The 63486-nt window shown below is 40.7% G+C and overlaps 7 protein-coding genes, 2 non-coding genes and 1 pseudogene across 10 annotated transcripts; 8 read left to right on the forward strand and 2 right to left on the reverse strand.

The window, feature by feature from the left end:
* Positions 1-294: 294 nt before the first annotated feature.
* On the forward strand, positions 295-1503 carry LOC127767574 (myb-related protein 306-like). Its single transcript, XM_052292953.1, has one exon. It carries the CDS (start codon positions 392-394, stop codon positions 1313-1315), a length of 924 nt encoding a protein of 307 aa, XP_052148913.1. The 5' UTR covers positions 295-391; the 3' UTR covers positions 1316-1503.
* Positions 1504-16435: 14932 nt separating this feature from the next.
* LOC127768468 (uncharacterized) lies at positions 16436-17290 on the reverse strand. The gene has a single exon (XM_052294049.1). It carries the CDS (start codon positions 17218-17220, stop codon positions 16945-16947), a length of 276 nt encoding a protein of 91 aa, XP_052150009.1. The 5' UTR covers positions 17221-17290; the 3' UTR covers positions 16436-16944.
* Positions 17291-21346: 4056 nt separating this feature from the next.
* LOC127767455 (probable methyltransferase PMT2) lies at positions 21347-25957 on the forward strand. Its single transcript, XM_052292803.1, has 7 exons — positions 21347-21677; positions 22618-23262; positions 23388-23598; positions 23688-23982; positions 24112-24501; positions 24957-25034; positions 25122-25957. Exons 2-7 carry the CDS (start codon positions 22624-22626, stop codon positions 25342-25344), a joined length of 1836 nt encoding a protein of 611 aa, XP_052148763.1. The 5' UTR covers positions 21347-21677; positions 22618-22623; the 3' UTR covers positions 25345-25957.
* Positions 25958-28217: 2260 nt separating this feature from the next.
* LOC127768896 (protein IRON-RELATED TRANSCRIPTION FACTOR 3) lies at positions 28218-30405 on the forward strand. Of its 2 annotated transcripts, none has more exons than XM_052294563.1 (5): positions 28218-28371; positions 28491-28593; positions 29024-29142; positions 29344-29471; positions 29626-30405. In XM_052294563.1, the coding sequence occupies exons 2-5, from the start codon at positions 28523-28525 to the stop codon at positions 30064-30066; spliced, it is 759 nt and encodes a 252-aa protein (XP_052150523.1). In that variant the 5' UTR covers positions 28218-28371; positions 28491-28522; the 3' UTR covers positions 30067-30405. The 2 variants fall into 2 exon arrangements, with proteins under 2 accessions (XP_052150523.1, XP_052150524.1); XM_052294564.1 differs by having other exon boundaries at positions 28247-28371; positions 28488-28593.
* Positions 30406-30533: 128 nt separating this feature from the next.
* On the reverse strand, positions 30534-32823 carry LOC127768895 (protein GAMETE CELL DEFECTIVE 1, mitochondrial). Its single transcript, XM_052294562.1, has 3 exons — positions 32230-32823; positions 31029-31218; positions 30534-30949 (listed from the first exon to the last, which is right to left on the reverse strand). Exons 1-3 carry the CDS (start codon positions 32757-32759, stop codon positions 30740-30742), a joined length of 930 nt encoding a protein of 309 aa, XP_052150522.1. The 5' UTR covers positions 32760-32823; the 3' UTR covers positions 30534-30739.
* Positions 32824-34118: 1295 nt separating this feature from the next.
* LOC127768976 (40S ribosomal protein S9-2-like) lies at positions 34119-36372 on the forward strand (annotated as a pseudogene).
* Positions 35342-35431, forward strand: LOC127769090 (small nucleolar RNA Z161/Z228). The gene has a single exon (XR_008016660.1). It is a non-coding gene; the product is annotated as a small nucleolar RNA Z161/Z228 (small nucleolar RNA).
* On the forward strand, positions 35632-35720 carry LOC127769091 (small nucleolar RNA Z162). Its single transcript, XR_008016661.1, has one exon. It is a non-coding gene; the product is annotated as a small nucleolar RNA Z162 (small nucleolar RNA).
* Positions 36373-39304: 2932 nt separating the features above from the next.
* Positions 39305-51771, forward strand: LOC127767950 (putative disease resistance RPP13-like protein 2). Its single transcript, XM_052293439.1, has 3 exons — positions 39305-39620; positions 45008-45223; positions 49124-51771. Exons 1-3 carry the CDS (start codon positions 39355-39357, stop codon positions 51372-51374), a joined length of 2733 nt encoding a protein of 910 aa, XP_052149399.1. The 5' UTR covers positions 39305-39354; the 3' UTR covers positions 51375-51771.
* Positions 51772-58122: 6351 nt separating this feature from the next.
* On the forward strand, positions 58123-59240 carry LOC127765696 (uncharacterized). The gene is made up of 4 exons (XM_052290640.1): positions 58123-58355; positions 58424-58736; positions 58820-58854; positions 59044-59240. Exons 1-4 carry the CDS (start codon positions 58336-58338, stop codon positions 59054-59056), a joined length of 381 nt encoding a protein of 126 aa, XP_052146600.1. The 5' UTR covers positions 58123-58335; the 3' UTR covers positions 59057-59240.
* The last annotated feature ends 4246 nt before the right edge of the window (positions 59241-63486 follow it).

Genomic DNA, 63486 nt, shown 5'->3' on the forward strand with positions numbered 1-63486 from the left:
ACAACACAGACCCTTACAAGGCACGCACACTCACCCCTATAAACACACTCACCCCTATAAACACACGCACGCAAACCTTACCCTATTGAGCATCTTCGAAGACCGGGCTAGCAAATCCAGGAGATTGACGAAATCACCCCAGACGCTTCGCTGTAGACGAGTACGTACGTCGCTAACCATTGAAAGCACAAAGCCGTTAAATCCTGGAAAATTCACTCCCAAAAGTACTACTAACGATCTTATAACCACTAGGCTACAGGCACTTTCGCATTTTTCTCCCTCTCTCTCTGTCTCTGTGTATATATATATATATATATATATAAAGCTAAGCTCAAGCTTCCTTCCATCTGGTATAGCTATAGCAAGTGTTGGACCACGGATCGATCGATCGATGGGGCGGCCGCCGTGTTGCGAGAAGGAGGGGGTGAAGAAGGGGCCATGGACGCCGGAGGAGGACATGGTGCTGGCGTCGTACGTGCAGGAGCACGGCCCGGGCAACTGGCGCGCCGTGCCGCCCAGGACGGGCCTCCTCCGCTGCAGCAAGAGCTGCCGCCTCCGCTGGACCAACTACCTCCGCCCGGGCATCCGCCGCGGCGGCTTCTCCCACCACGAGGAGCGCCTCATCCTCCACCTCCAGGCCCTCCTCGGCAACCGCTGGGCCGCCATCGCCTCCTACCTCCCCCACCGCACCGACAACGACGTCAAGAACTTCTGGAACACCCACCTCAAGAAGAAGCTCGCCCTCTCCTCCTCCTCCTCCTCGCCGCCGACGCCGACGACGCCGCTCGTCGCCAGGGGGCAGTGGGAGCGCAAGCTGCAGACCGACATCGACCTCGCCAGGCGCGCCCTCCGCGACGCTCTCTCCGTCGACGACGCCGCCTCCCCGGCGATGATCAGCAGCGGGCCGCCCGCGCCGGCGGCGGCGGCGGCGTACGCCCTGAGCGAGCGCAACATCTCCGTGATGCTGAGCGGCTGGGCGGCGCCGCCTCCGGCCAGGAAAGGATTGTCAGCCTGCAACCCGGCCGCGGCGACGACGACGCCCGGTGGCGCCGCCGCGGAGAGCGCGTCCACGGCCGGGACGTCGTCGGAGCTCACCGCCGACTGCTGCTCCGGCGGCGGCGACTCCAGCGCGTCCAACTGCCTGCCGTCGTCCATGCTCCTCGCGTGCGACGACGGCGACGCGACGGCGACGGCGGCCGGGGTGGCGCCGCTGTCGGCGATCGAGTCGTGGCTGCTGCTCGACGACAGCGGCGAGCCGCAGCTGGCACTGGACGAGCAGCTGCTGGACGTAGCTCTCCGTAATTACGCTTTCTAATTAATTAATTACTACCAATCAATGCAAGTACTGGTACTAGAGCCACATGACTTGATTAAGAATTAATTCGAGTTAATTGCTTAGCTTTTAGCCTAGCTAGCTAGCCAGTGGTTACTACTACTAGTTGTTGCTGGATTTTACTGTTTACTCTTGCTACTAGTGCTCTTGATCCGTACAACAGTACACACATGAATATACACTGATCTGTTACATGGATTAGCAAGAGTCAGTGGAGCAGGTAGAAAAATAATACTTATCAAAATGTAAAATTATTTTATATATTTATTAGTATCATGCATACGTGTCTATATTAATACTACTCCCTATGGTGCATACCATCTTGTTTTTTTTAAATAACTATAAAAAGTGCTGGTGCGTTGCAACGAGTGAAGTCTATTTTAATCTTATTACTGTTATATGGTTTAGTTAAGATAAAGTTCACTGTGGGAGTTCGCTTGGATATATATTTTTTTAGAAAATAATGAGCTGCAGTTAGGAGTCCGATCGTTTTAAGTTAGTATGTGAGTTTTTTTATACAGATTTCTTATATGATTCCTTCTGTATTACCAAAAGTGAACGATCTTAAAACCGACTCAAATACGGATATGTATTTCTAAAATCAAACGAACTTAAAAACCGACTCATACACGGATGACGTACCAAAATATCGGCAAAAACATCTTCAATTTTTATAATAGCAGGGATTGAATTGATCCTAGTCTTTGCTCTAAACAATATATGTATATATATATATATATATATATATATATAGAGCCAATTATTATTACACAGATTACTGGTCAAATAACTATGAATTACAAAATCACAACTTAAATTAAAACAAGAAAACTGCTTGAACTATCAACCTAAAGACAGAGGTAAAACTGCTATTGAGAATCTGTGTATATAACCGTTGTTTCCCAATAGCTTGCAAGTTATATTTAATTCTGATCTTCTCAAACAAAGAAATATAATCTCTAAAAACATGAGATGATCATTACAGATTGAATCTCACTCACATCATTGACCATAAGAACCACAAAGAAAGATTACGATGCAGATTAACTGGAACGTAATTCAGTCATTCGCCTAGATCTTGCCATCGCTCTAACCATTGAAGCCGGTCTGGTTGGAACATCGCCACAGAGAACACCACACCAACTGGGGGCCTCCAATGTGACGCCTCCTAGAAGGTCGTGATATTCAGGTGTTGTCATCACTTGGCTTTTACTTGAATAGTCCACTCAGAGGTATGAAGGTGAGGTGGAGCATCATGACATTACCACCGCGAAGGTGCATGACGTCCACAGGCATCACCAATATCGGACTTTGCTAGATAACCGGATCAGGTCACCCCAATGAGAAGCCACCACCACCTCTTCGCTGACTCATTGGCCTACCTCAATCACGTGTATTCTTCTTATCCATGCCATTAGGTTATTTTGGTGTCACAGGAGCTCCCATGGATTGAGATCAGCTACAGTCGTAACACTGCAGTTGATCTTGTCCATCCATTTTTTTTGCACGAAGAATTCAGATCTATTGCGGCTACAATAGCTCATCTACAGCAAATCCTTACCCTTAAATTCAAATCGAATAGTTGTAGCGTGTGATTGCTTATGTTGCAGTCACACTACACTTCAGGGAACCAGCCTCCTTTGAAATGGAGAAACCGTGAAGAATTTTTAGGGAAATCGAACTAATCCCTATAAAGAACTTATAAAATTTATATGTTCTAAGATTGAAAAGGTGGCTTGTTACTTGGCAGGTATAATAACAGAAAAAAATCGTGTTGCGACTTGCGACTCGTGCAATTGTGCGTATAGAAGCGCACACTCTCTCCGTGAGAAATGCTTTTCCTAGAACTACACTGTGTAAAATTTCTCTAGTAAATTTTGTAGACAAGTCAACTGTAATATTCTTGTACTGTTTTTATTCATACATAATTATTTTATCATACATCTCGCTAATATGTTATTAAAATATATACATATATAAATAGCTTGTTGATATAAAATAGGAATATTTGTCGGGGATGCTAGCTATATATATTCGGCAGGTCTAGGACGATCTAGGGTCTAGCTGGATGTTTTTTTCCCTGTACGGTTTATGAGCTAAAAACATGTGACTGGTGGAATTCAAAATAATTTTAGGGTAAAATTTTACATTTTCTAGATCTACTTTTAACATAGAAAATAATAAGACACAGTGACAAAAGAAAATCCCTAAGCTAATCCTAAAATTATGTTCTACCATTCAAAACTGATTTCAATTTATAAGCCACAACTCAAACAAGCTAACATTTAATTATTCGATAGGATGTGAAACAAAAGCACGTGTGCTGTCATAGTATATACATGATTGGTAGTATAGATTTTTTTTTCTAGAAGCAAGTTAAGGAGATTGATTGGGCCGACACCTTCCAGCCACTATATGCATACCCCGGTTTAATGCAGCCACTGGTGCCAAAACCCCACGACACCATATATGCCAACATCGAGCAGGGTTGGCCGCAACGCGCAGGTACCCATCTATTAGTTAGCTAGGTGATTTCCCGCGCTTTGCTGTGAGATTACTAAGTAATTCTGACTATATTTTTTCAACATGTTGATAAATTTTTGTTAAATACTACAAAAATGATAGATAGATTTGTTAAAATATTGTGCAAATGATGTGAGGGTGGTGATTTGATATGCTTGTATGTTGATTTGTAGAATTAAATATATTGTAGATGATGGTGTATGCTTGCATGCAATTATTGCTAGTGGGTGATGACACTGGTGGAGAAAGGGGCTTTACTCCCGGTTCGTAACCCCCCTGTAGTTCTGGTTTTCAAACCGGGACAACCAATCCGGGACTAAAGATCACTATCTTTAGTCCCGGGTGAAAAAACCGAGAGTAGAAATACATCTTTAGTCCCGGTTGGTGTTACCAACTGGGACTAAAGATAGAGCCTTTTTAGTCCCGGTTGGTAAGATAGAGCTAGCCTAGCTAGCTAGATCCGGTTGCTCTATTATTATTTTCTTTTCTTCATTGTGTTTTTAATATATTGATTTTACTCTATCCCCATCCCAAAATCCCAAATAAATTATCCCCAATCCTCAAATCCCCAAATCGGCCATATTCAAATAGATCACAAAATCTTAAAACAAAATTACATCACAACTTCTACAAAATTCATCACAAATACATCACATATTTACGGACATCACACACAAATCAAATACACAAATCCGAATCACAAATTCTTAAAAAAAAGAAAAAAAACACAGGCTGTCGGCCGCTGCGCCGACAGCCGGTGCGCCGCCCGCTGCGAGGCCCCGCGGTCCGCCGCCGCGCCGCAGCGCCGCCCACCGCCACGAGGCCGCCGCCCGGGCCTCCGCCCCGCCGCGTTGCCGCGCCGCCGCGAGGCCGCCGGCCGCCGGCCGCCCGATGGGATGATGTGGGGAAGGAGAGGAGTTAGAGGAGAAGTTAGAGAGGAGGAAGAGGAAGGGATGATGGGGGAAGGAAGGAGAGGAGTTACAGGAGAGGAGGAGGAGGAAGAGGAAGAGATGGGATGAAGAGATAAGGTCAGTGGAGGAAGAGGTGAAGAGATAAGGCTGCCCATCTCCTCCTCCTCGATCTCGCAGATGGTAGATGCCTCGTACTCTCCGTCACGATCTTTTATTCTGATTGGTATTACCAACCGGGACTAAAAATAGATCTTTAATCCCGGTTGGTAACACCAACCGGGACTAAAGATAGTAGGCATCTTTTTTCCCGGTTGGTGTTACCAACCGGGACTAAAGATAGAAAATAGATCTTTAACTGGGACTAGAAAAAGCAGCTCTAAACTTTTTAACTGGGACTAAAGATAATCTTTAATCCCGGTTTTTATTGCAACCGAGACTGTTGTGGATTTTGGCTAACCGAGCAAAGATGGTTTCTCCACCAGTGTGATGTGGCATGGTTGCATGTTGAGCTTTAGACTTAGTGTGTTATAACTTTATAGAAAGTATAGACTGCGCTTTGTGGCGGAGGAAATTATGTGAAAAAAATAGTAAATATGCGTTGTAAAATTTTATCTCGTAATTAAAATACAATTTTCTTTAATGTGCTTATATATTTTGTAACTTGATCAATCATCCAAAGGTTATAATGATTCGGTTATATATGGTGTGGTTTTTGGACAAGAGATGAAATTTGCACCTTGATGAATGATCTGAAGGTTAAAAGTAACTGAAGTGATGTGGCTTCATGAGAGTAGAGAAAATTAGCATTAACTACACTTAGTGGGGATGATATTTATAGATATATAGGATATAGGATTAACTTAAGCTCATCTGATCTTTTATATAAGTATTTTTATTATAAACATAAAAACACAAATGCTCATGACACGAGCAATTATCCCTATGAACACGCACACCTATAAGCACCTTTGAAAAGCTGGACCGGTATATCGAAGTTGAAAGTTCAAGTGCCATTGATTTGGTTTTGATGATTAATAACAAATCCAATTATGTGAAACTAATGTTTTTATAAGCATTTCTTTGCCTAGTCTCATGTGAATATGAAAGTGGAGTGTTGGTGGACCTAAATCACAAGGATGAAATACATGGAGATCAAGCTATATGTATCACTCTTTCTCTTCATGTACATATTGAGATGTTCGTATATAATATTTCCACGTGATTGGCATATGCATGTGAGACTAATGTTTTGTTTGAGTATTATCTCTTATTTAGTCTATTTACATTGAGAACGTGGAGATGATGAAGGTATGTTTTTATTTTATTGTCTATATTTGATAAATGCCTTCTATTCTTATATAGGATTTGCTCTCAATGTTTAATATCTTGTTATGCATACTCTTGCTTCACACAAATATTTTGTATGCATACATTTAGGGGGAGCAAATCCTATACTTTAGTTATGCATGTAATCGATCCAAATTATTCACCTTCATTTAATTGGGATCTTTACACTTGAACATATATTTGAGTATATGACACTTGTGGTGTTGATTAATACTCATCATTTATTCATATCCTTTTATACATGCGATCGGTTGGTCAACATGTGTAGGTTGACAACCAGATCATTGGGACTAATAATTTTATTGAGTTGAATGAAAGAAATAGGTCCCAAGGATTACAAAGGTGTTGATGCTCAACTGATATCATTACATCTAACAATACCAAGAATGACAAAGTGAAGATATTGAAGATGTGTGATACGAAGTGGCTATTATGGCGAGACGGTGAAGGGCAAGCGATGCTCGGTCGCGATGGACCATGCGGCGGTGAAGGGCAAGCAAGGGGCTTGGCACCGAAGAACCAAATCCGGTGGTGAAGGGCGAGTGACGGCTTTGTCATGATGGACCATTCGAGACCATTTAAAGCTACAAGTAACCGCATCAATCATTTGAAGAATATATGGTGAAACGGTATCGGCATTGGCGTCCCTCAAGACAATGAAAGAAAGATGAAAAAAAAGGGCATTCCTAATGGTGTAGTTCTCTTCTTATTTACATTTGAGTTTAGGAATGCCGTACTATTAAGAGGGATGCAACGTCGAGGTGTTTGTGTATGTCTCGGTGCTCAAAGTAACCTATCATAGTGCTACCTTGAGAGAAACCCAAGCTTTAACCTATCCGTTGAGTGTTTTTAGACCTTGTTTTTGGTTGAGTTGGGTAGTCCTCTGAGTGAGCTTTCCATAGAGTCCAAGTTCATCAAAAACGGACTCCCGAGCGAAAAGTTATAGTCGTTTTACTCTATGCTTTTCGGAAAGTCCGAAAAATTATCGGAAACTCCGAAAATTCTCCGAAAATTTTCGGACATTCCGAGAATGGCTGCGAATCTGAGATTTGCTTCTGTAAGTTTGCGGACTTGTCTGAAAATGCTTTTCGGAAACTCCGAAAATTACAGTCTTGGCCTCCAACGGCTAGTTTTTGAGGGGCTCGGGTATATAAACTCCTCCACCCCTCCTTTGAGTGGCTGCTGCTCTTGGGGAGTATTAGACACATCCAAAGCCAAATAGCCATCCCTATTTCCCTACCTTTATGGTGCCTCTTTGTGAGGGGGATTTGAGAAGAGGAGAGAGTTGGATTGAGAGAGTGAGGAGTTGAGAGCTAGTGAGCTTCACTCCATCCTTTGTGGTGCCTCTTTGTGAGAGGGATTTGAGAAGGGGAAAGAGTTGGATTGAGTGATTGAGAAGTTGAGAGCTAGTGAGCTTCACTCCATACTTTGAGCACTCAAGTTCATAGCAAGCAATTCTTCGATTGTGTTTGTTACTTTTGGGGACTAAGGTCTCCTAGACGGCTAGGCGTCGCCGGTGAGCACCCAAGGTTGTGGTGTGCCACGGAAAGTTTGTGAAGACTTTGATTTCGCCTCCGCAAGGGAAGAAATCAAGAGTAAAACCGAGGAGTGCATTTGTGCAACCTCGTGAGGAAAGGGTTGAAATAGGCTCGGCCCTTGTGGCTCCTCAACGGAGACGTAGGATCTGTGGATCCGAACTTCGGGAAACAAATCATGCGTCTCCTCTCTTTGTTTGCCCATTTGTGCATTCTCTCATATTGTGCTTGAGCTTGTTTTTACCCGATCTACTTGCATGCTTAATTGATTTAGTTGGTGACCTTATATCTTGTTTAGATACCTTATTTGTCACCTTTTGATTCATATACATTTTGTTTGTTTGAACTACAAGTTCATAGATAGTGTTTATTCTGTTATCCGTCGAACTTTTCGATTGAGACAGGAACTCCTAATCCCATACCGGAAGTTTCGATTTGAATCAAAAGTTATCATCACTCTAATATGCTATGAAGTTGTGATAATTTTTAGGAACACCTATTCACCCCCCTCTAGGCGACATCAAGGTCCTTTCAGAAGTCACCACATTTGCCTTAGTTAGCCAGGCGCCGGGTACTCGTCTACCACTAAAAGAATAATTAACCGAGCATCGGGTACGTCGTCTACTACCAGGTAGTTTGGTTCCACCACAAGGAACCTAACTAGTTGAGCCACGCTCACTTTGCTTTACATAAAGAATTTCTTTGGTCCCAAAACAATTTTATCTTTTCTCTATCCATTTGTCTTAAAGAAACTTTATTTTTAAATAATCAATGCATTAAGATTTGATAAATTTAGGACAAATACGTTGAGAACTGATAAATTTAGAGACAAAATTCATTAGATCTGTTAAAGTTGGAAACAATATTAGGATTTAATACAAGTAAAGTGTAGGGAGAAAACTACGCATCGGATGATCGATACCTAAAAAAATCGGGTGGCCAAATGTTTTAGTTGAGCAAAGAGTGAAACATCAAGTTATACATGGTGAAACAAAAAAACAGAAACATTTAAATATTTTATGAAATAAGGTACACATGTTGAAACATATCTCTATCACATATGAAACAACTAGTGTTAACGGCTTGAAACATATATTTTTCTTTTATCATAATATAATCATATGATATCTGGTTGTAAAGATTTAATTACAGCGAATACATCGCTGGGATTAGATCATAAATTAGATTAGTAGTTTATGAAAAAAAAGTTATTTTAAAAATTAATACATGTATGTATATAAGGGTGGAGTGAAAAGAGCAGTTGGATGGACCGGTCCATCGGTCAACCGATCGGGAGTTTTCTCCCAAGTGCATTATAGTATCTTTTGAATTTTATATTGGTATATGTTTTATACTTTTATTGGGTAGAAATGAAATTATGTTTGGAGGGAGCTAATGTTCACGTTTTAAATTGAAGGGAGCTAATGTACCATATATTGGGGTACCTTTTAAATTGCTGGTACTCAATCGATCCTAATGTTCACGTTTCATATGGATCATCATCTATCATTCTTTTAATTCACCTGCCGGCCGGCTATTTAAATTTTACTTTTTGTCATTTACCACGGACGACGAATTAATAATGAATTAAAGAGAGGCGTACTTACATTGGGTATCACTCACTATATAGTAGATCCCAAAGCCACGAGCTCGATCGATCGGTCTCGTCGCAATTAAGCTAGTAACTTAATTACATCATCGACCGATCGTTACCTAACCGATCGATCGAGCAGACGTACGAATTTTTCCGTTCCACTCTCCAGGAAACCATGCCTCCCATGGATCGCCATCGTCTCGCCGACGGCGACGATTCGTCGATCCCGTTTTGCCATTAAAGGGATTATTAATTAATTGTCTGCTGATCAACCACTAGATAGCTAGATCGACAGAAACCTTGATCATAGAGTATACATAGTGAAAAAAGTTCGAGCAATTCTTAAACATATATAGAAGTTAGGGTCTGCTAGATTTTAAGCAATGCACGATTTTAGTTCAATTTATATTTAATTGTGTTATTATATAAGATTTTATTTTATTTTATTATCTATTTTATGTACTTTTGCATATTTGCGTATGTTAGGATAATTTATTATATTCAACCCTTTTATTTAAAGATGTGACTTTGTATTTAAATAAATAAAAAGGGACAAATAAATGACTGAACTTAAAATTTTCTTTTTTTAGATAATGGAAATAATAAAAAAATCTAAACACTCTTAATTAGTTGTACTTTCTTTAAGCAAACGGTGAAAATGAGCAGGATAAGTCTGGCACCACTAACTCTCCATTATTTTATAAGAAAACAAAAGTGTGGGTTAAACGATCTACGTGTCAACCGAAAGGTACGACTAAGTAATACGATGTATAAAAAGTAATGAAAAATAAATTAATGATAATGCTAAGTTTAAAAAATGTGTTGCAACTCGCGGTCCACGGGCAATATATGCTATTACTACTCTCTCGGTCCTAAAATATAGCAACCAATGGGATGAGACACATCTAAGACAATCTAAAAAAATAAATTGTACTAGTATGAGTCTTATCCCATCCTATATTGCTATATTCTGGGACGGAGAGAGTAGCTTTTAACAAAGATATGACACATGCCTGTACATGTACGGTTCTTGTTGCCTGGCTGCCACAATATAATTCAGATCTGAACTGGGTTGGCAACTGCTGCCTTTGCCTCCATTATATAAAAATGTATGGCTAGATTCATAGTATTAGAATATGTTATATCAGTACTAGGTTGATTTTTTACGGGACGGAGGAAGTATATCATACTACATGGAGTCATGGATATATATTTTTGTACACCTACCACGTTTCAAATGCATAACTTAATTTGGACCATTGAACGACTAGGCTAACACACATTTTGTTGTTGGAGTGTGACGTGGAGTATCGTGGAGCACAGATATATATGAGCAGCTTAATTAGCTAGCTAGATCGTCATCTTTCGCTCTCATTAATTCCCATTACCGTTAGCCTGGATATGCAACAGTTTTGCATTTAAGGCGCCAAAGCTCCATATAGGCATCAAAATTTTGCGAACCTTTAATCACTGTCACTGTATGAATGAATCTTTAATTAGGCTGATATATATATGCGGCATGTGTCTAAATTAATTATGATCGATCAGTAGCCATGAATTAAATGGTTGATGCATTTGCTTGTACCTTCTGTTGGCCCGTTGGAGCGCGAGTATCATGTAGTGCCACAATATGCTGACATAACAAATATTGCATTATTTATTATTATTATTATTATTATTATTATTATTATTATTATTATTATTATTATTATTATTATTTCATAGGTTAGTTTGATTGGATGCGCGTGCGCGTGCGTGCGTGGAGAACGAGTTACAGTGGAGTACTTATATAATCGTGTATACTGTTCTCACAACACGATACATCAGTCTGAATTACGAAAGCTCTCGAGCATAAGTAAGCTTAATAATGTTGTGCACATGTAACTAAGATCATGGACTCGTGGATGTGTGTGGTTGCCCAAATTTATTTTAGTTATTAAAAGAAAAGGAAAAATAACAGTGTTCGTCTATTTATATTTATGAAGGAAGGGAGTTTGTTACAATGATTTATTCGTGAACTGTTTCTATTCTTCAATTAATCGAGAGAAAGGGAAACAAAGTAACACTCCTTTTTGCCCACGAACCGAAAAAAACACTGCTAATTAGTCATCCATGGATCCATCTTCTCCCTTCCGACAAGGGCAATAGAGACGACGACGGTTGCTCCACTGCTCTCCGGCCGCCGTGTCGTGGTGGTCGCCTCGTCGGCACGGTGGTCAACTTGGCCCATCTATGTAAGTCGGTTGATCGTCGGCACGGCGCCATTAATTAATTACTCCGGCCGAAAGTGACCATATATACGTACTGTACAACTCTCCGGCATGCAGATTTGTTGATCCGCTATAAGTAAATATCACTCGCGTTGTTCTTTTCATCTACTTCATCGAATTTGAAGTAATTATGTAGAAATTATTGGAGAAATGTTGTGATTAATTGACAAGATAAAAATAGATGAATAATTTAAATGGAGAATGCTTGTAAAGAAATGGTATTATTTTGGGTGAATAGCCAAAGTGATCCTCCAAGTTTTATTCTAGGCTCAGTTTAGTCCTTAATGTTTCAATTTGTCCATATTAGTTCTTTAAGTTTTCATTTTAGTTCAAACTTATCCTTAAACCCACTTAGAAGCCACATGACTAAACATAACGAATAACTCTTAATAAAAAACGCTTATACTCCTTCATTCACTAGAAAAAATTGCATGCAATGATTTTTTTATAGATAATGCATAGTACTTATGTAAAACAAAAATAAATTATGTACTTTCAATTGTATAGATAGCCATTAGGCTTAAGTTTCATGTGCACATGTTAAAATAATAGGAATTACATCTGTAATATTGTTTATTCATCTTGGTTTTCTCTTTTCTAGTGTAGTATACAAATTAAAGGCGAAAGGGACATTTTCTAATAGAAATATTGACTAAAAATAGCCATATGGCACATCAAGTGGGTAAAAGGATGATTTTAATCCAAAACAAATACTTAGAGGACCTATATGGACAAAACAAACCTAAAGGATCAAATTGAGCCTTCGGTGAAACCCGAGGGACTGAATTAGCTATTCACCCTATTATTTTAAGACAAAATACTATACTAGACATATAGCTATATTTTAAAATGGAGGTGGTAGAGATCAATATAAACTGTTGATTTGATTCTATGTAAGGGGCAACATTTATTTATACTACCGTCTCAATTAATGAAGGTATAAATATTAGAGGGTATATATAATCTTCAATAATACAAATATATAGAATTGGGTACTTCAAAATTTGGGACCAAAATAGCCAATCGATACTTCCCAAATTGTAGCGATAAAATAAGATATCAACGGGTACTTTCTAAACAGTCCAAATAAATCGATATACTTCACAAAAATAAATGGGATGAGTAGTAAGAAAAATAATTATCGTTCAAACTATTTCTTCTACCATTAATAGTAGAATATTATATAGAGAACCATAACAAATAAAGCTCATGGAAAGTGTCCACGTCGCAATGACGGTGGGAACATGTGGGCGGAGTGTCCATGCTATTTTAATCCCAGCAGAACGGGAGATGTAACCGACATACGGGCGGCTCCCCTGTGATGAAAACCAACGTGATCATGATGCGTGCATTATGTCAGCTTACACGTATGTATGTACCCCTCTGTCTAAAAAAATATTAATCCTACCTACGAATTTAGAAACATATATGTCCGAGTTCGTGGCTAGGAATTCATTTTTTAAGGATGAAATAGTACGTTTGAAATTTGGCTGGATACATTTCTATATAAAATTAGAATCACCCGTAGTATTCTACCGCTAGTAGAATACTACTATATGAACCATTAATTTATGGCCCTGTTCGGCTGCCCGGGCTGCAGCTACGCCGCAGCCGGCACGAACAGTGCAGCACTCACTATGCGCAGCCGCAGCCGCAGCTGCAGCTATCGGCCTGCCGAACAGGCCCTATAAGGGCACGTAATATATTCTATTAATATATAGTTAGAAATAATTGCAACATTATTTTTTTCTTTTCGAGCCTCGCTACGGTGCTTTCTACTAGTAGCCGAAAACAATCTGAACTGTTAATTTTATTTGATCGAAGGATTCCGATCTATTTATACTACCACCCCAGTTAGCGGTAGTAGAAACATGGAGATACATTATTGTCAAAAAGATAAGTGTGGAGGGATATATATACTTGTTATTTAGCAATGACTAAACTTTTTTTCCTCTTTTTTGGCTTTTTGATGAAAAATGAGTGATGCCGACCTAATAGATGATATGATTATAGATGGATTTAGTTGAAAAAAATAAAAGATAAAGTAACTTCTAATCATTATATTAATAAATTACTCTCTTTGTTCCTGATATTTGACGCCGTTGACTTTTTTAAATATGTTTAACCGTTCGTCTTATTAAAAAATTAAGTAATTATTAATTCTTTTCCTATCATTTGATTCATTGTTAAATATATACTTTTATGTATACATATAGTTTTACATATTTTACAAAAGTTGTTGATAATATGAATGGTCAAACATATTTTAAAAAAATCAACAACGTCAAATATTTAGGGACGGAGGGAGTACTATTTTAGCTCTCATAATATACTACCAATAAAGTTCTTTTCTTTATAGTGACCAGTCACTGGTCCTTTCGTTCCCGCATGCGCTCAACTCCAGCGGCAGTGCCCTCTCTCCTCCGTCGAACAGACAAAATCAGGCAAGCTATTACTATACTGAACAAAGCAATATATATAGTCAACATCGAGCAGCAAGAACACAAGTAATTAATGTTAGACACTCACCATGATTATCTTTAAAACACATATATTTGATTAGTTTCTCCACATGCTGTGTTCTGTTCTTAATTAAGTCGTTAACAGTGCTGAATTTCTCCAAGGATCGTGCCCAAGTATTTCAGTTCAGAATAGTCATTTGCTCAGTTCAGAGTGCCCATTAGAATGGTGCTCAAAACACTGTAATGTTGATTGGCGCTTAAATCCTTGAATTGACAAGGTTTCTTGCCCTAGTCTCAAGGTGCACCAGCCCTGGCCAGCGCATGACCTAAGTCACAAAAGTTAATGGATGGATGGATCGAGAAACTGGAATGCAGGACATTATTTTCTAAAAAAATAAAACGACGAGGTATACCTCCTCCTAAAATATGGAACGTTAGTTGGAACGTGTTCCTAAGTTATTTGGAATGCCCCTCTATCTCTTCATGGTCATCGCACAGCGCGACAAGAGCAATGCTTGTCCAGTCTCCACTGCATGATGGTGCTGACGCTCGTACATACACAACATGATATTGGCGAGCAGTGAGGGAGCAACAACAGCGCTTGTCCCATCCAGATGAGTTCAAATTTAGTGAAAGTTAATCAAATTATAGATTTTGCTTGATTTGGATTGTCTTTCCATCATTCGCTCCATCGTGTTGTATTTCTTTATCAGACCGCTCTATTGTTACTCCATCATACCTTGTACTAGGATGACAAGTTCCATCCATTTTTGGGACAAAAATTCCACATAGTTCCCGCTTCTCAATCCGGAACGAGGAACACACTTAAGTTCCACGTTCTATGTGACATAGCGCATGACCTCCTTATGTGGTTTCCAACTTATATTTCAAAAGTACAAATTTACCCCTCTACACATCTGTATTAATGTGGACTATTATACCCTCTTATGTTTTTATTGTTGTTAATTGAGGTGGTGGTATAATAAGATTTGATCCCTTTTGTAGAACTAGCATAGTGGCCCGCGCAGATTGCGCGGCTAGTATCATTATATTTTCTCTCATATAATAGTATATATATTTTCTCATTATATTATTCAAATATATTAAAATGATAACATAATTTTAAATTTTGCAATAACTTTACAAAACTACTAATGTGTAATATTCATATTATATTTTATATACATGTTAGTTATTAATTACTTTTAATATCAAATTTTAGTAATTTGTAAATTATATATATTCCTATATGGACTCTAGACTCGTCTTTTAATATTTCTTTTTTTTTAATTCTGAATTTTCTGTAAATTGTATTTCTATATAGACTCTATGCTCTTCTTCCAATATTATTTATTTTTATTTTTGAATTTTTATTATTTCTAATTGTATTCTTATGTGGACTCTAAACTCATCTTTCAACATTCTTTAATTTTTAATTTCGAATTTCAGTTACTTCTAAATTGTATTCCTATATTGACTTTAAACTCTTCTTCCAATATTTTTTTTAATTTAGAATTTTAGTTATTTGTAAATTGTATGTTTATACGGACTCTAAAATCTACTTTTAATTTTATTATGTTTATTCCAAATTTTAGTTAGTTTTAAATTTCAATATGGACTCTATACTCAACTTCTAATATATATTTTTAATTCCGAATTTATATGTTTTTCTTAATTGTATTTCTATATGGACTCTATACTCTACTTCTAATATTCCTTATTTTTAATTCCGAATTTCAGTTATTTCCTAATTGTATTTCTATATGGACTCTAGTCTCCTCTTCTAATATTCCTTATTTTTTAATTCCGAATTTCAACTATTTCTAAATTGTATTTCTATATGGACTCTAGTCTCCTTTTCTAATATTCCTTATTTTTTAATTCCAAATTTCAGCTATTTCTAAATTGTATTTCTACATGGACTCTGCTTTTTCTTTTTCTCCGATTAATGTGAGAATTTATAAGCCATGAGAGTGAACATGGAGGCTCATTTTTCTATTCCTTTAATAATATAATAGATATGATCAACGGATTAGATTAATTTGTAATACCAGTATAGTGCATTGTAGTGTGGCTTAAAGAAAATCTAAAATGACCTGTGTATAATGGAACCTATATAACATGTTCACTTCTTTTTTTCTTTTTTTGAGGAGAACGACGGCAGGAGATCTGCCGGAATTTTATTAGAGGGAGAAAATAAAGTGCTTACAGTCCAGAGAAAATATGAGAGACTTACACCGAAACAAATTAAGATTTTCACGGAATTTCATTAGATGCTCTCTGTTTGTTTTTTCCTTTTCTTCTGGCAATGAAGTATCACGGATGATGATGACTTGTTGCTCACAACAATCCTATTATAGTCACGAACAATTCGCCCTGATTCCAAGAAAGTTCGTCAACTCGAAATATGGCTAGAAAAGCAACAAGCAGAACTAGGAGCTTTGGGTATTCAGAAGCTGACAAACACACCGCCCACACACAGGATTCGGCTTCAGAATAGCCCCTGCTTTAGTGTTCAGGCCAAGGACTAGGCAGGATTAGTTTTCTCAATGAACAACCAAGCAAAGCTGATTAACAATAATGTGTTCAGGAAACCTAGCTGTAATGAATGTGCAAGGGGAATAAGAATCCATCCTAAGTTGTTCTTAGCCTCTGATGAGGAATTTGCTATATTACAGTCAAACTGAATGGCCTACATTACAGTATTACACTGAACCAACCCTCTGCTGCTTCTGTCCTAAGCTGGCTACGCAAAGAAACTAAACCCGTCATCATCTTGTCCACCTTCTCATCATCTCCTAAACCGGAGGAGCACATAATCTATTAATCTTGTCCAGAATCCTCATGAGCTTCTTCTTCTTCTTCTCATCATCTCTGGACACAAAAGTTTTGTCTCTACCAAATCCACAAAAACCAACACCTTCAGCTGCCGAAGAAGTTGCATTTTGTTCTGATGATGATCATCATCATCAGCTCCGGTTGTGTATCGGGTCGGAGCCTCGCCGGACTCGCCACTTGCTCGTCTGCGCCGCGGCCGTCGTCGCCGCGAACCGCTCCTTCGCCGCGTCGACGCCGACGACATTGTTGGCCGGAGGCGCCGGCGCCGGCGCCATAGCAGGAGCCGGAGCCAGGACGAGCTCGGCTCTCGTCAGGCCGTGCACCGCCGTGGCGTGGTGCAGCGCCACAACCACGACGACGACGGTGCAGACCAAGAAAAGGTCGAGACGGCTTGTGTGCTGCACCATGTTGGCTTCTGCTGCTGCTGCTCAGATGGAGACATACAAGTCTCTACCTTGGCTCTCTCTGTAGCTAGAATGGTTTGTACAATGATCAATCATGGTGATGTCTTGTCTCTAGATATAGCAGGGGCAGGCAGTGTCGAGTCCAAAAGCACAAAGGGACAAGTGAAGCCAAGCACAGCATATTAGCATAGCATGCCTAAGGCTGTCAATGGAAGGTTCTGAAAACCTGACAGTTTGAGGGAGGCAGATTTTGGCAAAGTCATGAATTGGGGGGGTACTTATCTCCCAACAGACAAAACCTAAAGTTGCAATTGTAGATTTGTAGGGGATAGGAGGAGCAACAGTATGCTAGAAACAAAGACTTGCTTTAGCTCCTTGTTGTTGTTATCTTCCCCTTCTTGGCCACTGTCTGCAGTAAAAACCCCAACACTAAAGCAGCAGGCACAGTGGTGAGTGAAACAAGTGAGGCTTTTTTGCTTTTCTATCTTTTTTTTTGTTGTTGTTTGTTGTTCTTGGTTGAAACACACTTTTCTCTTTGAATCTTCTTCCAAGCTAAGGCCACCAAAGATGGGGGAGCATTCAAACTTTAAAGGAAGTGCACCAAGTTTCAATAGCCTCTTTCTTCACAATTTTCTATGTGTGCTACTTGCCATGCATCCCAATGCTTTAGTTGCTCTCCTAGCTTTGGTGCAGGAATGGAAAGAATGGTGAATCTTAAAGCATTTTCAGGATCCAACGACGGTTGTAGCTTCTTGGAGCTGTGTATGTGTTGGACTGGTCATGGTCTAAGGAGGCCGTTTTATTGGTACCAAAGCGAAAAAAGAAAGAGAGAAAACAGTAGCTACTGAATCCTTTTAAAGTGGAGGCAGGCCACCTTAGCTTCAAATTTGTAATAAACACAGCACTTAGATGCAGAAATTTTAAACCAGAAGAAAATCATTATAAAGAGATGGAAGATTATGTAAAGATTGCTTCTTGCTAAGTGGGTTAGGGAGCCCACAAAATCTTCCTAGCAAGCTGCAAAAGAAAAAAGGAGGGGAAATTAAAGGTAACAGAATGAATTATCAATGGTTTGCCCTTTTGTTTGAAGAGATTCTTAAAGTGCTAACTCAAATACTTGGTAAAGTCACTATTTGAGATATATATATACTTGCTAAAGTGCCCAGAAATTGATAATGGGAGGCTTTTGTCCGAGACAGAAATCTACAAAATAGGATTCCATTAGAAAAGGAGTAATCATATTGTGCTGGTTCATGACACTAAATTAGGTCTATAGGAATACTCTATCAGAAAAGGCACAGCAAATAAATTAACAAACAAATATTTACTTCTAAGTTAAGCAATGCAGCATACAAGGAATTGATACAATGCTGGAAAGGATCATGATCTTAGCAGAGACAAGATATTGATCTTATCAGAGTAATGATGACACCGTGATTGAAGCAGCAGCACAGTTCAATTCAAATAGCACTGTTATTTTTCCTGCTTTCGTAGTTACATGGAAAGTTTATGATGTGTCTTTAAGTTTATGACGTTCATAAAGACACTCAAGTACAGAACAAACAAGCTTTTACCAAAGATTGCAGAGAATCTAATACTAGTAGTTTTACCCACCCACCCTTTGAGTATGAACTGTAATGACCTCCCACTTTTTGCTATCGGAGGTAATCCAATATGAAACAGTGAAGTTAAGAAGGTGTATTTGTCATGTACTCCTGCCAGATAAAGTTAGAACCGAAAGAACAGTTAACTGTTCACAAATGACACGCATTGAACTATAGTACAGTAATTAACTAGCCACAGGACGAATCTCTATGTAATCCACGATGCGTGGCCTGGCCACCTTGTAGGCTTGTGCCTCCTCCCCTTGTGATTGTGAGGATCGAAGCGGCCACAGGAGCACACGTCCGTCGATGTACGATGCGGTCACGCAGACTGTGGAATCACGGCGCCGGCATGGCTCCTGTTGAGCCGAGTTTAGAGCTTGTTCAGTTTGATGATATTTTTAATCGTACCAAATTTTAGTAAAGCTACTAAAAAAATAACTATATTTAGTTTGCTACTAAATTTTGGTAACTATATAAGAAATCCTGCCAAAATTTTGGCAAATGGCAACTATACCAAAATTTTGAAATGTCAAAATTTGGTAAGGTTTTTTTAGCATCAAAGTGAACAGGCCCTTAGTTCCAAACTATTTCTTCAAACATCCAATTTTTCCATCACATCAAAACTTTTCTACACACACAATCTTCCAATTTTTCCGTCACATCGTTCCAATTTTAACCAAACTTCTAATTTTAGCGTAAACTAAGGCCGAGTTTAGTTCCAAACTTTTTCTTTAAACTTCCAACTTTTCCATCAGATCAAAACTTTCCTACACATATAAACTTCCAACTTTTCCGTCACATCGTTTCAATTTCAACCAAACTTCTAATTTTGGCGTGAACTAAACACACCCTAAACACACCCTTAGGTGTCGTAAAACACGTGAATGTTATGGAAGGATCTAATATCAAGTAAATAGAAGGGGTGAGGTTTCGAACCCAGGTCGTCTAGCCCACCACCTTGTGGAGCTAGCTGGAATACCTAGGTGTTTCTCCACTTTAGGTGTCGTAATTTGTCACCGAGTTCAAAATTAATTCCTAAACCGTCGCATCCAAGGGCGGAGCTAGAACGAAATGGGGAGGGGGTGGCACTGCTTGCTTTACTCTGCTTTAGGCCGAGTTTAAACTGATGATATGAGTGTTTGAGTTTGGGTTGAAGGGGGCGCATATACGGTGAAAATAGATGAAATATAACTAAAAAATTTCTTGACCGAGTTTCTGGGCACCCCCCTCTTCAATGTAGCTCTGCCCCTGGTCGCATTCCTCAACTTCCAAAACTAGAACACCTCAAAACGTTTTCGGCTAACGTGGCGTCTAAGTGGTGTCGACAAAGTTAGAAAAAACATAGGACGCACATCCCGTCTTTTTCCCTCTTCTTTCCACATCATCGGCCTCGGCAAGAACTCCTGCATCAGCAGCGGACAAGGGTAGTCGTATCAACACATCCTCCTTTCGGCGACCACACGAACATCAGCTTCACGAGCGGCATATCCAGCTGCAGCGCCGCCGACCGGGAGATCACCTGCACCACCTCTGTCATGCTCGGCCAGTCCGACGGGTTAGGATTGCTGCACACCAGCCCAAGCAAACAGTAACCTAGTGGCATCATTTGCATCAAATTCTTCGGTACTAGTAGTATAGAAGAAGAAGAAACGCCATTGTCGACGGCGTTAAGCAACCTCCACCCCAGTCGACGAGCAAATATCAATTCAGAGCAACATATCCGAAGCATAGCTAACCAATTCAGAGCATCATATATTACATCTAACTGTTCATTGATTTGATGGTTAACTGTGCTTCGGATATACTACCTCCGTCTCATAATATAAGGGATTTTAAGTTTTTCTTGCATTGTTTGACCATTCGTCTTATTAAAAAAAATTGAAATTGTTATTTATCTTTTTTGACTTACTTTATTATTCAAAGTACTTTAAGCACAACTTTTCATTTTTTATATTTGCACAAATTTTTTGAATAAGACGAGTGGTCAAACAGTACGAGCAAAAACTCAAAATCACTTATATTATGGGACGGAGGGAGTATTGCTCTGATATATCAATTCAGTCGACGGCAGCTTAAACATCTCCTGGAACTTGCAGAGAGCTCGTTTGTCGGTGACGATCTCGAGCACCAGAACTCCAAAGTACTCCGGCACGATGAAGCCCAAGCGGGTTTCATGGTTTTTTCTGACTTTGTTAATGCTACGAAGACATCACATCAGTCAAAATCGTCATCTAAACAGATTAGGATTTTATTTGCACTGGTTTTGAGAGTTAAGGGACGCGTCATATCTGGTATTGTTGTTCAGGGATGACTTCCAGACTCGACGACAAATTGAGGGACCTAAAGTGAACTTACTACGGAGGAAGAAGAAGCACTTACTGGGCCATGGCCCACAACATCCGGTCCATCTATTTGCATCGCCACTATACCTCCGGCCCACGGACGCGACGCGCTTACACACATGGCCCACATGCCATGGTGCGCAAGCGCAACCCTTTCTTCCTCCTCTGTCGCTCTCTCTCTCTCTCTCTCTCTCTCTCTCTCCTCTTCTCCACTTTCTCCCTCCTCGCTAGTGCGCTCTCCTTGGCGAGCTCGCTCCGACGAACGCCAAGCCCATTGCTCCGCGTGTGGTTGGGAGAGTGAGAAGAGAGGAGATATTTTCGGTGCGGTGGGGAGGGGGGAGTGAGAGAGGCCGAATCAACCAACCAACACCTGCCTGATTCATCTTCTCGATCGATCCGGGGGGGTCTGAGCTAATGCGCGCCGCCCCGATCTCCCGATCCGGTCCGCGCGCGCTCGATCCCCGCGCCTGATTTCTCCTCCCCGCCCGTCGCCGAGGAGAGCTCCGTCCAGGTAGCGCGCACGCATACGCAAAATTTTGGCGTATTTAATCCATGTTCTGTGTTTGCATCGAATGGATAGGACGTGCTCTTTTGACTTCAGTCGGTGCTGGTAGGATGAAACGATGCAAAGATACTGTGTTGTTGAAGACATAATCCGATTTAAAACATTTCTTGTTAACTTGGAACAAGTTATCTTAGTTTTCGGTAGTGATAGTTTCTGCTGTACATTTTTTTCCTTACCAAATCTAATTCAATTGCAGAATGTAGTAATGTATTGATGCCTTTGGCTGGCAATATAGAGAGGTTCATGGACTCGTTTCTAGTTCTGCTAGTTTCGGTACTTACATATTTTCTGCACATATCTGCATGTTTTTTTTTTTGGTTGAACATAATTCAGTTGTATAATGGACTGATGGCTTGATTAGTAAGTTTCATTGGAAATATAAGGAGCGGAAATCATGAATTCATTCCATTCCCTGCTTAATGTATGCCATTGATGATGAACTTCAGAGTTATTTTTTAGAGTAAATTGCACAGAACCCCATGTTTTATGGTCAACGTTGCTTAAGAGTAGGTACAATAGCAGGCTATAAGCCAGCTATAAACATATTTTAAAGAGATAAAGGAAGAGAGAGAACAGCAGCGGGCTACAGATTTGTAGCCAGCTGCAGCACGGACTCCAAAACGTAATGTGTGTATGACAGGTAGGACCAGATATTAATAGTATTGTAAGCAACTATTGTATGAATTGGCTATTACATTGGCTATAGATGATTTGGAGCTAATAGTTGGCTATACTATTAAACTTGTTCTAATCTATACATGTGGTTTTCTGCAACTTTGACCATAGATTGAGGGGTGTTCTAAAATTTACTCTTATTTGTAACTTGTCGGTTTGTCCATACTTGTGCTATACACATTTACTGAATCTAATTGTATTTATCTTACAGTGAGGTATGGCGCGGAGTTCAACTGAGAGCAGGACCAGGACCACTGTATCTGTAGTTGTTTTATTTGGCCTTTGTTCCTTCTTCTATCTCTTGGGTGTGTGGCAGAGAAGTGGTTTCGGAAGAGGAGACAGCATAGCAGCTGTGGTGAACGAACAGACTAAATGCGTGGTTCTTCCAAATCTGAATTTTGAAACCCATCATAGTGCTTCAGACCTTCCTAATGATACTGGGAGTACTGAGGTTAAAACTTTCGAGCCATGTGATGCACAGTACACAGATTACACTCCCTGTGAGGAGCAAAAGCGTGCAATGACCTTCCCTAGGGATAATATGATATATCGGGAGAGGCATTGCCCACCTGAAAAGGATAAGCTCTATTGTCTGGTTCCAGCACCAAAGGGTTATGCTGCTCCTTTTCATTGGCCAAAGAGCCGTGATTATGTTCATTATGCAAATATCCCTCACAAGAGCCTCACGGTTGAGAAGGCTATCCAGAATTGGGTTCACTACGAGGGTAAAGTGTTCAGGTTTCCTGGTGGTGGAACACAGTTTCCTCAGGGTGCAGACAAGTATATAGACCATCTTGCTTCTGTTATCCCAATAGCCAATGGGAAAGTGAGAACAGCACTCGACACTGGTTGTGGGGTACGTAAAGGATTCAACTCTAAAGATGCAAACTTAGATGAGCAATCAAGCATTAGTTTTCGTTGTTCTTATCATGTTACGGAGTTTAATCTTTTAATGCTTTTTCCTGCCACAATTTTGTTCAGGTTGCTAGTCTAGGTGCTTACCTGTTGAAGAAAAATGTTTTGACCATGTCATTTGCACCAAGGGATAATCATGAGGCTCAAGTACAGTTTGCACTGGAGAGAGGTGTTCCCGCATATATAGGTGTTCTCGGATCAATGAAACTGTCATTCCCATCACGTGTCTTTGACATGGCCCACTGCTCAAGGTGTTTAATTCCATGGAGTGGAAATGGTAAAATCACTTTTAGAATCCTTACTGTTTAAAATGTTCTCATTTAAAGTTTACACATCTGAAGCAAGCTGGTTGCTCTGGTTCTGCAGATGGAATGTACATGATGGAAGTTGATAGGGTACTAAGGCCTGGAGGGTATTGGGTACTCTCAGGCCCACCAATTGGCTGGAAGATTCACTATAAGGGATGGCAACGAACAAAGGATGATCTTCAAAGTGAGCAGAGAAGAATAGAACAATTTGCAGAACTTCTTTGTTGGAATAAGATTTCTGAGAAGGATGGTATTGCTATATGGAGAAAGAGAATAAATGACAAATCCTGCCCCATGAAACAAGAAAATCCAAAAGTTGACAAGTGTGAGTTGGCATATGACAATGATGTATGGTGAGTGACATTCTTTCTGACATCCTCCACAAAAAAATATGCCGTTTTAATCTATATGATCTTTTTTTTTTGCCTTCATTTTTCTAGCACTTACTTTCTTCTGAATTCAATTTCCTTCACTAAATACAGGTATAAGAAAATGGAGGTCTGTGTAACTCCCCTTCCCGAGGTTAAAACCATGACAGAGGTTGCTGGTGGTCAATTAGAGCCATTTCCCCAGAGACTCAATGCAGTACCTCCCAGGATTACCCATGGTTTTGTACCTGGGTTCTCAGTCCAGTCATATCAAGATGACAATAAACTTTGGCAGAAACATATTAACGCTTACAAAAAGATCAATAACTTGCTTGATACTGGAAGATACCGTAACATAATGGACATGAATGCTGGCCTTGGTAGTTTTGCTGCTGCATTGGAGTCCACGAAGCTGTGGGTCATGAATGTTGTTCCAACCATTGCAGATACTTCTACATTAGGTGTAATCTACGAGCGGGGATTAATAGGAATGTATCATGATTGGTATGTAACGCTTCTCTGTATTGCTCTCCTGGACTCATGTTTTGGTCATTGCACTCTATTTTTCTCACTTATTCAGTTATTCTTCGTGCCATTGTTTCTGCATACTATTTTTTGCTTTTTAGAGGAGACACATTTTACTTTACCAACATGGAAAACCTTTTTTTTTAATGGTTTTCATTTGCTTCAGAAACATGTCAAAAACGGATCAATTTATTTACTTCTGTAGAGACTGAAGGATAGGATTGAACTTTAGCTCTGCCAATATCAGTTCAAGCTCTTCATGGTGAAGTTGCATAATAATAAAATCAGTCTGTTAGTTATTCTGCTATTGTAAATATGTGTTTGTTTTGACTGTGCTGACTGTTAGCTTTGATCAGTTGAAATCTGAAAAGCATTGGTTGCTTCTTGTTACATAGGTATATGTGTTGACCATAGTTTTTTTATTCTTTGTACAGGTGTGAAGGATTTTCTACATATCCAAGGACATATGATCTCATACATGCTAACGCTGTGTTCAGCTTATATGAGAATAAGTAAGAATGTCATACATTGCAAAAACAAGAATGTGCTCCTAAGTTGGTACATCTTCCTAATTGATATTTTCTATTTACAAAAAACAGGTGTAAATTTGAAGATATACTATTGGAAATGGACCGGATCTTACGACCAGAGGGCGCAGTTATAATCCGTGACAAGGTTGATGTTCTTGTAAAGGTGGAGAAAATAGCTAACGCCATGAGGTGGCAGACAAGATTGACTGATCATGAGGGTGGCCCTCATGTGCCTGAGAAGATACTCTTTGCGGTTAAACAATACTGGGTTGTTGAAAGCAAGAGCAGCTAATTACATATGCTGGGTTGTTTTTTTCCACTGAGCTCCCAACAAGACCTAAGACATGACTTAATTACATATGAAGGGTATGCATCATCTACCTCCTCTGTAAACTTATAGCCACTGTAGTCAGGAATGAACTCTTGGCAGCTTGAGTTTTCCGAAAAGTTAGCACCCTTGCAATGTGGCCTTGCCAGTTCTTTTCAAGGTAAATTGCACTGCAGGTATAAATCTTGTTCAAAACCGGCTGCCTCAGTCTTGACAATCTCAACCACAGGTTTCATCTTTTGATGTAAATGGCTTGGATTTGAAAGTTCATGTATGCAAGGCTTGTCATGACCGTATTTCTTTTAGCCAGTTTTGTCTAGCCTTAGCTGGTGCGACAATTTGAGAATGCTCAAACTGGCCTCTAATCTTGCTTGTTTGGTGCATTTGTGCTCTAAGGAAGTGTCGCACTGTAATGAAACTGAGATCCATAAGATTCTAGTATTCTGATCGTCTGAACCGAGGTGACCAATAATCAAATTTAGCTACGTATGTAATAGTTTTTTTTCTGTTGGTAACAGACGAACGATTTATTTTTACTGCTATTTGAGGCTGCCCTTTTGAGATTCAGTTATACAAATGTTGTTCGATTTTGATGGAGCTGCAACTTGCAGTTCGTCTGTTTCAGGCATTTCTCTACTGAAAATCTGAAATGGGTGTTGGTCTGTCGGAGTGTTTTGTTTTACCGGGAAAAACAATTTTTCTATTGCCAGTCACCTGTTTTTTTGGAGGGTTTTGCTTATGTATCCGTATTAATAGTAATTACCAAAATTCAAAATGATTTTATTCTAAATGGTTTTAACTTGGGCTAACCAAACGGATGGTTAGATGTATTCACTCTCGTGCATGCAATGTACAAAACTTGCGTGCAGGAATTATGTAGCAAGGTTTACTCAACAAGTCAATATATACTGCCAGAGAAAACTAATAATGGATGCATGACTAATAATTTAACAATTTATATTTTACACTTCCATCATTCATAACTCATCATCGAGTCTAAATGTACTTTTGTAAAAGAGGTTTTCCTAAAAAGATTTGAATAACAAGAGAAATGCGTGAATCATAATTTGTTATAACATTGTGAAAGCTTGTGGGCCACATCTTTTGTCTTACAACGTATCCCCTCCATCCCAAAAAACATAATTAAACCTTAGGTTTGAATCTGGACACACATGTGTTTAGATTCAAACTCATAGTTTAATTTTTTTTCTGGGACATAGTAGTATATGCTCATACCAAAGTTTAAATCTTAAAACTTAATTTTAGAATTAATTTTAAGGTTTTTATTATGGCTTCTTTTTTTAATATCGGAGTTTAAATCATTAAAAATACATATGTAAAAGTTTTAACCATATATTATTTTTTTACGCTAATATGTCTTTTGGCGTATTATCAGCAATTGGCTAACTGATGGCAGCTTGTATCGCATTACAAATCATGTATTTGTAAATACTTGCTTTCTCTTTTTTATATAATGGAACGTACTTCCGGCCTTTACTCAATGAGCTATAGCCAATTATTACGTCAAATCGCTCAAAAGCGCTCACAATCTAATAAGACCACAAAACACACCAATTTAACATAAAGCAACACAAATTAATAAGCACCAACACAAGATGAAAGACCCATAATTATTGAATCATATTTGTAAATACTTACTTTCTCTTATTTTTCGCCCATCGAATGCATCATCGCAAAAAATATTTTCTCTATACCAAACAATGAAAAATAGGTCTTTTTAATGCCCTGTTTATAGTCCAGATAATTTATATGAATTTTGAAGAAATCAACATATTTAGCCAAATGGTAGTACTAGGCTTGACAGCAAGGTGTGACATGCATAGCCATTAGCCAGTCACCAATATCCCCATTGTTTTACTTATGCTTACCCTTCTAAGCCAAAATTTAAATTTTAAAATTTAATTTCAGAGTTGATTTTAAGGGTTTGTCATCGTAATTTATTTTACACTATTTGCTTTTGAACGCTAACGACAAGTATACAGAACATTTATCATAAATAAGATTTTCTTACCTATAAGCGATATGGATAAGCATAAGTGAAACAATCGAACTGCAAAACTACTTTGCGTGAGAGATGATCACGAGCACTTCGATGCCAAATTTCACAACGCTGCCGACTATAAATCATCGTATATCACTAACTTTGTGTTCATATATCGAAGAAATATCTATTTCTAAATAAGTGCCTATTTTCAAAACTATACTTAAAAAATTTAAAATCTAAATCTTTTCATGTATTTGGATCGGGGGCTAAAATTTTAGTCCATATTACATCGGATATTTGACACTAATTAGAAGTACTAGATAGAGACTAATGATAAAACCTATTCCATAACCCTAGACTAATTCACAAGACAAATCTATTGAGCCTAATTAATCTAGTGATACTTCAGTAAACATGTGCTAATTATAAATTAATTAGGCTTAAAAAATTTGCCTCGTGAATTAACTCTCATTTATACAATTAATTTTATTATTAATCTATATTTAATATTTTAATATATTAGTCCCGATATCCAAACACCACCTTTAAAAAAAAAAACTACGGAGGAACTGGGATAGTTGATGCGCATCGGGGCACGCACGCGCCGTGCGTTGGGCGTGTGGCGCAACCCCACGCACCGGCACGCGCCAGGCCGGCGCTCCCGCCTCCAGAGGCCGCCACCGGCCACGCGCCCCCCTCCACGTGGCTCCTGGCCCACCACCAGATCTCTCCACCGACCCCCACAGACAGGTGGGCCCGTTCACTCCCGTGGCCCCCACGTGCCAGTGAGAAACCACCCGCCGCCGCAACGCGCGCGCCACGCGCCGCGTCGTGCCCCTCCCGCGCTTGACTCGCCTCGCCGCCCTCTCCCCCTTGCTGTTATTGCTCCCTTCGCGGCTCTCCTTCTTCTTCTTCAATCTTCGCCCTCCTCCTCCTCCTCGTACGCGCCCACGCGGTTCTCTTTCTGCCCCCTCGATCGATTTGAGGTTTGCCCTTGTTTGCTGTGATGTTTTGCGCTGTTAATTGGGTGATTAATTTGGGGGGGTTGGGTTGGGTTGGGTGGATCGATGGCTGATGGGTTCTTTCTTGGTCGATTGGTCAGCAGGGAACGGAAGGGGGAGGTTTTTGGAGGAGGCCATGGTGCCGTCGGAGAGGGGGGACGTCGCCACCGCCATCAGACCCGCCGCTGCCGACAAGCTCGTCCATGGGTGAGTGACTGAAGTTTCTTGGTTGTCTCGTTTGGGGACTTGGGGGATAGTTCTTGTTCTTGGAGGAAGCAAAGAGATAGATGCTCTGGGGATGCTAAAATTTTTGTTTCATGATTTGTCTCGAGGCACAGTTTGTTTGTTAGGCATCATACCATAGTGAATCTACAGAATTAGTGATGATGCTCACTACTCAAGCAGCAACCCTGCAATAGTAAATGTGGAAGCCTGCCAATCATACTGCGTTACACGCCGTTGGTGGCGTAGAGCTATATAGTGGTATTGGCAAATTATTTGTCGTCAGGTTTATTGACTTAGTTGTTATCTCTGCATGTCGATTTAATTCTTATCCCTTTTCCATTTGGGAGGAAATGAAAGTTGAGAATTGTGCATTGTTGCTAATGTTGTAAGTTCCCATTGAAACCTTGTGCAGGCCTATCTCTAACAAGAAGTGCCGGAAGAAGGTCACGAGGAAGGTTCACAAATCTGAGAGGGAGAAGCTTAAACGCGGGCATCTCAATGATCTGTTCGGCGAGCTGGGTAATATGCTAGGTAAGCTGTTTTGATCACAAGGCATTGCGTCAGTTCTGTGTGTCTGAATTGGAAATTTATTATAGCTTGTTGCGCAGAAATACAAACCACATATCTCTCTCTTGAATGTCATTATATAATTCGTATTACTAGCAACTGGATTCATCATTGCTTAAATTTGCTGCTATTTAGCATCTGATCAAATACAACAACCTTCTGCAGAAGCGGATAGGCAGAGTAATGGGAAGGCATGCATACTGACTGACACCACCCGGATCTTAAGAGATCTGCTTTCTCAAGTAAAATCTCTCCGGCAAGAAAACAGCACCCTCCAGAATGAATCTAATTATGTAAGTAATATTTGCTATGGAAAAAAAAACTGTTGATTTGTTGCAGTTGTAGAACCATTTCCCTTTCTTTGGCGTGCTTGATGATTTACATTGCTAACTTGTCGTATGCATAAGGCAACACTCATTCCAACATTGTTTTTTCTCCCACAAACAGGTTACGATGGAAAGGAATGAGTTGCAGGATGAAAATGGTGCGCTACGCAGCGAAATCTCTGACCTCCAAAACGAGCTGAGGATGCGTGCGACAGGGAGTCCAGGTTGGGGCCATGGCGCGACTGGATCACCTCTCCCCGTTCCTCCCTCTCCAGGCACGGTTTTCCCATCGCAGCAGCCAATGCAGCCATCTCCCATGACAACAAGCACAGTGTTCCCCTTGCAGCAGCCACTGCCACAACCAACAGTCATTGAGCCCTCTGCAAGACAGCCACTGGAACTGAAGCTCTTCCTAGAAGCACCCCCCGCCGAAGACCCTGAACCATCAGAAGACCAGGAGGCTCCGAACAATGTGGCACGACCGCAGCCGAGGTACCCAACAGAGGCATCTTCTTGGCCTATTAGCCTGGGACTTCCAAGAATGGAAGATGAGCAAATGTAGTGGTAGCACGATAGATGATAGCACAGGTAGAGATTGAGAGGGTCTGTTTTTAATGCATGCAGGAATTCCACACGAAAACACTTCTGTCCTTGCATGAAAACTGGAAAATTTCCTGCATTCCAAGTAAGACCCGAGTAGATCAGCTCCAACCAATCAGAAACTCACATTGAGCTTAGAGGATATACTACTGAATGATGTGCATGTAAATATTTCAATCTCCCTTTTGTTTCTGTAAACTCTAGTGAGAATAGAACCCGTTTTATCCCCTTGCAAATATTGATGTCCAATTAAAATGCATTTATGCGATAATTGCAATCGAAGGAAAAGTTATGAAAGAACAAAAATTGTAAGACTATACGCCTGTAACCAGCCTCCAAGCCAACATTATCACAATTCTATCGAGTCTGACGAACCAGCAACATCTCAATACAACTATGCAGCACCTGGCAACCAAACAGGCTGATATATAGTAGTATAGTATTAACATTGAACACTTGAACATTTTCCATTGCTGTTATTCAGAAGAACAATCCGTACAAAATTTTATGAACTACTCCACTCCGTAGCTGGAAAAAATCACCATGTCCTTTCGCACATAATGTATCTACTGATACATCTTCAAACACGTGTAACCTAAGCCTGTGTGGCTACACCAACGGAAATACGCGAGAGATTATGGCCGGTTTCCTCTGAATGGCGAACCAGATGCAATTGCAGGTGGCTCTTCCCTGTACGGCTGAGTAGCAGGATCAGTCACACTGGGCAGTCTCTGTACGCTCCCCTTCCCTTTTCTAGCATTAGGGCCAATTTCTTCGATCATGTACTTCCATCCGTCAATAGGACGCCTCCGGCTAAATATGTGTGTTTTGATGAAGCTAGCAATCTGCAGTCGCATTTCAACACCATGTCAGAAATAACTAGAATAACACAAAAAAAATTGTGGAGAGAGAGTGATTGTGGACCTGCTGTTTACTGAAAGCAATCCGCCTTTCGAATTCTTGGAGAAGAATGTCATCTTCCCGCTGTGAGATATCCCATATGCTACCATCCTGTCCTCTAGAGGTGGTTTCCCAACCATCAGGCTTGGTTTTGATCTCAGCAGTGCTTGGAATCTTTGAATCGCCAAAATCTGTATTTCCAGAATCGAAAATCCTGTATTTCACAAAATTATAAGCCAGCTACGTGTTATAGATTGCTAAGCATTTTGCTCACATGAAAAATATGCATTCCTAACTTAGCAAAACCAAGAGCTTACGGAAACTAAAACATTGTACAAGCCATAAAGCCTCCCCAATCATGCAGCAAAAAATTGTTATGGCAGGAAGATATGCAAAAATGACAAATAGACTGACAGTAGCATTAGGAGTTTTGGAGTGCTGCCATAATACCGAGACTATGAGAGTTTATGTTTTAATGCCTGATATGCTGATTACTAAGCAATTGTAGCAAATGAAAAGAAAACTGCATAACTAATGTCATTCCAAATGCTCCTGCTTCTATCAACTAAATGGTGAGCAGCAAATGACGCTAACATATGCTTGTTCCTAAGCAAAATCAAGTAAACATCGAAGCACAGTACTTCCTATTTTTTGAGAAAAAAATAAATTTGAGGGTGAAAGATGTGAACTGTACTAGATCCAGAAGAAATTAATTTGTGAAACCAAGCTGCTACATTGGAAGCTTGGAGATAAACAATATATGCAACACGGTTATATTTTGAATGAACCACACCAGATCAACATTTAATTTGTACATCATGCAACAAAAAGGTTATCAATTTGACATGCAGCAGGTGCTATGCATCAAAAAAATAATCGGAGGCATAATATACACTATTCAAGTCCCAAGTTATCAAACATATCAGAGTTTCACCAATGAGCAACTATACCAGATGAAAAGGAAATCACAGCTTTTCCAGGCTCTAGCTACAAATGAACTAGCCATAATTCATAGTATTGCCCGACAGTCTAACACAATACCTATCTAACTTATAAAATACAGCTGAAATTTGATACAGATTCATGGTCTATCAGCTCCAGATTCCACCACCAAGTGCGGTGCACAACGAGGAATCAAATAATATGCAAGCGACATTTTGGCAGGCAAATACAGTTTAAATCGCAAATTTGTCTAAGGGGGAAAAAAATTAGAGCAGCAACTTACTCAGAGCACGAGTCGAGGAGTCGGTCGATGTCGTCGGCGCCGCCGCCTCCGCCGCCGAGGCGCGCCTCCTCCATCTTCTCGATCTCCTTCACCCACAGCGCGGCGTGCACCCGCTGCTTCCTCGCCCTGTACTCGTCGGCCTGCGCCTTCTTGGCCGCGGCGCCGCCCGCACCCTCCGCGCGAGGAGCGGGGCGCGGCCGCCTCGACGCGGCGCGGCGCTCGGCCCAGCGCTCGTCCATGTCGGCCACGAAGGCCTTGGTGTCAGGGTCCACCTCCGCGGAGATGGCCGGGACGGTGGCGGCCCCCGAGGTGGGGGACTCCCACGGCGCGGCGGGCGCCGGGGAAGAGGTGGGGGAGTCGCCCGGGAGCCATGAGGTCTCCCAGGCGTCGTTCCACTCGTCGTCGCCGGTGGTCGCGGTGGCGGCGCCGGCGGCGGCTCGCGACGGCGGAGGCGCGCGGCGGTTAGAGGAGAGGCGACGCAGGCCGGAGGCGGAGGTGGGGACGCGGAGGGCGCGCCGGAGCGAGTGCATGGTGTGTGTTCGGTGAAATGCGCGCAGAGAGGCTCTCCTGTTCCGGAGTATAGGTAGCAATCAACTAAGAAATCCTCTGCAATTTGATACCCATCTTATCATAAGCCCTCCTAAATACATTTAGTTTGGTAAAAAAAATTCTTTTCAGAAAGACAATACAAATATTGATGCTCACAGAAGCGCGCACAACCACCTCTATGAACGTACATTCGGAAAACTCATCCGACATACGTTGACATTAACGAAGTCATCACAGGCACATCGTTGTCGGGTGCATCATCCACCACTGGAAAAAAGAATTAGTCATAAATGCAAGCCCTTGTATCAAGTTTAAGACTTAAACCCGAGTGGACTATTTCCAACCTAACTAGTCAAACTACGTTACAATGCAAAATTCCATTAAAAACAACTATTTTGAAAACGTTGTTATAACGTCATTATACCCGTCCACAAAACTCAAAAATCCAAATCATTAAGAAACTAACTGGCAGAGACTCAGATCGCTCCTCTCTCCCCCCTCGGTGCTCCTCTCGACAACTGAATGATATTTTGCCACCGCTTCACATTATATATTTTGTACGCTTTGATCAATGAGAATCCATCCCTCGCTCTCTCGCTCCCACACTCTCAGCTGTCTTTTCAACACAAATTATTTCAATAACTTCAATCAAAACCTTTTATGTACTTATGGACAGTTCGACCGACCATGCTCCTTTTATAAGATTTGCATATTTGGACTCTACTACTGTACTTCCTAAAGGATTAGATTCTGAAGGTATTTATCCTACAGCAGATCTTAAGATTTAAACCTCAATTTGCCAACCTGGTATTTCTTTTTTCAAACATTATGAAACTACATAACAAGTTGAATAAACTTTACAGTGTTACAAAGAACTTCAAGACATTATCACAATTCTTCAATTCTTAGGTTTAATGGATCATCGGATCAGTACCGTTTAATTGTTGCAAGAGCACGGAAAATTAAGTGCTTCTTATCACAGTCGATAACATACTAGGATTAATTAATTGGAGGTCATATAAAACCAAGATTCAATATATTATACTACACCAGTGTTAGTAAAATATTTGTAATGATTCTTTTTTATGCATATAGCTTCTTCTTTAGAAGAATTTGGAATTCCTTTACCACACGTAAAGAGTAGAAGAGATAAAGAAAAAAAAAGATAGAGGAGAAAACAAAGCGAGAGGTGTTCAACCATAGGCCCATAAGACAGCCCACTATATCATCTAAAAGGCCACAAAAGATAGGCCCACCAAGGCAAAAGCTCTAGGGTTAGGGTTTAGCGCCTGCTTTATAAAGGACTCCGCCCCCAGCTCTCGTCCGCCTCCACTGCCTCCCTAACCCCACTATCCATCTCGCCGCGGCGGCGGCGGCGGCCGAGACCGGCGGCGAGCGGCGGGGGCGGCGTCAGCCATGGTGCGCGTTAGCTTCTATCGCAACTGTAAGCAACATCCTTGCCTTGTCTCTCTGTACCCGTGATCCATTGGATCACAGAACGTGATAGCAGTAGCATCTGATCCCGAGCTAGCCTCTTCAGCAGTTTTGATAAGTTTTGATACTTAATTACTTGGTTCCGCATTTGAATCTGGAGTCCGAGATCTCGTCATTTGAATCTGTTTTGGTAGTCCACGGGCAGATTAAGGGTCTTGCCTGATTTCACTAAGGTAACTGATTTGGTACATTTGAGTCGTTTTGGTTAATCGGCTTGCTCGAGTTTGCCTGTTGTCAATAGTTCGTTTATGTGAATTAATAATCACAGTAGTCGTGCTTGACGTGGAAATGAAAACTGCACTCTGAAATGCACCTTTTGAATCCTAACCGAAAGAGTAAAGTGTTTGACTAGGGGCATATATCTTGGAGACATTCGCTCATGATATGAGGATCAGTAGCTGTTGATATAAATTGACTGTTGTTTCAAACGTGGTTTTTTATTTGATGCCTTAGATTTTCGTACATTTACCTGATACTCATGGTGTGTTGGGCTATACATGTCTAATTTCGCAATATTAATATTTCTCAGATGGCAAGACTTTCAAGAAACCAAGGCGTCCATACGAGAAAGAGCGTCCTGATGCTGAGCTGAAGCTGTATGGTGAGTATGGCCTCAGGTCCAAGTGTGAGCTGTGGCGTGTGCAGTAAGCCCTAAGCCCTATCCGCAATGCTGCAAGGGAGCTGCTCACCCTTGATGAGAAGAACTCCCGACGTATCTTTGAGGGCGAGGCTCTCCTGCGCCACATGAACCGCTATGGTCTCCTTGGTGAGGGCCAGAACAATCTTGATTACGTGCTTGCGCTCACCGTTGAGAACTTCCTTCAGTGTCACCTCCAAACCATTGTCTTCAAGAACGGCACGGTGAAATCCATTCATCATGATCATGTACTCATCAGGCAACACCACATCAGGTATGGATTTCAAATTTCTTGTATGACTGGTGATTTAACTTAGGTACACTGCTGAAATGCCTGTGCATAAATAAACATGGGCTTGATTGAACATTGATTTTCTGTTTTGATAACCTCATAGCTCAGTATTTTCGAACTGCACTTCTGTTTTTCATTCTGGGTCATGTGATGAGAAACAATATGCAACTCACGACGGTCGTCTGAGACACTTAGTGTGTAATGGTGCAGTCATATTATCTCTGATGCCCTGCCATTTCTCTTTAAACTTCTTACATTGCTAGGGTCATGTATGTTTTTAGTTTTATGTGAACCACATACTATTTTTGCAGAATTTTATAATATCTTATTGTTGGTTCATAATTGTCATTAAGTTGGTTTGGCACTTGGCATTATGTAGTAGTTCCATTTTGTTGCCCTTTTTTGAGCATTTTTCTTGGAGTTTGTATTTGGTGGCACAATGAGGAACTAACTTTGCTAATGTATCTATGAGGCCATTAGGCTAATGACTCAAAATGTCCTTTTCATTCTGAGTGCCACATTGTACATGACTTTGTTTTTCTCTTAATAATGGATCTCACTTGTCTTTCATTATTTGTATGTTAAGGAATTGCATGATCCCATCATGTCCACGGTAATTGCTAGGATTTAATTTGTGTTTAGTCTCTTATTGATGCATAAAGCTATCACAGCTATAGTACTTGTGTAAATAGGTCCTGCAAAATGTGCAAAATGGATTTAGTTTGTCTTTGCGTAGTTGAAGCCTAGATTACTTGCTAAATGTTGGGTTGTGCAGAGTGGGAAGGCAGCTTGTCAACATCCCCTTATTCATGGTGAGACTTGATTCAGAAAAGCACATCGACTTCTCCCTTACCAGCCCACTCGGTGGCGGTGAGCCTGGAAGGGTCAAGAGAAAGAACCAGAAGAAGGCCTCTGGTGGCGGCGGTGATGGTGATGAAGAGGAAGAGTGAATATGTGATGTCAGCTCGGTTTTGTTATAGGACCTAATTTTGCGGGAACTTGTCTTATTAGGGACCTAATTTTTGTTACATGAGTAGAAAACAAAAATTAGCCACCGAGGGTTGTCAAAAATTGTTGTTTGCGCTGTTGAAATTTTGATTTGAAGTTTATCTCCTCATGAACATGTGAATTCAGTGTACCCAGGAAATATATCCCAGGTCTCACAAGCTAATACTGTTGGGAATATTTGAAGTGTTGGGTACCTTGTCTTTTGAAAACTGGCTTTGATTATACTAAAGCAGATACTAAATCTGGCCTCAAAATTGTTCTAATAAATCTGGAATTCGAACTCGCAAATAATTTGTTGTCACGCAGGCATGTATATTCTAGGGATCTTTTGAGTTTGTTGGTGCATATGCGAAAAGTGGAAACCGCTACTGCTGTTGTGAAGCGCTTCAGAATTACCCGTTACTGCTGTTGCGAAGCACTCCAGCATTACACGTTATCACACGACGAAACGTCCTAATTTCAGCTTGTTGCCTTCGTTCCTCTGCCTTGCCGAACCCTCTCTGTCTTTTTCACTTTTATTTTTTCTATGATGGATTAAAACTGCCTCTACACCACAACCAACTCTCTTACGGTGCCATTCATTCGTGTTATTCCACCATCTACCGCCTCCTAATCACTTTCCCAGGGATTCCCCTAGCGCCTAACCACTATATCTTAGTTGTTCGATAGCCTCCACTATCCAACACCCTTCTCTGCTTGTTCTATACCCCCATGGCTCCAATGGTACCATCGTCATCTCATCACGTTGTGTTTACACCTTCCATATTACTGGTCCTCCATCACCTTGACCTCCCCCTCTAAACCTAGAGCCAGTAGCGCTTGGCAATGACCCTCAACCCTTACCCCGTCTTGTCGATAGAGAAGATAAGGAACTCCCCAAAGATAAGGATGCAGGAGGGCAATAGTAGCATGAAAATTGACTAACCTGACATTGTTAGCCAAAGGTGTATCTTGCAATTCTGGAACTACAATAGAAGTCATAGCATGTTTAGCTATCTAATCTAAGTTCTCAAATTTTTAAGTGGTCCTGCACTTGGAAAAGTTTGGAGATTGAGATAGGATCATTATGCTAGAGCCTTTTGTAATTGCTCTCTAAGTATATTTCCAATGCGGTAAGTTGGTAAGCAACTTCAACTCAGTATGTTGGAGACATATTGCTTTGGAGGAGAGAGTGGAATATGTTGGCGACATACTGCCTAGGAGAAGAAAGGGGATGGGGGCAAGTGGCTTCATGGGGTCCTTGTGCCTTCTGCAAGGCACGTTAACCTCACCAGGCATTCCATGTGTGGTCCAAGAAGGAGGGAGCATTGACCTAAGCATGAGGAAGTGGTGATGGAGATCTTATAGCGATAGATTTGGCGAGCCTGTAGCCACATCAGGCGTAGTCATTGAGCTCCACTCACCATCCGCAAATGCCATCGGGATCCTCATCGTCATATCCACTCCACCAAGCCCCTAGTTTGAGAGGACAAACAACGGCGGAGATCATCACTGCAGCACCAAGGAGATCTGAGATAGGATAGCTAGCCACCACAGATCTTGTCACCACAGTGCTTAAGAAGGGAGCAAGCATAGGCGAAGAGGAGAGAGGCGGCGACCATGGTGGCAGCAAAGAAGGGAGAGGAGAGCCGATGGAGTGAATGAGTGGGAGAGAGTAGTTATATTGTTTAGTTTATGGAATTTAGGAAGTGTAGTGTAAAATTTAGAACTTCCTTGTCATTTAGGAATAGAAAAGGACTAAATATAAAATGTTAGAGGCTTTGAAGCTACCTATATAGGTAATCAAATGAGCCCCATGACATGATTAGGCATGGCTAGTGCTAAAATCCATAAAATCCATGCCAATCCACGGGCTACACCAACGGCCCAGGCATGACCTAATAAGACTCGGGCTGTGTCGTGCCGGGCTGAAGGCACGACAAGCCCACCGGGTTCTTCCTTGGAATATATCTATTTTGCATCCGTCATCTATTTGGGCCTTGTCTGATAAGGCTAGAATAAGTCTATTTTGCATTCCTCATTTCTTTGGGCCATGCTTTATTTGGCTGAAATAAGCCTATTTTGACTCCCTCATCTATTTTGCCTCCCTAATTGTTGGGTTGTGCCGTGATGGGCCGGCCCACCATGCCGAGGCAGAGGCCCAGACACAGCCCAACGGTTAGGCCGGGCTGGTACGGGTTAGACACTAGTCGGGCCGTGCATGTCTGGGTCGGGTCGTCGCGCCCTGGGCTATTTAGCCATCTATAACTCCATGAGGCCATTGATTTTGTTTTACATTTGCACATGTAGTCTCAGCATAGATAGTAGCCATATTGTATCCTAGGCAGGGTTTACATTACCGTCGGTAACTGTGCGGTTACTGCCGTTACCAGCTTTACCGCGGGGGTATGGTAATAGAAAAACCGCGGTAACCTCCTTAAATTCAAATAAATTTAAAAAATAATTTGAATTTTTGATAAATTTTGTACGGTTTCGTACGGTTTTTCACGGTTACCACGGTTAATGCGCGGTAACCGTGCTTACCCGCCGGGGCATGGTAACCCCGGTCCCGGCGGTTTAGGAAACCCTGATTCCAAGGTAACTCGGTAAAGCCGCTTGCACAGTTTTGCATTGTAAATGCCCTGATCGAGTTGCATATGCCCGTGATGCTACAGCTCTTTCCCACAACTTGGGACAGGAAGACTCAGTGAAAAAAAAAAAAACAAAGAACAGAATGCCCAGACAACCCTTTCTAAAAGACGTGAATTAGTTGACAACCCAACGGCTTATTATTCCCTTTCATGATTCCTAACTTCTTTTCTGGAAAAAAAGCATGAAAGCAAGCATATACCTTAATTAAGCACACATGACACAATTAAACAAGGAACAAGCAAGTCAGAGCGATATGGGTACGCAAAGTCAGCAGAGGAGGAATCAAAATCTATTCCTCCCCGAGCAGCGACTCAAACGTAACACAGCTGAGCAGCTACCTAATAAGCTAGCTAGCTCACGTACAAGCATGTCGTCCTCTCTCTCTCTCTCTCTATATATATATATATATGTAACGAATTAAGTCAATGTATAAGCAAATTAAAGATTGCCTGCAGAAAGGAAAACTCAAACAAATCAATTAGAGAGAGAGAGAGAGAGAATAAATCAATCGACAATGGCGGAGGCGATCATCGGGCCGCTGGTGTGGAGGCTGCAGGAGATGGCGGTGGGGCAGGCTCGGGCGCTGGTGTCGGTGAACGACGACATCGTGAGGCTGCGGGACAGGCTGATGTGGCTGCAGGCCTTCCTCCGGGAGGCCGACGCCAAGCGACGCGCCGTCTCCGACGAGGTCAACAAGGTGTGGCTGCTGCAGACGCGCGACGCCGTCTTCGACGCCGAGGACGCCCTCGATCATTTCTATCTCCGCGTCGATATGTCCAGGTATATATAGCTACTACTAGATACTCCCTCCGTTTTTTAACAGATGACACCGTTGACTTTTTCTTCCATATTTAACTATTCGTCTTATTCAAAAAGAATATGTAAATGTATAAAATATAAATCTCACTTAAAGTATTATGAGTAATAAAACAACTCATAACAAAATAAATTATAATTACGTAAATTTTTTTGAATAAGATGAATGGTCAAACATGTGAGAAAAAGTCAACGGCGTCATCTATTAAAAAAACGGAGGTAGTATGTTATTCCCTTTTCTGCATCCATGATAGATATTGCCTCTGGTTTTAAATGGACAAATCGGACGTCTGGCATTTCTCAAAACATCGGACGGTGTATTTGTTACAAAATGTTTCAGATGTTTCATCCATCAAGGAAAAATGTTTCATCGCTTCAACATAAGTGTTTCAACCAAATGCAATCGAAACATATTGATTGCAATATGAAGATTCAATATATGCAACATCAAATCAAAACAAAATGAAACACCTTAATAGGAGTGCAACAAGCTTAAACAATAGAATGCAACATCACTAAAACTCCAACAAAACAAACCTACCTCCATTTTCTTCAACTCCGGTCACCGGCCCTCGAGGAAACTCACCTCCGTCGACTTCTTCTTCAACTCTGGTTGCCGGCCCCCGAGGAAACCCACCTTCGTCTTCTTCTTTAGTTTCGGCCGCCACCTCTCGACACATACGTCTCCTTCTTCAACTCCGGTCGCCGCCACCCGAAACCTCTGTCTTCTTCTTCAACTCCGGCCGCTGCCCCCTAACGAGCAACAGAGAGGTGGGTGCCCATAGCTAGGACCAGTCCCATCACTGCCAGCTCCGCCGCATAGGCTCCATCATTGTGTGGCTTTCTGCGAGGATCAGTGCCTCAATTTATCCCGCGTCGTCTCGCCCTCTGTTGCTGCCGCTGTGTAGCCAACGCTGGTGAAGTAGCAAGAGAGAAGAAAGAGAGAGAAAAGAAGGAATCTGTGGTGGAGAAGGATGTGGGATGTGGCTGTGTGTTTGGATAAGGTCGACGTCCCATATTTTGCAGTGTCTGGATGTTCGTCCGGAAGCATTTTCGGTTTTTAATATATGATGTAGTTAAATTATTTCTAATTCGTTTGAGTTTTTGTTTTTTCTGAAAGAAATATTTAGACAAAATATATAAACATATTAGACATGCTTAAAGTGCTTTTGATGGTAAATCTAGTAATACTCCTTTTGCTTTACTTAAACTAAGTAATTGTATAAATATTGGTTGTTATATATTAAACACTTGATCAAACACCACCGGTCCAAACACTCAGAAATTATAACATTCCAGTCCTTTTGAAATATACCCTGCTAAAGTATATAAGAATGAACACCTAGGTTAACACAAACCCCGAAGTTGGGGTCAACACCATACCTTGTGGGACCTCTTGGGAGTTCAATAGCAACAAATCATTGCACCACCTAGAAGGTCATGACATGATGTGGTACATTAAGTACTAGCATAATGCCCCTGCGTTGCAACGGATTCTAAATAATATTCATTGACATAAATTAAAATCCTAAACCATGCATATATCACAATTAGACTGAAGGGAATATGATCACAGAAATAACAGTATTAAACTACAACTAACTTTGGCTAGAACGATATTTCAATATCAGAAAAAATTATATAACTAAATCCTTATTTTATTTAGCTATAAATAATTTAATACAGAGGAAATTGCAAGTTACAATAATTTTTTAGTGGATCAAATAGCACTAAAACTAATATCGCAAACGAAAAAACAAATGAAATTAACTAGAAATTAAAAAAGAACCTATTTTAGCCCATTGATGAAAATTTGATCCATAAAATCTGAACGGGTACCCGTTTCATTGATATAAATTAGAATTTCATGTTTTGATCATATTCCTATGATCTCAATATTATGTAAGTGGTCCAGGAGCATGGTTGGGCTAGACCAGGAAGGATTAGAGCCTTCGTCCATAGATGGTGGAGGTTGCCAATGAAAAAAAAAATCAAAACAACATGAAACAAGAAACAGAAAAGGAGGGAAGATGGACATCAGTCCTCCGGCGACCAAACTGTGGTGAGTAAGGTGGCCGAACATGCCCCACGATGTGACTAGTTCGTAGATAGTGGCGGTTGGCAATGAAGAAAACCAGAATAGCAGGAACAACAATGATGTGGTCCTGATAGAGAGAGAAACGGTAACGACAAGCTCTGGTGGTGAGCACGACCAGATGAGGGCGTCAAAACGTGTTCCTAGATGAGGAGGTTCCATTTTCCTTGAATGTGTAGGAAGAACGAAAGATGGAGAAAGGCGACTAACGTTGTTCATTGTCTTCCCTAGCCTAAACAAAAAACAGAACATGAGTGAAGATGGGCGCTCATGCTCTAGCGACCAAACGGTGGTGAGTAAGGTGGCTGGACGTGTCTCACGATGTGACTCGTCCATAGATGGTGGCGGGTGGCAACGAAGGAAAACCAGACATAGGAAACACGACCAGCAACAACGTTGTCCTGATAGAGTGAGAAACAACAACGACGAGCTCTTGTGGTGAACACGGCCGGTGAGTGTGTCAAAATGTGTTCCCAGACGAGGAGGTTCCATTTTTGTTGAACGCACAGGAGGGAGGGAGTGTAGGGGAGAAGAGGAGCGCTGGGAGGAGGGGGCGACGGGGAGGAGGAGCGCCAGAGAGGAGAGAGGCCGTGGGGGGAGGAGAGGGGCTGGGGGAATGGGGAGCATGTCCAATGGGGTTGGATCGGATGATTTTTTGGGATTGTGAGAGAGAGATAGAGGTCGTCGGGAGGAAGGGGGATCAGGGGAAGGGAGGAGGTGGAGGCGCACACGAGAGGGAGGGAGGGAGGGAGGCGTGCGGCGCATGGGAGGGAGAGGGCAGCCAAAAATCTCGTCCAGAAGCCTTACGCATTTTTAATTAGGTATATATTAATTGTCGATATATGAGTTCAGCGTAGTGCTGACCCGATGCCACTTGTGCATAAGGTTCCGCTAACGTGGTAGCGGTTACTATACCATGCTCGCTGGTGTTGAGCCATTGGAACTCAGTGCCTTCGGCCCTGGTTCTGTCCTCGAAGTCCATTTTTATATAGTTTTTGTGCAGGGTTCATTTATAAAATTAGTTTTGTAAAAGGTCAAAGTGTTAAAATTTCAGCCAAACACTTGACCATATGCCCATAATAAAAGTAAAATGTTGTTACACAAAGTGCACATGCACGGATCATGCTTCTTTCCCAACCCTACTTGACCCTAAGTTCGGACTTCGCATGACGTAACAACACCGACAAGGTGTGCAATGGGGTGCTAACCCTAGCAGTGGACATGCTTTGTGGCAGTTCTGACACATAATCTCCTTCAGAGGTTAAGGAAAATGGTTACATTTTTATCCCCATTTAGTTTAAAAGGGCTAAGTCCATGGTGCTATGGTTGGAGCACAAATGATTGTATGTTGGCTTGAAATTATCTAAACTCAGGTTAGACTAAACTGGAAAACTAGAGCAAACACATGGCAAAATAAAAAAATATTAATGGGCAAACTAGAAAGTAATTCGAGCAATTTTGTTTTTGCCCCTACTTTGATGTCTAATACTGATTTTACCCTTACTTTTTAGGGTTTTTGTTTTTGCCCCCAGTTTTTTGAACCGGATGATCATCCGGCCCCTATTTTGGATGGTGAAGTTAAAGGTGTTAAGTAATTGGCACAAGGACATTTATACCCTCTTATATTTTTTTTATTAATTGTGTTTTTGCCCCCATCTTATACATGTTGCTTTGGAACTTTATTTTTTTGAATATATTTAAAATTAAATGATACACATTGAATCCTGTCTCCTGTCCTAATTGTTATATTAGTCAATGTGCGCCATTTCATTTTAAATATATTCACAGAAATAAAGTTCCAAAGCAATATATATGAAATGGGGGCAAAAACGCAATTAATGAACAGAAATAGGAGAGGGTATAAATGCCCTTCTGCCAATTACTTAACATTGTTAACTTCCCCATCCAAAGTAGGGGCAAACGATCGTTCGGTTAAAAGAAGTGAGGGCAAAAACGAAAACCCTAAAAAGTAGGGGTAAATCAATATTAGACATCAAAGTAGGGCAGAAACGAAATTGCCCCAAAGTAATTAGAGAATATCACACCCCACTACAGGGTGTGACCTCAGGCAACATATTGCATATATGATAGGGCTAATTAATGGGTGAATAGGAAAATTATTATCTAGGATATTACTCTCATCCCCATCCCCATCACTCTTCAAGGCTAATGTCCTTGGTAGCTTAGCATACAAGTACATAACAATGGGCATAACTCAGTGGTACGAAGGCACGTTGGCATGAACACACACCCATGCCATGTTTACGCAACTAGAATAGGAGGTGCTGGTGGTGGATGTTGGATTATAGGTTGGATTAAAAGATGCTCTCAAAAGCTGCTAGGGTGCAACTTTTGTAAACTAGATGAATACCCCGCCGCGTTGCTGCTGGAAATTAAGTTGCATAATATGTACAAAGAAGATGAAATATGAATATTAAAACTAAAACAAATTGATACTTATGAATTTTGAGGCCTAAAAATGATTGAGATTACTTGGTGTTATGAGAGGAAAGAAGAGAAAATTTGAACCATAGATCTATCATCCAATAGTTAGAAATAATTGGGGTGATGTGGCTTAATAAGAGAAGAGAGAAATAGCATTAACTACACTTAGTGGGGATGAACTATATAAGTATATAGGATAAGAGGACTCACTCCTGGAGCTTCCCGTAGTGGTTGTTAGGCAAGCTGCAGGTTGAGCACGGTGCTCAATATAACTTAGTTGGATACTTTGAAGCCGTACACACATAGAGAGATAGAGAGAGGGGGAGGGGAGCGCGGAAGGGAGGGAGAGAGAGATGAGGTGTGGTGGCTGAGGGTAAGGTGGCCGGCAGGAAGAGAGGGGAAAGAATAAAGGGAGGATGACACATGTGAGGGCCTTTTTTTAGCTTCTTTTTTGTCTGATTTGATTGCCACTCAACACCACATTAGGGAAGACCACTCTAACTTTAATATAGGATATATGCAAAGTGATTTTTTTTTAAAAAAAGTTCAATGTTGAACGGTGTCCAAATGAAATTTAGGATTTATTTTTAGAGTTGTAAAATGGATTATTTTCCTAATATATTTCACTTAACTCGACAGACATTAAGCATCCATGGCTTTTAATTGGCTATTTATGTTTTAGTTCAAAAATCAACTTTCCCACCTCTTTATTCTAAATACTAATGGTGCGCATGTGCGGGGAGAATCCCACTAAGGTTCTATTTGTAAATATCTATTCTAGCGCTTCAGTGTATAAATATATGTTTTGCAGGTTTCCAAGGTGGGCTCAACCATCCATGAGATATGTTGTAACCTTTACAACGCAAGTACCAATGCGACGCATTCTCTCTAAAAAGATAATGGCTATCAACACCAGGCTTGAGGAAATTATTCAAAACAAAGATAGGTACAAGATGGACGATGTGAATAAGGGAATAGAAGTGACATGGAAGGCTTCATCGTCAATATCCGAAAGCAATTCTGAGCTGTAAGTGTGCAAAAGTGCATTTTCCTTGTGTTTTACATGCTTCTCTAGTTGGTTCTCCATTATCCAACATACTTAGTGTGCACTTAATTAGATTTACCAGGGTAAATTGTTTATATAAATTGTTAGAGAGGATATATAGGTGTAATTTCTATAAGAAATATACCAACAAAGCACCAAATGCATTGTTGTCCATCACACATGTTCTAATATTTATGGACAGAACTATTAAAAATACAATCATGTTTGAAAGTTTAGCCACACACATTCCTTGAACACAGAGATATGTAGCCTGGGGGGGGGGGGGATAGGCTTACCTGAAATTCTAAAAACAAATCGCAGCGGTTAAATTAACAGGGTCCGGAACATCCTGATGAAGAACGCCAGAACTTCCGGTGTTGCAAGACAGGAACTTCCGAGCAATTGGTAAATCAGAGCAAAGATTCAAACTTCGACTCAAGAAACTTGACCTATTAGAGCAATATAAAACATAGGATAACACAAAAGTAAATGGATCACAGAGACGAGCACAAAATCATCATAGAGAGGACAAGAGGGATTTTTTTTCCTAAAGTTCGGGTCGCACGTATCCTACTCTCTGTTGAGGAACTCTGAAGAGTTGGGTCTCGATTAACCTCTTGCCTCTCTTGTGCAAAGATTCTAGAAAAGGTCCACAGCCTTCAATCCAACACCCCTAGGTTATTCTCTAGAATTTGAGTGACCGCCAAGATCCAACTCAACTTTCTTCTAGAGAGGACCACAAGTGAGAATTTCTCTGAAACCTTAGCACATTTTCCTTAATCACTTACCTCGTTTCCTTGCGGAGGTGAGGAATACCTTCACAAACTTGCCCGGGACATCCACAATCTCGAAGGAAGCTCATGGGCGACACCTAACCGTCTAGGAAGAGACCTCCAAGAGTAATAAGCTCCAAATGACAGCCCACGAGATACCCCAAGTGCTCAATTCATCCTAACCTTCAAAACCTTTTGCAAATCTCTCTAACACCCTCACAATCACTCTCTCACACAAGAATGGCTCAAGATTTTGGGTGGGGGAAGCAAATTCACCTTGGGAGAGGCTAGAAATAACTAGGGAACGGAAGAGCAAAAGTGAAATGTCCAAAGAATGAGCTGGGGTCGAGTTTGATATATATAATGGATATGTGACGTCATCTAGCCGTCACTCACAGATTTGAACTGAAGGGTGGCCGGAAGTTCCTGGTCCTGGGGCTAGGAACTTCCGTCCGGCCCTTGCTGTCTTGAGAAGACCCATTCTAAAAATGGCTCTTAAAAATATTTCTTTGCTTGGACAGGAGTAAGAGCACTTGTACTATCTCAGAACCACACCTGGAATCCCTCTTAATAGTATGATTTTTCCTAAACTCGAATGCAAAAAAGTAAACTAGTCTAATACAACTCCGAGTTCTTTTGCCATTTTAAATTTGTTGATTTGGGGGTTCTCCAAGCATCCTGGGACTAAAACACTTGCATTTTACTCCATAAACACATTGATCCCTTAACCACTTCATCATTAATCACCAAAAACCACTAGGGGGATAAATGCACTTTCAATTCTGGAAGAGAAATATTTGTGAACAAATAAAAAGTAACAAAGAATAAAGTATGAAACTATAGTGACAGCATTTTGGATGTAAATATATAATCCAATGGCCTAGAATCCTGTTGGACAGTCTAATAAGTAGATAGATCAAAAATTAATGTTCCCAATGATGAAAAATGGTGGAAATGGCATTACAATCCAGACTTGGTGGTGTGGTTCTCTTCTATTTTCCAATCTGCAGATGGCATATGATTTCTTTAACTACATATAGATACAACTGTGTTTTTTTAATCACACCGAACACTCGTAAGTCTTTGACTTGCTAAAAAGTGGAGATGTATATTAATAATGTTTATATCTTAATTAGTGTCCACATATAATTAAACATATATGGAATTACTTTAATTGTTACTTTGAAAATTTACCGCACACAATTCTCTCAGGGCATGTGTTGTGGTGTGCATATGTTGCATGTAAATGGAGAAAAAGTAGTAGCTTTAGGGCTACTTTTGATTGAAGGAAATTCAAATTAATTTTAAAGGATTCTAAACACAAGTATTTTTTTGCTCTATATTATTGTTTGGAACAAAAGATTTTAGCATACCAAATTCCCATGGATTGCTATGCTCTGGACCCATTTTATATATAGAAAATTTTACACTAAGCTTAAACCTTATTTTACATTTCCTTTGAGAAGTCCAATATACATCTTATCTCTCTTAGTTCCATCAAATTCCTATGGTTATATTCCAATGATTCATCCAAACACAAATATGTTTCGATTCCTATGTTTTGAATTACCATAAGATTTGTTCACATGTGACACTCTAATCTTGTCTTCTTTTCTATTCCTGCATTTTTGAAATCTTGCATTCCAAATGATCCCTAATACTTTTCATGTAAAAGGGGTTAAGCCACTGGAAAGTTGTCGTGTTTGACATTGGTAGTTATAGCAAAAACTGGTACAACCAAATAATATTGGTAATTTCTTTAAAAAATTACACTTATCATATCACTAATGAAAATATAACTCAGCCTCTACACCAACCATTAATGTATAGAGGCTTTTAATTATGGGACTTAAGTACCATATAGTCATAACTCCAGTGTCAGACCAAATATACTTCGTGATCAAGCAAGAGCACATGGACGAAACACTTTTTATAGCTCCATGCATTTTTACAAGAGAAATGCTATATAAATTATAGAAAAAGAATAAAAACAAATAATGAACATCAAACTGAACATTATTCAAACCTCAACTGTCATGCATAGTTTTTTTACCTCGGTCTTGTTTAATAGTGATTTTGGATGACATGGTGCCAAGATGGTATACCAAGAAAAAGTAGGTTTTTGAGTAAAATGGATCTTATGAAATCTCACTTATTTTAGAAACCACCAATATTCTTGACTAATTTTGTACATACAAAATAAAGTAGGTTAATTGAGTTATAAAACATTATTTAAAACCGAACGAAACCATTTTTTTGGGGGAAACAATTTATGTAGGTTCTAAATACTCTAATGTGCATGCGTGTTCTAACTTCTTCAGTATTTACTACTCCCTCCGTTTTTTAATAGATGACGCCGTTGACTTTTTCTCACATGTTTGACCATTCGTCTTATTCAAAAAATTTATGCAAATGTATAAGATATAAATCACACTTAAAGTACTATGAGTGATAAAACAACTCATAACAAAATAAATTATAATTATGTAATTTTTTTGAATAAGACGAATGGTCAAACATGTAAGAAAAAGTCAACGGCGTCATCTATTAAAAAACGGAGGTAGTAGATGTTTAAAAATATTTTTACTTGGGCCATGTTACTGCCACTTTATGCAAAACAACTTTGAAATTTGCCCAAGGTATGTTGAAATATACACCATATATTATCAAATTTTAGGTCTGTATGATGAACCGTATGGATATTAGGTACAAAGTAGAAAAGCCCTCAAACTAATCAGAAATAGATAGACTTAAATGTACCTTTTAAATTTACTAGAAAAAGTTTGTTTTTTGAAATTACTAGCATGCACCTACTAGCTGCTTCATGACTAGCATTGCATAAATGCTAGTGGTTAAGATAAAAATTATACTGAAATACGAAAAAAATACATGTACATAAAGTGCATGCCTCACCAGTAATCTCTTCTCCTTCATAAAGTTACGTAAACGGGTTTTGGGCTTATATATGTACACAAGATTCTGAATTACCAATATTTGGGGAAAAGGCAGCTAGATGGTTCAAACTTGATACTGATTCTCAATACACTGCACTTTGGCATTATGCAAATTTACTCTTTAATGTACTAACTGTATAATGTTTTAACTACAGGGATGATTTACAACAAGGAAATTTGACATTATATGAAGAGCACCAGGAGGAACTTGAGAAAGCCCTTACTCCAACAGATCAAGAACTACAGAAAAATGATAATCGTCCAATTGTGGTCTCTGTATCTGGAAAGAGTGGGGTTGGCAAGACAACTCTTGTGAGAAATGTGTACAATATAATGAAGAAGAAGAATTGTTTTGATGTTCATGCTATGGAGAGTTTTGCACCTCATTTAACAGCCCCCAACATCCTACATCAAATTGTTCAGCAGCTTACAGAAGACAACAAGAATTGTCCTAGAAGCATGGTCCATGAAATGTTGGCTACAGCGTTGAGAGGTAAGAAATACTTACTGGTGATAGATGGTGAAGTTAGCAGAACTGAATGGAAGAACATTATCACTATGCTCACTACCCTTGCAGTCGGTTCTACTGGTAATAGAATAGTGCATATCAGATTTGACAGACCAGAACAGTCGTCTCTCTATTATCATCATCACATTCGGTTAGAACCTCTTGAAAATAATGTTGTCATGAAATTGTTCCACAAGCGATTACGAAACCAAGACAAGCAAGGTGATGCCGGAGGTCCAATGGTATTGAAGTTGAAGAAACTACTCCAATTTGATGCACAATATCAAAAACTTGAAGAATACCGCGAAGACATATGCAAAATCACGGAAGGGTTGCCTCTGGCTGTTGTTCTTTTATCAGGTCTTGTCCAAACCAAAGAGTTTCCCCATGAGTGGACAGAAGTATTCAAGTATCTTAGTTCCAAGAAATCAAAGCGGCTCGACAATCTACTGTCCCTGTGTTTTGATGATCTTCCACACGAACTGAAATGTTGCTATCTATACTTTGCTGCATTTCCTCCCAATGTAGTGGTCGAGGCACGCAACTTGGTGTGTATGTGGATGGCAGAGGGATTTCTAACACCTAGAGTTGGAAAGACATTGGAGAAGGTGGGCTACATCTTCCTGAATGAGCTGATTTCCAGGAATCTAGTCAATCTTGTTCTTGTAGATGATAATTCTACTACCGGGACTATGTTCGTCTCCATCCAAAACAAAGTACATGAGTTTTTGCAATTTGAAGCGCATGAGGCAAGTTTCTTGGAGGTGCATAGTGGTGATGACATCCCTACTTTGACAAGTGCTCGTCGCCTCTCTCTACAGAATTACACAGACAAGTATGCGGCCCTAGCTAATCCATTGCCAAAGCTACGATCCATCTTCTCTCAGTTTGAGCAAGAGCCAAAGGAACAAGAACCCAAAGGAGACCAAACTAGACAATGTTGCACACCACCTCAACAGTGGGTAACCAACAAGAAGCAGAAAGACATCAGATCTCACATAAAAGGATTGCTACAAGGATCAGAGTTCCTCCGTGTCATTGACCTACAAGGGATTGAGATTGGTGACGAGTTGCCACATGCAATAGGTAGTGTTGTGCATCTGCAGTACCTTGGAATTACATCTTGTTCATTAACAGTGATCCCTCCATCCATTGGAAGCCTGAGTGGTCTACAGACATTGGATGTCAGAGAAACTAATGTTCGGAAGCTCCCACTGAACTTTTGGTTGATGATCAAGACACTAAGGCATGTATTTGGTTTTACCCTCAAATTGCCTAAACAAATTGGCAGCATGAAGCATATGCAGACACTTGACTCAATAGAGCTTGACAACTGTGAGAAGGATTTGATTGGGACAGTTGGAAAGATGGTCCATCTAGAAAATTTATTTGTTTGGAACATTACAACTGGTAATATGGAGGCTTTGTCTGCTGCTCTGAGCAAGCTAGAGAATCTTAGGAATTTGGCCTTGCATGGCCACATTATTCCATCAACCGTGTTCATCACAATCTCGCTTCGCCGCCTCAAGTCCATGAAGTTACAAGGGAAACTAAAATTTTTATATGAGATAACTGGTATGGATGTATGCCTTCCTAATCTCAGCATGCTTTCATTGGAGAAAACAAAGGTATCTCAGGGATTCATTTCAAAGCTTGCTGAACTCCCATCTCTTGAAACCCTTGCCTTATATTCTGAGTCATACAAGGACGAGCATCTTTTATTCTCTTCAATTGGATTTGTTAGTCTGAAGAAGATCAAGCTTGATGTACCAACAACGCTGAAAACTATTGAGATAGAGCGAGGTGCGCTTCATATTCTCAAGGAATTTGATATTCTCTCTCAACGTCCCCATGTCAAAATCATTGCGGAAAGACGCATCAAAAAGCTCATTGTCTAATGATTTTCTAAATACTAAAAAGATTGATGCAATTGAGGATGAAGACATCTAATGAAAAGGTAATTATGATATTACTACTACTGTGTGTGCTTACTATAGTTTACAACTTACTAGCCACTCTCCATCGAATGACTAACTGTGGGTGCCGATGTGTGTATGTGTTTCATGGCACTCTAACTTGTATGTTGCCTGAAGTTTGTGTTACTGTGTGTGTTTGACTAATACCTTTATAGCGTGTGTTTTATGTCCAAAAAAATGTGCAGTGTTCGCTCACTTGTGGATGCTTTGTAAATAAATTAAGTGTTCTTCCGGATGCTATCAGTATTGTGATGTATATGAACTCATGTAATAATGTGGCAAAACTATGTTGATGATTGTCCTGCCACAGGGCCACAAATATCCTTGTAAATATTATTGTGTTATGGATTTTTTACCTTTGCTATCTGCAGTGCACCTAAAATCCTTTACCAAGAATTTGCTAGCAAAGATCACATATGCTCTATGGAACTATTTGTCAAGAAAAGTTTTCTCTGTTGTAAAACCAAGGCAAAACATTAGTGGAAAGGAAAACTCCAAGCAATTAATGGATGGATTTGTTTGTTTTGTTCCATGAACAACTTCATAGCCATATATGGCCCAACCCTAAAATAGGGGCGGAAATGAGCTAAGCGCGGAGCTTGGTTTGGCTTGCATTGTGGAAGCTTGATGAAAGAGACGCTCAGCTCGGTTTAGTTAGGATCACGAGCTAAAGTGTTGCTTGTCTAGGCTAGTTCTTGAGGTCAAGCCAGCTCTCGTAAACAGACGAACAAAAACACTTCCAGAGGGAGTACAAGCAGACTACAAAATCACAAACAGACGACAGCCGCGGTTTGGCACACCACAATGGTCGACAAGGTGATGGATGACAATGGAGCAGTGATGTGGGCAGGAGTGTCACACTAATGGGCAAGCCTGTCGAAGGTTGTGTGCGACATTGGCGATGACAGAGTGTCCCCCAATTTTTTTGGGGCACCCAAGTTAATCGGAGAGGCGCACATTAATGCATAGCCGAGCCACAATCCTGCTTCTACCTGTGAATCGATTAGAGAGGCCCATCTGCCATCAGGTGCATTGGAGGCTGAGAGGCGAACGAGATCAAGTCACATTGTTGCGTAGTCATGTCGCGTGACTGGAGTCAATCTCGATTTCAAATTCGACGATGAAATGACGATGCCCGCAAAGTCCCAACCCCAGCCCAACACGAGGCAGCGAGCGACCAACGGGCAAGCGCCATCAATGCCAAGCGGTTGGCCGGCTACCTTTGTCAGTGCCTCTCATCCACTCATCTTCGTGTCCCTGACTACTACCTTTGTGCAGCAATGGAAAGTTACTTTTAGACTTAAGAGTTGAGACATTGAGTCTCGTATCAAATAGTAGATGTAATATGAATCAAACTATCGATTGAATCAAAACTTAAATAGTGATGTGACTGTTTGACTCAAATTACTTTTCTTTTGTTTATGAAATAGGAAGACACTTATTTCCTCAATCCTCATTATGTCAGCTAGAAATAGGAAGTACGATTCTGGTGCTGAAAAGTGAAAGAAGAGGCAAAGACCAGAAGAAGCAATTCAATCTCAAAAGGGTGTTCTTTGATATTTTAAAGTTTTGAAGGAGCGCCCCTTTTATCCTAATGCTATTATTGCATACAAAGTTTTATTAGCCATTCATGTGAGGCTGTGACCGTTGCATCTATGGAAAGGAGCTTTTCTAAACCCAAGTCGTTGTACTATGATATAAGAAAGACTCGATGGATTGGCAACAATAGAAATTGAAAATGATGTCTCGGAGTAGATTAATTATGTACATATAATTTAATATTTTATTTTAAAAAATACTAGACAAATGGTGCTTTTCGGTAGAACATGAGGTTAGCACTACATTGACAATTTTAGCGTTAATATTTGATATATTTTTGTATGAAAATAACACATATTGAAGTTATATAATTGAGTGAAACTATGCCTTGTTTATATTAGACATATAAAATTTTGAAAATTTAGGGTCCAATTTGCATTTCATCCCAAGGTCCCAAATTCCTGGAGATGGCCTTGGTAATGGGTCTCCTATTGGTAGGCCACCATAGGGGTGCAAGCTAAATGATAAAACGATTGGCTCTCGAGCCAAGTTGAGTCGACAATGCAAGTCTGAGTTACATTAATCATATCAAATTCTCACGCAATATTATCTATACTACTATAAAGGATTATAAGGATAATAGTGGTGGTGGTTCTATCATCAGTCTACCACTCTACCACCACTATTTTACATGTTTTACAAATTAGTTCTTGATATTTTCTGATATTATGTAATAGTCAATATTTGTTTGAATCAAGTAATTAACATAATATTCAAATAAGCATGGGCATTTTGCTAGTACTAAATAGAAATCCTTAAGGAAAATTTTTAATATCAATAACTTAACTTAAAGATGACGATGTATAACAACAAATAGGAAGCAATAAAAATGTTTACCAAAACAAAGAAACCCACTGATAATAGTGGTTTTTTCTAGCATGATGAAGTAGGTAATATTAAAAATCCGGAGAAGATGGTCAGAATCGGCATAATACATCAATCGAACTCAATATCCACAATAGCCTACACTAAAAGAAGAACACAAATATCACAATTACAACTTAAGAACTATGAGATAATTGTTGACGGATGTTATAGACCAATTTCGACCATCAATATATCCGGAAATCAAGGAGAACTAGCAATGCTTGCATGCATATTTGTCTAAGAATAATATATTTCCACTTGTATTTGGAACTTTATTTGTATATAGAGATCTTCATACAAATGGAGAAGAATAATGGAAAATAATATCAAAGACACACCTCCGACCAATCAGGCGCGAGTACAAGGATTGAAGGGCCCACAAGTCAGGTGAAACCACCACAAAATGGGTCATAACTATCATAACGCCATAAGGACCCACCAGTCAGCCTCCTGGCCAAAGGATAGGCCAGGAGGTGGGGCCTAGGGTTTGGCTGAACCGCCATCAGGCCCTTTCATCCTGGCCGTCCACGTGGACATCCCTGATCACTCCCCAATGATGGTTGCGGGGCATTTCTGACAATTCCAACCGCCACAACCATCATTGGCAGCCTGTTTAAGGAGTTCACCTTATCCACTTCAACACAAACCAAGAAGAAGAAATCAAGAATTCTCTTTAGTTTATTTACTTTGTTCTAGTACTAGTGGAGTAGAATTAGAATAGTTTCTTAGTTCTTCAAGTCTTCCGGAGATTTCGGGTATGGCTCTAGTATCCCTTCTACCTCTTGTAAGACTTTATTCAATAATGAATATTCTTATTTATATAGCTTTGGTACTTTACTTTACTTATATAATTATTCGAGTACCGACTTTTGCTTATACTTGTATCGTAAATCGTAATAATTATGTAGCAAGCTTACTAGAGATATGCAATGGTATTGGTTTAATGTTCATTTATATGATTGCTCTATGTCATCTGCAGAGATGTAGAGTAGTATTTAGTAATGTAAGTGCAGTGCTTAGATTATTAGATACCATTAAAAGCTGTTTATGCCACATGTCTGTAGAGGTAGGTCGCTAATGGTGACAACTCAGTACAAGTATTCCTCCACGTGCATATATAATACTAAGAGAATTTCCTGGTGTGGGTACTCCTCCGTATTCATTACCGGTTGGATGGCTGTGACGGGTTATCGTAAGAAACTCGGCAATTAGGGGTGGCTTCAAGATATACTAGGAGGGCATAGTTAAGGGGTATTGGCTGCATAATTGTACAATAGCAAGTGTAGATTAAAATAATTATATATTAGAAGTGCAGAAATGATTCTTTTCTAATTCTTTCTCCACTTAGTTTAGAATATTTTTTGAATGAGAGTATTATGATTAGTTTCTTCTATGTGTCAACCTACCCTATACTCGAATTGATTAACCCCTGCATTAGACTTTGATCTATACAAGCGATAAAATTATTAGCATAATACTCTCTTATCATATCTTCCCTTGGGATTAAATAAATAGATACCTTGGAATACAACGGTATATCTGCGTGCTTGTGGATTATAACTGTAACCGTAAAAAATACCGAGTAACATTTCGGGCTTCATTGTTGGAAATTATATTTCTAGTAATGTCGTTAAGAAATATCAACAATAATCATGTGAATAATTACATTATCTAATCTAATGACTGGGATGTAAGCAACTAAGCATCAATTTTATTTCTTAATTAAGCCTAGATAATAATGTTCAGTCTCCTCTTACCAATGGATATTACCTTAATATAAATATATATGGATACGTAAATCATTGGTGCTGTCTTGCCTTTCGTTTTAAGAAATTCATCCATAAATTCACGTGCATTTGCAGCAAGTTAAGGAATAAAAACAGAAGTGTTGTGTTATACAACAGTGTTGCATTGCGTCAAATATGTCAGCCTATGTGCAATTCTGCTCCAAATTGACAGACGACCCGAATCCTGAAATCTGAAAAAAAATAACAGAAAAAAAATCATATAAATTAAAATCCTACGTAAAAATTTAGTATCTTTTTAAAAAGCAAACTAATTAACGAAGAAAGAGAAATAAGAGAAGAGGGGGTAACATCAATAGTGTGGCAGTAAAGTCGTGGCTACATAACTCCAATCATCATGGTTCAAATCCTAGAGAAGAGGGCCGTAAGAGTAGGTGCAATAGATGCTCCAACACTAAAAGCATTTTTGCAGGCAGTAAAAAATAGTTTTTCCAGGCAGGGGGAAGGACTGCCTGTAGACAAACGACTACGAAAATAGCCCGCCTGCGAAAATCAATTTTACAGGCGACATCTATTTTTGCAGGCAGTAGATCCACCCGCCTGTGAAAATATTTTCAACTAACAAAAAAAAAAATCCGGCGCCACCACCCAATCCGTTGGCGGCGTCGACGGCCTCTCCCTCCAGCGGATCCAGGCGATGGCGGCGTCGTCGTCGCAGTCAGCGGCGGGGCCCAAGCATCGGCGTCACGGTAGTCGTCGTCGTCACGGCCGGTGGCGGAGGGAGAGGAGAAGGAGGGGAGCGAGCCGGTGGCGGCGTCGTCGTCATCGCAGTTGGTGCGGGACCTAAGCGACGGCGTCGTCATCATCGCGGACGGCGGCAGAGGGAGAGTAGAGCTATGGGAGAGGAGAGGGAGGGGAGCCGACCTCCCCTCCATCCGCATCGCCGCCCCCTCTGCCCGCGCCTCTGTCGCTGCCCTCCGCCCGTGCCACCGCCGCCGCCCCTCCCCTCCGCCCGCACCGCCAACAACCTTGAAGACACCCTTGCCGACGCCGACCTTGAAGACGCCCTTGCTGCCGCCGCCACCTCCCCTCCCCTCTGGCCGCCCCTCCGCCCGTGCCGTGCTGCCGCCCTTCCCCTTCAGTCGCGCCTTTGCCGCGGCCCTCCGCCCGTGCTGCCGCCGGCCTTGAAGAATATATGGATTTAGGAGAGAAGAGTGTGCTTAGAGCATTCATGGTGTATGCTTTATCTGGGTATTACAAAAGAGAGAAAAGAGATAGTGCCGATCTTAAACATTACAGAGAAAATAACATGTGCTGAGAAGAGAAGAGTCGATCCTAGCCGAAGCAACCGGTGTTATGGAATAAACTGGAGTAATTGTTTGTCCCACTTGTCAGAACATGCAAGAGAAGGGATTGAGGTGAAACAAAAAAAGAGAAAGTGTGATTGTTTATTCTGTGGGTCCCACCGTTAGCTCTCGGTAGGACACTGTGAATCTCTAAATATCGAAATCTACGCGGATCCACGTGCAAATAGCCCCTCTATGTGGCCCTGCGCGATTCCAGCTTAGATCAACGGTGAGAGATCGCTGCAGTGGACCTAGTTGTATATATGAAGTTTGAGGTTTTTTTTTTTTTTTTTTTTTTTTTCAAAATCAGTCAATCCCAAATTCCCATTTCACTCGGTTTCCTCCTCTCTTGCCTCGCCGCCGCCATGACCTCCTCTCCCCGCCGCACCTCTATCCCCTTTGCCTCCACTTACCATGGTTTCGTGGGCACCTCGGCGACGAAGAGACGTGGCTACGGTGGCAGGGAGTTTGGATCTGCTGGCGGGGAGTCACGTCTTCCACATCCTGTGGTTCGCCCTCCATCCCAAATCCATTTCCTCCTCTTATTCTTGAGAATTTTCAGAATATACCATTCAATTCGCATCACCATCAGGAATTACCACCCAATTCGCAGCATTTTCAGAACATACCACTGAGGATGCGAATTGTTCCATTCCGTGACACTCTGTCCCTTCGCAAGTCACGCCGCCCCGACGCCCTTCACGCGCCGTCCGTCCCCTTCATCTTCCGCCGCCGGCGAGCTTCTCCTCCTCCCCACGCCGTCCTTCCCCTCCCCACCCGGCGGCTCCTCCTCCCCATGCCGGCGGCTCCTCCCCACGCCGGCAGGAGCAGCATCACCTTGCGGGAGGCAACGAGGGGACGACGAGCGCCGGCGGTGGCTGATGTGGATCCAGCCGTCGAGGTTTGCCGGCGTTGTGAGGATGGGGACATGCGCGAGGAGAAGCTCCACCGCGGAGAGGAAGAGCTTGCCGGCAGTGCGGAGAAGAAGCTTGCCGGCATGGGGGTAAGATCTCGCCGGTGTGGGGAGATTGCCGGCATGTGTTGGGAGAAGTTCGCCGGCGTGGGGAGGAGCCGCCGGCGTGGGGAGGAGCCGCCGACGTGGGGAGGAGGAGCCGCCGGGTGGGGAGGGGAAGGACGGCGTGGGGAGGAGGAGCTGCCGGCGTGGGAGAGGAGAAGCTCGCCAGCGACGGAAGATGAAGGGACGGACGACACATGAAGGGCGTCGGGGCGGCGTGACTTGCGAAGGGATGGAGTGTCACGGAATGGAACAATTCGCGTCCTCAGTGGTATATTCTGAAAGTGCTACGAATTAGGTGGTAATTCCTGATGGTGCTGCGAATTGAATGGTATATTCTGAAATTTCTCCTTATTCTTCGAATCGATTTCCGAATGATGATGGTTTAATCTTGGGCAGCCTGGAGCAATGGCTGGAGTACTGCCCGAGAGAGGAGAATAAGTTCACTCATCACCTGCCCCATCTGCAAGTAGCCGTGTGGCGTCGCCCACACCCGACCTGCCTCTTCTTCCAGTTCACCGGAGCGTGCCGTGCCCCACACAGGTCGGCTCCTCCCACGCGGCACGGCGGCAGGAGCCCGATGCGCGGGCCGGGGCCGACCCGGAAGAGCTCGTCGCCGAGGTTGACCGGCTGGAGTAGAAGGCCACCTCCCTCGACAGGGTGCTCGACGAGCAGCACGATAGGATCCAGAAACTCAACGCTATGGCGAGCGGTGCTGTTCCCATTTGGTGAATCTCGTGTTTGGTTATTCCTTTTGACTTGGGTTGATGCTTGTTTCTTGGTGATTTGGTTCAGGTTGCTATGTGGAGGGAGAAGGCGTGGCAGCCAAGGTGATGAAGGAATTGAGGGAGAAAGAATGTGTTCATCAGTTGCTCAATGCGAAAACAGAAGTAGAATCAATCGATTTAGATTCAGCAAGATGAATGGATTTTTTATTCAGCGGTCATGTTTGATATCCCTGGTTCTTCATCTGCTCAATTGTTCATGGATTAGTGAAATTGATTTGTTCTCCATGGCAGGAATTGTGGATGAAGACATCAGAATGTACGCATATGGCAGGTTACAGTAGAAGAGCCTCCAATTGGTGAAGGAACTTCCAACATGAAGCTGTATACTTTTCATTTCCACCTATAACATGCAAATGTTTATATTCGACTAGCCTAGAGCTGGTGCGTTGCAACAGAAAACACATTAAGTTTTTACCTTATTAAATCAATTAATGAGCACTTATTTAGTCCTAGTAATACTATAATTTTTCTTATTGAATAAGTACGTGATTTTGAAGTTTGAGAAGAGTCAATAGTGAAACGGGAAAGGACTTTTCGAGAGGTAATGTAATAGTATAAATTGTGAAGCCTATATATCAATGCTAGGGGTGGTTGGAAATGGACACCACCATTACTAACATTTTAAGTAGTAGATAAAGGGGGTGTATTCACTTTTTTTTCCGTTAGGTCGACAGACGACAGATATGAACCTTCGGGAGAAAGAAATCAAGTTGGCATCACTTAATAACCAAGGAAGCGCTGCGAAGGGAGTTGATGTTTTGACGAGATCTCTTGCTCTTCGGAACAAGTTTAATTCTTCTTTTTTTCTTATTCTGATGTACTGTGTTCATGGTTAATATGCATGACTTTAAGCATAATTAACTGATGATAGGGTTTATTAACCACTTATGTACTTGTTATACTTGCAGTGACCAATAACTGAAATCATATGCTCTTTATCTTAGGAAGTATCAGAGGCTCAGAGCCGCTGCCATTTTTTGTTATATATAGCTTTCATCCCCACACCAATTTCTGACCAAAACATGTTATACGTTTATTTTTTGCATGCAGTTTGGCAGTGAATACGAAGTAACTCATGCTATTTTGAGGTCCAAATTAACTTATCAAATTATATTGCCTTCTGACACTGTAGATCAAAATAATTGTCGTTGCATTAAGCCATTAGATGATTTTGGAATTTCCTGAACATTGCATATTCACTCAATTTGTTAATGCTGCCTCACATAGCCAAGAAGATACAATTTTCCTAATTAGCGCGTACGCACTATCAACGCGTGTTCCTGGCCCATGCTCGCACGCGGCCCACCCCTCACGCAGCCATCTGTTCCTTTTCCCTTTTTTCTCGCTTGATTTTTTTTCGCTTTCCTTTTTTTTGCGTTTTTTCTTATTACTTTTTAATCTTACTTTTTTCGCGTAGCTCATCTTTTTTTCGCTTTTTTCTTATTACTTTTTTAATCTTCTTATTTTTCACTTTCTTTTTTCCGTGATTTTTTTCGCTTTTCTTTTTTTTTTGTGTTTTTTCCCGATTACTTTTTAATCTTCCAGCAGCAAGTGTTTTCAATTTTTTGTGTTGAAAGTTTTTAAATCTTGACTGTACTTGAAAATTTTTAAATCTTAATTTAAAAGTTTTCAAATCTCGAGTTGAAAGTTTTCGAATCCGAGTTGAAAGTTTTTAAAATCTCGAGTTGCTCTTGAGTTGAAAGTTTTCAAATCTCGAGTTGAAAGTTTTCAAATCTCGATTTGAAAGTTTTCAAACCCTAGTTGAAAGTTTTTCAAATTTGAGATGAGAAGTTGAAAGTTTTCAAATTTTGATTTCAAAAATTCAAATTTTGAGTTGAAAAGTTTTTAAATCTAGATTGAAAGTTTTCAAAATTTGACTTCACGTGTAGATCTGTTTTTAGTCTGTTACTTAAAAAAATTAAAAAAATTAGGACATGGCAAATTACTGAGAAATCAAAACTAGTTATGGCGCTAATTACAACGTTAATCGTGGGCTGTCGCACGAGGGTTGGGCCGCGTGCGCGTTGCTGGCACGCACGCACCAACTAGGAATCCCCAAGAAGATACTCCCTCCGGACTGATAATATTAGTCGTTTTGGACAAGGGTAAAGTCAAACTTTAAAATCTTTGACTACAAATAATTTCTAAAATATTTATCTTAAAAATATAAAAACCATATGTGTAGATTAGTCTTAGAAAGTACTTCAAAAAAACCATATATTTGCTGATATTTCTATATATATTATAATAGAAAATAATTGTCAAAGTTACTTTTTGGAGACCGTGCCCTTCTCCAAAACGACAAGTATTATTAACCCGGAGGGAGTATATGTGCAGCTCAGCATTCCATACTGGGAGGGCGGAGACGATAAGCTACATCCCGTTTAACCGGTTCCAATCCTACCCCTCTGAGATCGACGGTTAGATGTGAGTGGCACCTCCTGGTACCTGGTACCTGGTACCTCTTGATACCTCCTCAAGAATGGTAAAAATTCTCATATTTATTTGATGCTTTTGCTTTGTACCCGTTTATCGTAAGGGCACGGCAAAGCCGCGCTAAGTTTTCTAGTTTTTTTTTCTATAGATGGCCAAATAGGCCGCCCGGACCGACACGGCTTGACCTACACGCTGGGCTAGGCTGTGCCCACTCACTTGCTGCACCATCAGCCCAGGCACAGCCCAATAAAACTTGGGTCGTGCCGGGCCGACCCGAAGACATGAAAGCCCACGGTGCTCCTTCTTGAAAAAACTTTGGCTCCCTAATCTCTTTGTGCCGTCTCTTATATGGTTGGAATAAGTTTATTTTTGGCTCCCTCAACTACTTAACTCTCTGATCGTTGGACTGGGCCATACCGGATTGGCCTATCATGCCGAGGCAGAGGCCCAAACACGGTCTAATTAAAGGTCGTGCTGTGCTTGGACTAGGCCAAAATCTCGTGCCATGAGCCGGGCCATCGGGCCTCAGGTCTTTCGGTTTACCGTGGGACCTATTCTACAGTACCCTGCAGGTAATAAACGCTAAAGAACTTTGAAAAAAGGAACTACCTCCGTCTCAAATTAGTAGTCGTTTTAACTTTTTTTCTTATAACGTTTGACCTTTCATCTTATTTGAAAAATTAGTGCAAATATAAAAACGGAGAAGTCATAATTAAAGTATTTTAAATAATAAAGCAAATCACAAATAAAATAAATAAAAATTCCATAATTTTTTGAATAAGACGAAAAATCAAAAATTAAAAAAAAAACTCAAAGCGACAAGAATTCTAGGACGGAGGTAGTAACTGTGTCGGTATATATATTTTAGAATGGAGTCAAAACATTTTTTTTCCGACTTATCGAGTTGAAAACATAGGCCGAATCCGAGTCCTAGGTCCAAGTCCGAATGCGTTGGTGCTTGTGATCACAGTCCTGATCACTAGAACCCAATGACATTCTGATGGCCGAATTCCGATAGCTTCTCGGCGTTCACGAAGCCCACCGGCACGTACAGCCGCCTGTCTCATGCATAGACGCTCTTTGTTATTCCTTGAAATTTGTATTTCTTGTTTCAATCAAATTACGATTTCGAATTCTCTGTTATTTTTATTATATTGATGCTTTATCACATTGCTTTTTATGATGTAATTCATAGACCATACATATTGGAATCCTATATCTTTCTTATTTCTCTTCCTTCTTTCTATCATCCTTCCTTTTATCTACATCCCCTTTAGTTTTGCTTCACAACTTAGAATCCTATTTTTTTTAAAGAAAAAATTGCAGTTGCTACACGTATATGATAGATTTACTCATTTATGATAGATGTATTTATTCATATAGTGACTGTTTCTTAGTTAGGATCTCGACAATACGAAGCAATAGGTTGGTTATTAGTTCATTTTCTATAATTACATAGTAGGGTTCATTCTATTTTTTTTTAATCCCCTTTTTGAACCCTAAAAAAAAACTAACGAGTCACACACTAAGCATAGCAATTTTATTAAAAGATTTCTCAATTTTCATTAAATCTTATAGAAAGAGGTAGAATTTCTTCTTTTTTTCAGGGATTTTAGGGAAAATAAGGCTCTTGTCATTTTTTATTCTATTACTGAACAGAATGGGAAGACAGGGTTGGTTATTCTTCGTCTACGAATATCCAAATTTTAACTCCTAATACTCCATAGATAGTTCGAATTGGATAGCAGCAATAATCAATTTTAGCGCGAATTGTTTGGAGGGGAAGTCTACCTTTTTTGATGCATTCGGCACGCGCAATTTCTTTTCCCACGAGACGGCCTGCAATTTTTACTTTTACTCCCTTTATATCTGTTTTTTTAGTTAATTCAATGGCTTTTTTCATTGCCTTTCGGAATGAAACTCTATTTTTTAATTGGAAAGCTATATATTCTGCAAGAATGTTAGGTTGTCTATAAGGTTCTTTCACTTTTTCGATCCCAATATTAAGTCTCTGGTTTACAGAATTAACTTCTTTTTGTAGATCTTTCTCTAATTCTTCGATTGCTCCTTTTTTTCTTTAATAAATTGGGGAATCCAATATGGATTATGACGTGGATTGTATCGATTTCTTTTTGAATTTCTATATGTGTAATTACTTCGGAACTTGAGCCTGAGTCCATTTTTTTATTATGTGTAATTACTTCGAAACTTGAGTCTGCTTCTATTTTTCTATTCGAG

This window comes from Oryza glaberrima, chromosome 3, assembly GCF_000147395.1.
Source record: "Oryza glaberrima chromosome 3, OglaRS2, whole genome shotgun sequence".
Taxonomy (NCBI): domain Eukaryota; kingdom Viridiplantae; phylum Streptophyta; class Magnoliopsida; order Poales; family Poaceae; genus Oryza; species Oryza glaberrima.

Bases quoted from the DNA above. Each gene is read 5' to 3' on its own strand.
- LOC127767455 (XM_052292803.1), top strand. From the start codon at position 22,624: ATGGCGCGGAGTTCAACTGAGAGCAGGACCAGGACCACTGTATCTGTA. The intron at 23,983-24,111 runs GTGAGTGACATT...CACTAAATACAG, and splicing joins GCATATGACAATGATGTATG to GTATAAGAAAATGGAGGTCT. The intron at 25,035-25,121 runs GTAAGAATGTCA...TACAAAAAACAG, and splicing joins TTCAGCTTATATGAGAATAA to GTGTAAATTTGAAGATATAC.
- LOC127767574 (XM_052292953.1), top strand. From the start codon at position 392: ATGGGGCGGCCGCCGTGTTGCGAGAAGGAGGGGGTGAAGAAGGGGCCA.
- LOC127768468 (XM_052294049.1), bottom strand. From the start codon at position 17,220: ATGGTGCAGCACACAAGCCGTCTCGACCTTTTCTTGGTCTGCACCGTC.
- LOC127767950 (XM_052293439.1), top strand. From the start codon at position 39,355: ATGGCGGAGGCGATCATCGGGCCGCTGGTGTGGAGGCTGCAGGAGATG. The intron at 39,621-45,007 runs GTATATATAGCT...TATGTTTTGCAG, and splicing joins CTCCGCGTCGATATGTCCAG to GTTTCCAAGGTGGGCTCAAC. The intron at 45,224-49,123 runs GTAAGTGTGCAA...TTTTAACTACAG, and splicing joins TCCGAAAGCAATTCTGAGCT to GGATGATTTACAACAAGGAA.
- LOC127765696 (XM_052290640.1), top strand. From the start codon at position 58,336: ATGGTGCTGCGAATTGAATG. The intron at 58,356-58,423 runs GTATATTCTGAA...AATCTTGGGCAG, and splicing joins ATGGTGCTGCGAATTGAATG to CCTGGAGCAATGGCTGGAGT. The intron at 58,737-58,819 runs GTGCTGTTCCCA...GATTTGGTTCAG, and splicing joins ACTCAACGCTATGGCGAGCG to GTTGCTATGTGGAGGGAGAA.
- LOC127768896 (XM_052294563.1), top strand. From the start codon at position 28,523: ATGGTGCCGTCGGAGAGGGGGGACGTCGCCACCGCCATCAGACCCGCC. The intron at 28,594-29,023 runs GTGAGTGACTGA...AACCTTGTGCAG, and splicing joins GCCGACAAGCTCGTCCATGG to GCCTATCTCTAACAAGAAGT. The intron at 29,143-29,343 runs GTAAGCTGTTTT...AACCTTCTGCAG, and splicing joins CGAGCTGGGTAATATGCTAG to AAGCGGATAGGCAGAGTAAT.
- LOC127768895 (XM_052294562.1), bottom strand. From the start codon at position 32,759: ATGCACTCGCTCCGGCGCGCCCTCCGCGTCCCCACCTCCGCCTCCGGC. The intron at 31,219-32,229 runs GTAAGTTGCTGC...TGTGAAATACAG, and splicing joins CTCCTCGACTCGTGCTCTGA to GATTTTCGATTCTGGAAATA. The intron at 30,950-31,028 runs GTCCACAATCAC...ATGCGACTGCAG, and splicing joins TTGCTTTCAGTAAACAGCAG to ATTGCTAGCTTCATCAAAAC.